Genomic DNA, 72,089 nt, shown 5'->3' on the forward strand with positions numbered 1-72,089 from the left:
GGATTTTATACTAAAAGTTTTCCATTGCATTAAACAACATCTATGACAATATAAAATTTCAATTCTAACCTAAAGTTGTTATAGTTCCATAACATATAATAAAGAAAAAAAAGAAAAAAAAAGAAATGAAAAATTTTGACTTCCCCTTCACCTCTATCTTCCTCTTAATAAAAAGTTCATCTCGTCGTAGTTAATCTAATCTTAATAAACTATCAATATCCTGTATAAAAAAACCATAATCTGTTAGTAAATATAATTATGCTTATTCATTATAAAAAAAACCAAAAATAATCCTCTGGATCAGATTAGAAAGTATTCTTCCATTCTTCCCAATTTTAACTCATATTCACAATAATGCATCCACACCTCCCATTCCCCCAGAAACCGAACGTCATTTTCTTCATTTAGAATAGCTGTGAGTTTTGCCATTTCTGCCACTTCAAACATTTTAACAATCCAGTCTTTTTTCTCAAGAATTTCTAGCCCTTTATTCCCAAAATGATGTCTTAATCTTAATTCCACTACATCATTAATAGCCATGCCACCCGTCCACACTATCAAAGCCTTTGGATCCAGCAATCTTGTTTAAATCAATCCTTTAACCATGGTCTAATACTTCCTTCTGTAACTGAAATAGGCCAGTCAGGTATGGGAACAGGATTTCTTTGTTCTCTCTCATTTCCTCAGACAGGATACGTATCCAAAAATAACTCTTTCTGGGCTTCATCTCCATCGTGGCTTCAATCTGTATTCCTTGACCTGCTCTCTTCTTCCTTATATCCAGACGTCGTTCCATGACTTTTTTAAATGAAAAGTCTATTTCTTGTATGTCTGATCTCTTTATCGCCGGCTGGTTGCTTTCTTGAACATCTGTCTTCTTCTTTGTATCCTTGTATTCTTCCATGACTTTTTGGGCAGAAGAGTCCATTGCTTGTATGTCTGTATTTGTGGTCATCGTTTGAATTTTCAAGACTTTTATGTCTTCTATAACCAGATCCAACTTCTGATTGCCTACCTGTGATGATTGGTCAAGAGTCGTCATCATTGAAATCAGTTGAGCCATCTGTGTTGAAATCTGTTTTAATTGTTTAATTGTCGCCTCAGAATGTTTAGCAAGCATGTCCTGTATTTTTTTTTCCATGTTTGAATTCTGTAAAATTCCCTTTGATTTCATAGGAGCAGGGCTATGTATTAAGCCAAAAGAAGCTGGTAAAATACATGTCCACAGACAGGGCCTTTAAAGTTCTAATTAAAAGATAATAATTCAAACATCAGCCTTATAATTTTTTCGGGTTGAAAAGAGTCGAAATTGGCTCTAGAATCGCGTTTTAAAGTTTTGAAATACCAGTGAGTTTTTTCGGTCGCTCTAGGTCGGGCTGATCAGGAAGTATACAGGAAGTTGCTAGTGCCGTGGACCTTCTACCGCCTCTTCTCGATGGTTGTTCCTTCAGGAATGATTTCCAAGTAACTCGAGTGCGACGCGTAATCGGTCCTACAACTACTTCCTGTTATTTTAGTTCCGATGATAGATAGGTTGTTATAGAGGGTCTTCCGTTCCAGGCGCTCCCTTACTGCAAACGTGGCAGGATATTCTTCGCCGGAAAATCAGGAAGAAAAATCACCCTCCCCTTCCCTTGGACCCATTGGTGATAGTTCTTGTCAATCAAAAGGTATCCTTCCGACTCTTTATTATGGTTTAGGCTGATCGGATTGATAAGGCTCCTGTCGCTAATCCCGATGGCTAACTCAGATCAAACTTTTTCAGTTCAGATTAAGGAGGAATGGGGGTCCCAGAAATATTCTTATCAGCCCCCCGTCTGTTCAAGTTTCCAGTAAGTAGACGAAGAGTTCTTTTGTACTCACTTGGGTGTCAAGAGGTGAGGTTCTTTTCTTTATGTAGTCCTTATGTTGGTATTAAGGTGGTGGAGGGTGGAGCTTGATGCCTAAGTTGCGTTTTGGCGATGTCCTTCCCTAGTGCCCTCGCAGGACCGGCGTCCAGGACTCCGAGGGGCTTAAAAAGCCCCCTCAGAGTACCTAGGAGGTCAAACCGCGTTTGCGGGCTGCAGGGAATTCCTGCTTTCCAACCCACTTGCAAGGGTCGGATTGGGGTATCTATGTACCCCAGAAATAACGCAAACTTGGATTTCTCCCAGGACAGCCTGGGGAAATGGAGTGCTCTCCCCAGCAGCACCACCGGAAGTCCGATGCAGCCGTTGATTCCTGAAGGGGCTGGATGCATCTTAGTTTGGTGTCTCAGCTGGGACCTTTCCGCCTTGAGTGACTCTACTAGGAGTTTAGTCTCTTGACAGAGTCTAGTCTCCTTACAGTATTGTTCTCAGCTTTGCTGAAGCACACAAACTCCCCTCATGATGTTAAGGTGTGTGTCCAAGAGGGGGAACCCCTCTACTTAGAAGAAGAAGAGTTGGTTTTTATATGCCAACTTTCTCCACCACTTACGTAAGAATCAAACCGGCTTACAATCACCTTCCCTTCCCCTGCCCACAACAGACACCCTGTGAGGTAGATGGGGCTGAGAGAGCTGTAACAGAGCTGTAACTTGCCCAAGGCCTCCCAGCTGGCTTCGTGTGTAGGAGTGGGGAAACAAATCCAGTTCACCAGATTAGCCTCTGCCGCTCATGTGGAGGAGTGGGGAATCAAACCCGGTTCTCCAGATCAGACTCCACTGCTCCAACCCACCGCTCTTAACTACTACACCACGCTGGCTCTCTTAGGATTAGGATTACACTATCAGTTCCCAGACTGCAAGAAGAAGGAAGTAGAGGAGGAGGAGGAGGAGGAGGAGGAAGAGGAATTGGTTTTTATACCTCAATTTGTCTACCTTTCAGGAGACTCAAACAGGATTGGAAACACTTTCCCTTCCTCTCCCCACAACAGACACATTGTGAGGTAGGTGGGGCTGAACGAAAAGAACTGTGACTACCCCAAGGTCACCCAGCAGGCTTCATGTGCAGGAGTGGGGAAACCAACCCGGTTCACCAGATTAGTGTCCACTGCTCATGTGGAGGAGTGACGAATCAAACCCGGTGAGAGTCCACCGCTCCTTACCACTACACCACGCTGGCTCTCACAAATACACAACATTTAGATGGACCAATGATCTGGCTCCTCAGACTGGCAGTGGCTCTCCAGGGATACAGCCATCACCTCTTACCTGATCCTTTAACTGGAGATGCTGGAGCCTTTTACTTGCTTTAAGCAGATGTTCTACTGGTGAGCCTCAAGCCCTCCAGGTTTAACTCATGACCTGCCACCGACATTGTAACCGTCTGCTGATGTCAAAAAACAACATATTCTGTGCATAGCTAGAGAGAAGTAGGATCGTGCCTCCTCCTAACCCATATCTGTTCAGCCAACTAAACATCTGGACTTCATAAATGCTCAGGCTTTTCCAGCCAATCAGAAATGCTACTTTTGGTCCCTTTCTTGGTGTACAGAAGAGCCTACATACATATATGTGTGTGAGCTTTCAATGCAAACATCTGGCTGGCCACAGAGACTTCAGAGCATAACCCTACTTCCTACTACCTGCATCCAGTGTATGCAGTTCTGACATCTGTCAGACTCCATCTGTTATCCTGCCAGATTCTGCCTTGCTTTCCCCTGACCTTTTAGATCTTGCCCTGCTTCCACACCTGACCGCCAGCTTTTGGGTAAGATGACCCACAAACATCTGCCTTGCCCAGCCTGTTATAACTTCTCAAGAGGTCAGTGTTTTGTTAAATCAGAAGTGGGTGAGCCTATCTCTATTGTCACTGAAAGTCAGATTCTAGATCGAAATGTGTCTTCCCCAGCGGCCAGCATGATGACCACCAATGATGATGGCGTCTTGCATTTCCCCAGCATGCTGCTGGAGTGCTGCCAATTTGCCACACCTGAAAAAGGACATTGCAGCACTTGAGAAGGTGCAGAAAAGAGCAACCAACATGATCGGGGGGTGGGGATAGAGCAACTGCCCTATGAGGAGCGGTTAAAACGCGTAGGGTTGTTTAGCTTGGAAAGAAGGCTGTTAAGGGGAGACATGATAGAGGTCTATAAAATTATGCATTGTATGGAGAGAGTGGACAGGGAGAAGCTTTTCTCCTTCTCTCATAGTATTAGAACACGGGGTCATCTGCTGGAGCTGGAGGGTGATTCAAAACAGATAAAAGGAAGTATTTCTCCACACAATGCATAGTTAATTGGAACTGCCTTCCCCAGGATGTGGTGATGGCTGCCAACTTGGAAGGCTTTAAGACGGAAGTGGACATGTTAATGGAAGAGAGGGCTATCCGTGGCTACTAGTCAAAATGGGTACTAGTCATGATGCATGCCTATTCTCTCCAGGATCAGAGGAGCGTGCCTATTATATTAGGTGCTGTGGAAAACAGACAGGATAATGCTGCAGTCATCTTGTTTATGGACTTCCTAGAGACACCTGGTTGGCCACTGTGTGAACAGACTGCTGGACTTGATGGGCCTCGGTCTGATCCAGCATGGCTTTTCTTATGTTCTTATGGAGGATGGGGCTATCCATGGCTACTAGTCAAAATGGATATTAGTCATGATGCATACCTATTCTCACCAGGATCAGAGGAGCATGCATAATATATTAGGTGCTGTGGAACACAGGCAGGATGGTGCTGCTGCAGTCATCTTGTTTGGGGGCTTCCTAGAGGCACCTGTTTGGCCACTGTGTGAACACACTGCTGGGCTTGATGGGCCTCGGTCTGATCCAGCAGGGCTTTTCTTATGTTCTCAGGAATGCTTCTCTGTCTGCCATCAACATCAGAGATTTCTTCCCCCCTAGACGCACTTTTAGAGAATCAATACAACAGGCAAAAGAATACAGTTCCCTTATGTCGACGAGAAACCGCGCATGTGTGTACAGGTTAAATGTGTTTCTCTCCACTGGTGTCTGAAATGACATACAACTGACCTCATAAATGTCTTATGAGGCCGAACAAACTCTACTCTCTAGCAAAACCCGCCGCCGTTCCCATCCTTCTTGTCCCGAGGCTGCGCTGGCAACTTGCCATAAAGCATCCGTATTGATATTTTGTGGCATTCAAACGGTGAAGGACCTCCTCGAAGCAAGAGGAGTGCGAATATTAAGGCAATCTGTCCGTGTCGCTGCTAATTACAACAATATAAACTAAATTTACAGCACATGCCAACATGTGATATGAATTTGCAACAAGCACCAAAAACCTTTCCTTGGCATTATCATGCAAACCTTTTTTGCATCGCGTTTTTGTGGGCGGTAATTTTTCTTTAGAGGGGAAATGTGTGAGAACGGGAAGGGGGAGGGGAAGACTCAGATAGGGCTTTAATGTTGTTCCACGTCGCTGAATGGTGCAAACCTATGGTTTAAGCCGCATTCCATCGCAGTAAACATTTACTTCCTCTTATGTTGTATAATATTAAGTGGGAAAACTCATAAAAGCCTGAGAAATGCCCGAAATGGAGCGACGTGACTTTACAACAATGATAACAACTGAAAACTATGCCTTGCGAGCAGGAAGGAATTTCCATCTGAGTGTGGACAACAAAACGTTTGCAAGAAGCCTTCGCCCAAGGGTTGTGTATTTGCAACGTGTCCTAAAATGTCAAAGTTCTGCCCCCTCAAAAAGACCAAGGAGGCGATCCAAATGGCAACCTACATGAAAGGTTATTACAACGGATCTCCAGCCGATAGAGATCAGTTCACCTGGAGAAAATGGCCACGCTGGCAATTGGACTCTCCAGGTGGTTTCATGTAGGTGTTAAACAGCAAGGGCTAAACAGAACCAAAGCCTGAGGGAAAGCATAGGACAGTCCCCATGGGGAGGAAGAGTCCTCTCCCAAAACCAACATCTAAGAGCCTCCCACCAGGAAATACCGGCACCACCACCTTAGACTCAGTCCAGTACATAGGGGTGCCAACTTCCAGGTGGTGGCTGGAGATCTCCAGCGATTACAACTGATCTCCAGCCGATAGAGATCAGTTCCCCTGGAGAAAATGGCCACTCTGGCAATTGGGCTCTATGGCATTGAAGTCCCTTCTTTCCCCAAACCCCGCCCTCCTCAGGCTCCACCCCAAAAACCTCCCGCCGATTGCAAAGAGGGACCTGGCAACCCTACTTAAAGCCCTGAAAGTGACATACACAAGATGTTTGGGGAGAAGAAATATCCCTGGTGGGACCGATTCTGCTCTCCATGTATATTCAACACCACCCAGTTCACACAATACAAAGTCCTCATGCCCCCACATGTCCAGTTAAAATGTCTCCCCCCCCCCGCTTCTCAAGCATGAATGGGCTTGATTCTAATTTAATTTCCCCAAGGGGCGAATACTGGGTCCCTGAGGCCTAGGGTTGCCATCCCCCACTTAGGAAATTGCCGGAGATATGGGGGTGGAGCCTGTGGAAAGAAGGGTTTGGGGAGGGGCGGGACCGCAGCAGGGTATAGTGCCGCAGAGTCTACCCTCCAAAGCAGCCATTTTCTCCCAAGGAAGTGATCTCTGTAGTCTGGAGATCAATCATAACTCCAGGAGATTTCAGGGTGCTACCTGGAGGCTGGCAACCCTATGTGAGGCCATTTCAGTTGGTGGGGGGGGCACAGAGCCAGCGTGGTATAGTGGTTAAGAGTGGTGGTTTGGAGCGGTGGACTCTGATCTGGAGAACCGGGTTTGATTCCCCACTTTTCCACATGAGCAGCAGATGGTGAACTGGATTTCTTTCCCCATAACTACACATGAAGCTTGGTGAACTTGGGCTAGTCACACTCTCTCAGCCCCACCTACCTGACAGGGTGTCTGTTGTGGGGAGGGGAAGGAAAGGTGATTGTAAGCTGGTTTGATTCTTCCTTAAGTGGTAGAGAAAGTAGGCATATAAAAACCAATTTTTCTTCTTCTTCTCTGTCTGCATGCCACATGCTGATCAGAATTAGGCCACTGTGCATTTGGGAATTAAATTCAGAGCCCAGAACAACCTAACTGTATCTGATCAGCAGGGCCTTTGGTAGACTCTTAGAAGAAATGACAATTTTGTGATGTCTGAATTGGCTGAAGACAAGAAGGGTGAGGAAATCTGTCCTTCATCAAAGGAAAAAAGGAACTCCCTCCAACAAAATGGGGAGGATGGTGGAAACTCTCTCCTGCTGCATGTAGTCCAGACTAGAAGTTTGACTTTGCAGTGCTAGCCTCAATCTTCCACTCTTCTAAGTTGCCACAGCACTATAGCCCTCAGGTAAGTTCAGAGCCAAAGAAACAGCTTGTCAACAAATGGCTTAATTCCCTCTCCTTATGTGGTATTGCTCAGGTTGGGCCCCACCTGCACATTTCTCCCATGCCACTAATTCCAACACCCCCAATATCCTCTTCTTTCATTGCATTTCAAAGCGATGGCATTTGTGAGGAAAGAAGAAAAACCATCAGTCCTGGATTACCTCCTCATGAATTCAATCTCTGTTATCATCTGCATTTTATTTTAGGGAAACTGGGACACCATGGTCACCAAAAGCAAGAGAGAAGTTATGGATACATAGGTTGAACATCACAGTGCTCTTTGTCTAGGGTTGCCAGGTCTTGGTTGGAAAATACCTAGAGATTTGTGGGGGGGGGGAAATCTGAGGAGGGTGGTGTTTGGGGAGGGGAGGGACTTCAATGCCATAGAGTCCAATTGCCAAAGTAGCCATTTCTGATCTCCATTGACTGGAGATCAGTTGTAATAACAGGAGATCTCCAGCTAGTACCTGGAGGTTAGTAGCAACAACCAGCATGTGGACTCAAATTAAGATATGTGGTTTACAAAATAATATACCACTAAATGTACTCTATAATGATGAACACAAACTGATTTGAGATTAAAGAAAAATAGTGTTATTATCACACATAATATTCTAAATTGGTGTTGAATTCACACACATGAACATCATATTACATATACATAATCCCAAAATTCCATCAAGGCACCAACAACGAAGAAACCAAAGTCCAATAACAACGCAAATTATATAGAAAGTTCTCACAAAATGTTCAAAAGCCGTAATCAAACGGCAAAACCAATCCCGTGGCCAGGAGGGTGCAAAGTCCAAAGGGACGGGAGAACACGGAGCCCCAAGCGCCGCGGCAAAGGCAGAAGTACTCACAAGGCGGCCAAGCTGCGCCAAGGAATGCGAAATCGGAGGGGCTGCACAGAAGCTGGAACGCCCTGAAAGATCGTAGGCTCTCAATGTTGGTCTCCCGGCTGGAGAGACCCACCGGGGACGGGGGTCTCCCGGAGGCAGGGATAAACGGGATAGAAAACCCGCAGGAACAGATGTCACAGTCGGGATGACAAAAAAAAAAGAACACGTGAAGTCCAACTAAGACGCCACCTCTAGGTTGGTCGGCGTTTCGGTGCTTCATCAACAAGTTGGTCTTCTTTCTGTATTTTATGTTTTTTAAGGGCAAATTTGCCCATTTACTCTGATTGGGCAGATAGCCTCTGTAAAATAAACATATAACATCAAATGTCTAGGTTCTGTTCTATAGTAGTGAACATATTGTTCCACACAGACAATTCTATTAGTATATTTTTAAAATATTTTAAACTTTTTTACAAAACAAAACAGTTATTCCTGTAGATATTGTCCCACGTTACCTGCGTGCCAAAGAAGGACCTGCTTCAGTTCCTAATCTGACGTATAGTAACTAACCTACTGGGGAGGTTACTAAGTAGCTGCTGATGATGATTGCTTCCAACTGTGTTTAGAAGTGAAAAAATTTGTTGAATCATCAAACCCTGAGGGGGGGGGGATTTAGAAAAAAATGTTGAAAAGGAAGGTAAGAACTGATTAGGTTAACTGATAACCACATAAATTGTTATGAGAAGATTATAGGAAGCATGACAGATCAAAGTCAGTGTTTAGTCCTGTGGGCATTAAAGTTTTGAAGAGAAAAATGAAGTGCATTTCTTGGAGCAATAAAATTCTTTTTATGTCTTGGGAGACATAAGGACGGGAAGAATATTGCCAGATGACAAAGAAAAACATGTCTGTATCAGAATGTCCCTTTTCAATATAATGTAGTACGAGTTGGGCTTCTCTTATTTTAGCACGGATTCAAACCCGGTGCTCCTCCTGGTGTACTCATAAAAATATTTTTATCACTGCTTCAGCTCAAACTTGTATTTCATAAAATTTATCAATCATGTAGGGAAATGCATGCTTGCAGTTCAGGCATGAGGCACACAGCTTTCGAAGCAAAAATCTAATGTGCTATGGACATTTCCTGATGCATATTATGAGCTGATGTTTGCCATAGGGTCTGGCTAATCCTGCTTCATTTATTGGAGGGCCGTTTCAGCCGCAGTGTCAACAGCATGATTTGATCAGGTCACCCCTGCCTGGGAAAATGATGTAAAAGGTCTACAACAGGCATGATCATATTAGGCACATTTCAGAGGTTTTCAGACAAGGGCATAATTATTAGTGGAGAAGGCAAAAGAAAGGGGGATGTCTCACAGGAATATGAGTAAAAATCTGCTGCCTTCCTAGCAAGTGCAACAAGACTAAATTTCTGAATACTCATCTCCACTTTTAGCAATATTGCCAATTCCTGAGTCTTAATTTTTTTAAACACTGTCTATGTTCATTCAAAACCCCACTCCCCACAATCCTGAGGGTTGCCAAGTGCCCGGTGGTGGCAGGCAAAATCCCACCAATCCACCCGCCTGTCTGCCAACCAGCTGAGGGTCGGTGGGCAACACGTGCATGTGCATCCACATGCCGCTTCCACATCACTTCTGGGTTTACCCAGAAGCAATGCAGATGCTCTAGCAACCTCTACCGAAACTCTATGAAAACCATAGAGTTTCAACAGAGATTGCTAGAGCATCCGCGTCGCTTCTGGGTAAATGATGTAAAAGGTTTATTCAGCCAGGATCGAACACATGCGTTTTTGCCGAACGTGCATTCAATCCTGGCTGAATCCTGGCTGGAACAGGGAATAAAGGAGGCTAAAGCGACCATGTGTTTTCACTCTGTGTGTGTGGGGGGGGGATTTCTACCTTGCCAAAATGGCTTTGGCTAGATCTAACTCTGAAACCGATTCTGGTCAGTATACAGCCTAGTCTTGATATTAAGATAGAAGATTCCTGCTGCTTGTGAATGATTCTTCCAAAACTCATGCCAATTTTACCTTCCAATAAAACTATACTGAGTACTCCTCTACATGTATTCCTTGAATGAAGAAGAATGCTGCATTACAACCTACTCTAAATATCTATTATTTAAAATCTCCACGTATTACATCACAGAACATGTAGGTTTTTTTTGTTGAGAAACCACAATCAGCACTTCCATCCACAAACACAAATTAAACAAAGGTTAAACCAAAAAAACTAGTTGAAACACATTTATCATCCTTTAGCCGAAGTAAACATGTACTTCCTTTATTTCCCCAGCAAAACAAATCAAGTAGATTAACACCAACAATTTGTGCTTTGAGGACTACTTTATTAAAAGCCATTTCAGGTTTAATAAAGACTTTTATTTTCATTGCCATAGCAATTATGAAAAGGATTGCTCTGGAGTTATAAGGCAGCTCTTCGTTCTGAACAGTATTTACTTTTAAGTTGTGAACGTTTTTTTTTTCCAAGTGCGTTTTGGAACGACTGTTCTGATCTATTGTAAATTATGAATGCTCCGGGCATTTCTTGCATAAATAGATACTGGCAGGCCTTAAATATTCCTGTATGGCTCCGTGACATTTTTGTTAGATGAGTACAGTTTAAGGCATATTTGTGTCTTGTTGGATTCCAAGGTAACATTAGTCTCAATAAAGTAGCAAAAAAAAAAATCATCTCAAGGGTATGTAGCTCTGGCACAGACTTGCTTGCTTGCTTGCTTTCTACAACAAAAAGCCCCACTGCCATTTATAAGCATCAGGTAAAGAGCAAATCCAGTTGGTTTTGAGAAGTCCTTTCCTGGCCTTCATAAACAAAGTTCCACCCTTCTAAGCCCCCTGGGCTGCCAATGGGAACATGGGGGGCACAGACTTCTTGGAAGCCACTTTCTGTTTTGAAACAGGAAGTGACATTTTGACGCTCTAGGCATTTTAAAAAATCATAGGTATTTTTGAAATCCCTAGAGCTTCATGATGTCACTTCCTGTCTGAAAAAGGAAGTGACTTCCAAATGCTGTTTTCCCCATTCCCTTCCTCCAGCCTAGGGCTGCCAGCCTTCAACTGAGAGCTGGAGATCTCCCAGAATTCCAGCTGATGTCCAGATGGCAGAGATCAGTTCCCCTGGAGAAAATGGCTGCTTTGGAGGGTGAACTCGATGGCATTATACCGAATTGAGGTCCCTTCCCTTCCCAAACCTCTCCTTCCCCAGTGTCCACCCCCAAATCTCCAGGTATTTCTCAAGGGGAAGTTGGCAATCCTACACCAGGATGGATTTGTGTGTTACGGTTGCCAGCTCTGGGTTGGGAAATACCTGAAGATTTTAGGAGTGGAGCCTGAAGAGGGTGGGGGTTGGGGAGAGGAGAGACTTCAATGGGGTATAATGCCATAAAGCCCACTTTCCAAAGTGGCCATTATCTCCAGATGATCTCTGTCACCTGGCGATCAGTTGTAATCCCAGGAGATGCCAGGTCCCTCTTTGCCACCAGCAGGAGGTTTTTGGGGTGTAGCCTGAGGAGGGCGTGGTTTGGGGAGAGGAGGGACTTCAATGCCATAGAGTCCAATTGCCAAAGCGGCCATTTTCTCTAGGTGACTGATCTCTATCGGCTGGAGATCACTTGTAATAGCAGGAGATCTCTAGCTAGTACCTGGAGGTTGGAAACCCTACCAGGAGATCTCCAGCCACCACCTGGAGGTTGGCAACCCTAGTGTGTGCGCAAAATGTGCCAACCTTAATCTCAGCCTAGTTCACATATATTTTTTTCAAAAATGTCCCTTTCTTCAACACAAAAACCAAACTTTTCTACCTTCTCACACAACTCCCCATTGGGCCTGCCAGATCTTCTGACTGTTCTCTCTCTTAACCGTTATGAACAGGCTACCTTCCCTTTGGCACACTGATTATGCACAGAAGACATCACAGAGCTGTACCTCAAGGTGTTAGAATTACATTGTCTATGACAGATCAATTTGTTTTCCATAAAGGTAGCACATCGAGCTGGGGAATTGAAGCCTCTAACATTGCAAAGAGTTCTGGCACTGGCACAACCTGTTCCCTGCTTGTAGAGTCCAGTCCAGTAATTTGTCCTCATTATGGACTAGTTTACTCATCTGGTTAGGATTCGAGTCTGCATGCAAGCAGAAGGGTAAGTTAAAAGGAGGTGAACAAACCTCAAGTACAATTTGGTTTAAAAAGAAGAAGAGTTGATTTTTATATGCCGACTTTCTCTACCACTTAAGGCAGAATCAAACCTGCTTACAAACACCTTACCTTCCCCTCCCCACAACAGACACCCTGTGAGATAGGTGGGGCTGGGAAAGGGTAACTAGCCCAAGGTCACCTAGCTGGCTTCATGTGTAGGAGAGGGGAAACCAATCCGGTTCACCAAATTAGAGTCCGCCGCTCATGTGGAGGAGTGGGGAATCAAACCCGGTTCTCCAGATCAGACTCCACAGCTCCAAACCACCGCTCTTAACCACTACACCATGCTGGCTTAAGTACATTGATTCAGTAGAGAATCAGGCCTAATTACATTTCTCCCTTCCTAACCTAGAAATCAAATGTATACAACAGGCATAAACCAGCACAGAGTTAAGTATGCTATAGACATTGAAATCAATGGACAGAACTGCACCTAAAGGGTGCTTTCATGCAGAGTTGGAAGTAGTGAGAAAGGCGGGCTGTAAATGATTGAATGAATGAATGAATGAATGAATGAATGAATGAATGAACGAATTAACGAATTAACGAATGAACGAACGAACGAACGAATGAATGAATAAATAAAATTATCCAGTGACAATACTCTCATCCTTGGTCAGAATGCTCATTTGAGTTACAAACGTCTCTCTCTCCCGCATTCCATTCTGAATTTGCAACACCCACATAATGCACATAAAGAGCAGAAGGCAGAAAACAAAGGCAATGAAAAGCACATCTGAAAAAAATATGTCCTAGCTTTTGTTGGTTTGTAGTCAATGAATTTGGAAGAGCCCCGCCCTTTTTTAAAGAAGAGGAATAAAAATAGTACCCTAGCCTTGAACGCTAAACTACAAATGCTAGAAAATCCCAATTGAGCTGTACGCAAGAGACCATAAATAAATTCCAAAATTTTAGTGTAACTTTGTCGAACACTTTAAATATTAGTATGTGGGCACAGTGACACTTTGTGTTCATTGCTGGGGAATGCACTTCACTGAATAATGGCACCGTTTGAGCGGCACTCCCGAGCTATCTAATAAATGCACTAACGAATGAGCCGCGCCACGCAAGTAGTGGCGAAAATCCAGACTTTAATTTCGTTTAAGGTCTTGCACGATAAATTGCACAGTCTCTTAAAGGTGCACAGATGTAGGTACAGTTTTAAGAAAGAATAAATCACAGCATGTAATGAAAGCCGGCCTCAAAGTCTAAATACTTTCTTCCCTTGGATGCATGCTTGTGTTCTTTTTTCCTTTACTCCTCTGCTGTTGTCTGAAAGTTTCGGCAGCTCTCCCATCCCGGATGCAGAAAGCTTCTTGCAGTTCAGAAACACACCTGTAGCTATATCATCAGGAAGATGCAAACCTGATATAACTACATAAGAACATAAGAAAGGCCATGCTGGATGAGACCAAGGTCCATCAAGTGCAGCAGTCTGTTTACACAGTGGCCAACCAGGTGCCTCTAGGAAGCCCACAAACAAGACAACTGCAGCAGCATTATCCTGTCTGAGTTCCACAGCACCTAATATATTATGCATGCTCCTCTGATCCTGGAGAGAATAGGTATGCATCATGACTAGTATCCATTTTGACTAGTAGCCATGAATAGCCCTCTCCTCCATGAACATGTCCACTCCCCTCTTAAAGCCTTCCAAGCTGGCAGCCATCACCACATCCTGGGGCAGGGAGTTCCACAATTTAGCAATGTGTTGTGTGAAAAAATACTTCCTTTTATCTGTTTTGAATCTCTCACCCTCCAGCTTCAGCAGATGACCCCGTGTGTACAAAGCACACAAGCCACCATGGCCGCACTACCCTGCAGTATGTGATAATTGTGGCATGGGAAGACACACTTCCTTGACACTCTTTCACAAACAGTGAAAATATTTAGTTTTCAGCCTTGATACCTGCACACACAGTATTTGAGAGACTTATACTAACCAGTATTACAACAAGAACCTATTATACCAGATGTTTGAGTAATTGAGAATAGAATTTACAACATATACACATGCCTGGTTGGGTTTGAATTGTTTGTATTTGTATTTGTATTCATTAATGTATTTCTGTAAATGTGTGCAGGTTTACAAAGTGTTTTAATTAACCACTGATGAAGGCCCCATAGGCCAAAATGCATTTGGTATGTGGTTATAGTTATCAACCTCAGGAAATGCCCTTGTGCTATTTCAATGCTTTTAAATAATTTTAACTTTTATATAGCGCTTCTAATAAATTATACTTTTAGTATTTATACATAGACTTATATATATATTTTCCTTTCACCCAACCTTGGGTACCCAGCTTAAGGGTGTTTCTCTCCAGATCAATATTTCACACCACAAAAATCACTAGTTTTGACCTGAGATTCAGAGATGGAGATTATTCAGAACCATCTTTTAAAACACACACATCCAATATGTATTGCATATACAAGCAGTACATCTGATAACAGCATGGCATATGCCACTAATAGACACACCTACCTATATAGCCCCAGACCTACTTCTTTTAGTAGAATGTGGCAAAGAGATCAAACACTGAGGAAGGATACATGTGAGTTTATATATATAGGTTGAGTATCCCTTATATGGACATCTATTATCCAGACTGATCCAAAAACCAGACTTTTTGAGCCGGCATGCAGGCATTACTCACAGGCCCTCGGCAGGGCAGCACGCCAATTTGCTTTCTGATGGTTCAATGTACACAAAATTATTAAAAATATTGCTTAAAATTAAATTCAGGCTATGTGTATAAAGTTTATAGAAAACATATATGAAACATAAATGAATTTCATGTTTAGACATGGGTCGCATTCCCAAGACATCTCATTACATATATGCAAATATTCCAAAATATGGAAAGATCCGAAATACAGACCACTTCTGGTCCCAAGGAGTCTGGATAAGAAATACTCAACGTCTCTCTCTGTGTGTGTGTGTGTGTGTGTGTGTGTGTGTGTGTGTGTGTGTGTGTGTGTGTATCCCTTGGCAAATTCCTGGCAAGCAGAATAAAGGCAGCATATTTTTCCTATCTTTTAATAAATAACCAAAAAACCCACTTTTAAAAAGCTAACTGTGTATGGTTTGATATGACCTCGCATGAACAAATCAGTGCACTATTCTACTGTCTGTCTGCACACCTAGGCATAATATTTCCCCCTGCTGAGCCTACCCACTCAGTATTTGTAAGCAAAAAGCACATCGAAAAATGTTCAAGACATATATTTTTAAGAAGGCTCTGGCCTCATTTTCAGTTTGCAGGAAACAGTAGGATTTCCTATTGTGGTCCTACACAATCCAACACAGATTTTCAATGACATTTAAGTCTGCAGAACTGTGCATGTGATGGTAGCTATCATGTGTAACTCAGGGCAAAAACGCATGGTCACTTTAGCCTCCTTTATTCCCTGTTTCAGCCAGGTCTCAGCCAGGATCGAACACACGTTCGGCGAAACGCATGTATTCGATCCTGTCTGAATCCTGGGTGAAACAAGGAATAAAGGAGGCTAAAGTGACCATGAGTTTTTGCCCGCAGAGATTCCCTCTTGATGGTTGGAGCCAAACAGAAATTTCAAGTTTCCAACATGACTCATATGAACCCTATGCATGTAATCCATGTACAGCACATGACATTTTACTCGAAGAACTCAAAGATATTTCTATGGTTCATTTAAGTTCTGGATTCACAAAGTAGAGCAAGAGACCCTATGAATAGACTCTATAGAAAAAGGTAGTCCCCTGAGCAAGCACCCGGTCATTACTGACCCATGGGGTGACGTCACATCATGATATTTCCTAGGCAGACTATATTTACGGGGTGGTTAGCCATTGCCTTCCCCAGTCGTGTACGCTTTACCCCCAACAAGCTGGATACTCATTTTAACAATCTCAGAAGGAGATGGAAGGCTGAGTCAACCTTGAGCCGGCTACCTGAAACCAACTTCCGTCAGGTTGTGAGGAGAGCTTTCACTGCAGTACTGTAGCTTTCCACTCTGCGCCACGGGGCTCCTATAAACATACGGCAAAAAGCAGTCAGATGGTGCTGGAAACAGTAGATCTTCAGTGAAAGAACCGTACTGCCTCACCTGCCATTTCCCCTTGCTTTTATTTACAAACAACGTAAAATGAGGCTGTGCCGAGCCAGCTGTTCAACAGTTTCGTCAATGGAAATAAATCATCTGATATCCCATTATTATGGCATGTATCCAACCACACAGTGCCAATGACTCCCCTGTGGAAGAGGAAGCAGCTATATTTGCTGATTCCCCCCTCCTACTGCTGACCCCTACTTTGTCCCTGATGCTGTTCCTGTGGGTCTACTGACCCTTTGGAACAAAATTTCAGTTCAGTGGACTGTAACAGAAGGGGGAAGCAGGAAAACCCCGCTCCACAAAGTTCATGAATGCTTGGATCCACATCCCATTATGAACAGGGCTGCCAGGCGCTTGGTTGAACTCTAGGGGAGTTCGAGAAATGCTACGGTTTTACAATAGAGATTCCAGAAATTCCTAGAGCTACCTATGCCACTTATAGTTTTTTACTGGAAGTGACATGATGCAGCAGCCAGTGTCATGACCCCTACCATATCCCTGCCCACAGCCCTCCCACCAGTTGTCAGGCTCTGCCTGGCAACCCTACTTATGAAAGGTGTGTCAATATATAATCTGGCTGCAGCTTCCTACATGCAGCCATCTTCTTCATTATTAGTTACAATAGTTTTGATATCACTGGCTAAAAAAAAAACATTCAAGAAGGCATCAGTTAGCTCAAATCATAATTCGATGCCCCGTCCCAACATCATTCTTAAAGAAAATATTACAGCAGCACAAAGTCCTTGTCTTGTACTCTCATTCAAAAGCCACCATTTTGGTCAGTAAACTTGTAGCACCATTAAAGAAAATTGCTCTAGCACTTTCGAGACCAACGAAGTTTTTCCAGGGTATAAGCTTTCAAGGGTCAAAGCTCCCCTTTGGTCAGATATCCCTAAGGAAGCTTTGACTCTCAAAAGCTTATACCCTGGAAAAACTTTGTTGGTCTTTAAGGAGCTACTGGGCTTAAATCTTGCTCTTCTGCTGCAGACCAACCTGAGAAGATGCTCTAGCACTGCATCTGTGGTAGAAACCCTATTTGTCTAGCATGGACCACCTCCAAAACCCATGCAACTGGAAAAATGAAACTGTCGACTTTTCAGTTATCTTTATCAAGGGAATTAGTTGTTTGTTTGTTCAGAAAATGTATTCGTTGCCTCTGCACAGATCTGCTCGAGGCAGCTGACAAAGTAAAACAGTATAATAAAAGCCTTTTTAAAAACATAAAAATGAGCTGTAAAAGCCACCGCATGAAAACAAGCCAGAGGCATAAAAACAGCAGTTTAAAATTATGTTCACGTAATCCTCTTCAGACTAGAAGCACATCATAAAAACTGCTACAAAGATTGGAACACCTTAGTGAAAAGCTTAGGTAAAAAGCAATTCTTTGGCATGGCATCTAAGAATAAACTACGGTCAGTGTCAGGTGAGCCTCAAGGGGGAAAGTATTCCAGAGGTACGGTGCCACCACTAAGAAAGCCTTGTGTCTGGTTGCAACTCGCCTCCCCGCTAGATGTGGGGACATAGAGAGCAGAGCATGAGAAGAGGATCTTAACAAGCGAGCAGGGCAGCACATTAAGAGATGTTCCTTCAAGTACTCTTTCCTCGAGTCATTTAGGGCCTTAAAGGTACAAACCAGAACTCTGAATTATGCCCTGGATTTGTTTATATAAATTGCACGGACATGGTATTCTCAAGAGTTTTAATGTGTATAATCCATCCAAAAGTTAATTATTTTCCATTTTCTTTTATTTTTAGGGGAGATAGAATCATAGAGTTGGAAGAGACCACCAGGGTCATCTAGTCCAACCCCCTGCACAATGCAGGAAACTCACAACTACCTCTCCCACACACACCCAGTGCCCAGAAGATGGCCAAGATGCCCCTCTCCCATGAACTGCCCAAGTTCATAGAATCAGGCAGCATTGCTGACAGATGGCCATCTAACCACTGCTTAAAAACCTCCAGGGAAGGAGAGCTTACCACTTCCCGAGGAAGCCTGTTCCACTGAGGAACCACTCTGTTAGAAAACTCTTCCTAATGTCTAGATGGAAATTCTTCTGATTTAATTTTAACCCATTGGTTCTGGTCCGATCTTCTGGGGCAACAGAAAACAACTCGGCACCATTCTCTCTATGACAGCCCTTCAAGTACTTGAAGATGGTCATCATATCCCCTCTCAGTCTTCTCCTTTTCAGGCTAAACTTACCCAGCTCCTTCAACCTTTCCTCATAGGAGATATTTCATTGTGTATTTACTAAACTTTTGTTTTTACTGCCAGGAGATGCAATTCGTATAGGTTCTTGTAGGTTATCTGGGCTGTGTAACCGTGGTCTTGATATTTTCTTTCCTGACGTTTCGCCAGCAGCTGTGGCAGGCATCTTCAGAGGAGTAGCACTGAAGGACAGAGACACTGTCCTTCAGTGTTACTCCTCTGAAGATGTCTGCCACAGCTGCTGGCGAAACGTCAGGAAAGAAAATATCAAGACCACGGTTACACAGCCCGGATAACCTACAAGAACCAATGAACTTTGACTGTGAAAGCCTTCGACAATATTAATTCGTATAGGGTTGCCACGTCCCTCTTGGCCACTGGTGGGAGGTTTTGGGGGCAGAGCCTGATGAGGGTGGGGTTTGAGGAGGGGAGGGATTTCAATGCCATAGAGTCCATGGCATTGGACTAAAGCTGCCATTTTCTCCAGGTGAACTGATCTTTATCGGCTGGAGATCCATTGGAATAGCCGGTTGGCAACCCTAAATTCATATCTAGCTAACATCTGCATATATTCAACTGATGAAGAAAATTAGAAATTACTTATTAAATAATAATTGCAACTTCTGGTTGATATCTTACTATGGCTTTCTTTTTATTCACATTCAGTTGAAACCAAGAAGCACCAAACAGCATTGGGACTGGGAGGCCCTAGATTAGTTTCTTGCCCCATCATAGGGGGGAAAAATCTTACATCACCTAAAGGAATACCATGACCAGGATAATGGAGAAACAGGATAAACATATTCTAATTTTTTTAAAAAACTGCAAGGACATCATTTTAAAAAGATTGTTAGTTGCCAACAACCATGGGGAGGGGCCGTGGCTCAGTGGTAGAGCATCTGCTTGGCATACAGAAAGTCCCAGGTTCAATCCCCAGCATCTCCAGTTAAAGAGACTAGGCGAGTAGGTAATGTGAAAAACCTCTGCCTGAGACCCTGGAGAGCCGCTGCCAGTCTGAGTAGACAATACTTACGTTCATGGACCAAAGGTCTGATTCAGTATAAGGCAGCTTCATGTGTTCATGTGTTCAGGTGGTGAAACAGAATATCACATCATAAAGTGGCAGAAAGTGTTCCAAGACAAATGACATAATGCACATAAAAGATAGATGCCCTATTTACATGAAATGAAGACTAGCCTTTTCCCCACATACACTGTCTAGACAAAGAGGGTGCTCTTTTACTTCACCTCCATATTACAGTTACATATAGTAGCAAAAACGGTATTGTGTTTAACCTGTTTTTCTGGGAATTATAATACATTCAGGGTCATTGTCCTTTTGGGTAAATATAGTATATTCAAGCTGGGGCAAACAGCAATTATAAACTTGAACTCATCAAGGGGTTTAAAGTTACAGTTAGATGACAATCCTTATTCATGATCATGAACTATTCCGATTAAGTTTAACATTTTCTCAAGGATCTTTTTTGCAAACAAAACCGCATTTTTCACGTCAGTGAAACTCTGGTTCCATTGAAGTCAAATTCCCATGGACCTTAATAGGATAAAAATTCATCCTCAAACTATCGATGCTGCAGCCCTGTGCACAATTAGGCAAGTCAAGGCCATAATCTTAACGAGTAACCCCGTTTGGAAGTAAAAATAATATTCTGAATAAATATTAATTATTTATATATTTGTTTTTTCAAAATTTATGCCCCTCCTTTTCACCCAATTAAGTTCACCAAGGTAGCTAACAATTAAAAAACAAACATTAGAAAGAAAGAAAAACATAATAAAACCAACTGAAACCAAAACTACCAAACATATTCTAAAAACAAAAACAGTAATTAAAACATAGGGCAGGAAGGTCATTGGGATAACTGAAATCACTGAAGGAATGTCGGATGAAACAAAAAGCCTTTACTCACTGGCAGAAGACAGTGATAGAAGGTGGGCTTACCATACTGCCTGCTGTGGTGGGCAACCTCCCATCCCTACCTGCTCTCCCCTGCTCTCACAGAAGAAAAAAATGGGGGATGATGTCACAGACGTGCTGACATCACTTCCGGTTGCCATGTCTGCAACACTCTAGGGATTTCCCCAATACCCGTGGTATTTACAATAGAGATTGGGGAATTCCTAGAGTGGTGCATGAAGGGGGGTTATCTCACTTCTTGGGTAAGCAACTGGTGCTGGCAACCCTAATAGAAGGGGATAGATGAATATCCCTAAATATGCAGAGGACTGTGCTGTACCAGTCAGTGGTCAACTTAAGCCTAAAGTTGGTGGGAGTCGGGGGGCAGGTAGATAGGGTGGCACCATCACTGATGGCACTTATAGGGTAAAACTATTTGAGAGTTTCTGGAAGTTCCTAGAGAGGACTGACTTCTCTTCCGGATTTCCCCCAGAATTGATGTCAAGGCATCGGCCTGAGAGCTAATTTTTGTTTATTTTTCAAATCAGTTCCCCCTGGTGAAAATGGCCCCTTTAGAGGGTGGACTCTGGCATTATACTCCACTAAGGCCCCTCCCCTCCCCAAACCTCACTTTCCCCAGGCTCCACCCGCAAATCTCCAGGAATTTCCCAACTTGGAGCTGCCAGCTCTTCTTGGTAGACCTTATATTCAAATATCGCATGGTAAGATTATGGTTAAGCAAGTCCCACTGATTTCCAAGTGAGACATTTACAGTGCCATCCGAAACACGGTTACACCCTTCTAAACCCATTGACTTCAATGGTCTTTTGAAGAGTACAGTTCTGCTTAGGTTTGTTGAATACTCAAAATGAAATCAACAAAAGGACTTAATTTTGAGTGTCTCATGGCGCAAATACATTAGAAGCTTTTTGTCCTGTGCTTACCAAGCAGCTGATAAGCATAAAGGAAATGACAAAGCAGAGGTCTATTCTTAAGGCAAGATCAAAAACTGGTAAATTCTCCAGAAATTCCACTCATCTATCTCACACTACTTGAATACACTGTAGGGACCGCTTTCAAATGCTGTGCTCTGTCTTTCATAAAGTAATATGATTATAATCCTTCTTTACTTTGGCTGAAGTCTTATATTTCTTAGTGAAGCTGCATTACCTGCACCTGAAAATTTCAAAAGAACCATACCATGAGGTTAAAAAGAAGATTTTTTTCAGCATTAGTAATGTCTGTTCACAGATTATTCCTTCTTCTGTTTTTGGGGTGTGTGTTGTTGTTGTTTTTTTTAAGAGCAGTGTATATTGTTTATAAAAAATGTCAGAATGGGGCCAAGTCTTTTTAAGAAAGGTGGTCATTTAATGTAAGTAAATCCACATTAAATATTGAAGATATATTGGCGGGGGGAGAGGGGAAGAAGCTTTTTCAAAGAGGTCACTTAAGTGAAGGGAGTAATATGTGGAGGGGGGCAGTCTTGTAGTGGATGACACCGAGTTAATGGCTCTCCAAAAGCATATACATGTTTTTTAAAGATGCTTTATTGCCTACAAAAAGAACCAGTCTAGGGAGACCATTGGCTACTTAAACTGGATCTAGCCAGCTGTGGCTGTCAAGGGCTAGGGACAGATCCCGTTCAATTAGCGCTGTATAATAAAATACTTTTTTTTTTGGTACAAGGAAATAAACATGACGAAGGCGAAGATTCATGCTTTCAAATATACACACGGTTTGAATTTTTAATTAGGGCTGCTAATTACAGTCATCAGAAAGCAGGAGAGAATGGATTTTTACCTTCCCCAGCACAGACAAGCCTTCAGCCCCAGTGTATTTTTCAATGGCATTAATATTTTATGAAAATGGCCCTTTGCCGCTTCAGCCTCTTCCCGGCTGCCTGCAAAACTGCCCCACATTATGGATGCCAATGCCTTTAAGCCATGTGCATTAGCGAGATGACAAAATGCAAAAAAGGGAGGGGGGAGGGCACCTTGTCAACCCCCCCGGTTGCATCCATTGATTCTATTAGATAGTGCAAAAAAAAAAAAAAAATCCCACACAGTTGGGTGTGAGTTATAATCCAGATGACGCTAATGACGAAACAAGAAACTGGCTGGGAGCAGACCCATTAGCTACGAGCCTGAAATTAATGCTTCTAATATATTTTTTTTGAACAAATTAACCTTAATGAACTGGCCAGGCATACATTATAGCATATACTGATAAAGTCAATTAGGAGGAGAGAGGTGAGACATCTGTATAAATATACACACAAATCTCAATAAACAGCAACAGAAAAGGGGTATCATTAAAATTTCCCCTCTCTGAGTAAAATATAGGAGAAAGTAACAATACGGACGGTGGGTTGGAGGAAAGGGAGGGGAGAGCAAAAACAACCGTTCGGTTCTCTGATTTTGAAGCATTTTTCATGGCAGAGAAGGGAGATGATATTCCTTATGTTGTGGTAGTAGGGTTGCTAGCTCAGGGTTGGGAAATCTCCGGAGAGTTGGGGGTGGAACCAGGGGGGGTTAACAGGAGAGGTCTCAGCAGGGTACAAGGCCATACAGTCCCCTCTTCAAAGCAGCCGTTGTCTTCAAGGGGACTGAGCTCGGTTGCCTGGAGAGCAGTTGTAATTCTGAGAGCTTACCAGGCCCCACCTGGAGATTGGCAACCCAACGTGGCAGTAATGACCCCACGATAATTCATTTGAAATGTATCTGAAAGTTTAATTGGAATGCATTTCCACTCCTTGTTGTTTTGTGATACTGTTTGCAACATGAGCCCCAAGAAGACATTTCTTGTGAGGAAAAACTTGCTATTGGGCGGTGAAGTTATTAGCAGGCCTCACGTACATAAGCAGGGTGGAGTTCTCCACTAGCACTGCTTCTCCAGAAATTAAAGACTAACCGCCCATTCCTGAGAAATGGGCGGAAAGTTCTTTGGAGGCAGTGTGACTGCGCCGCCAGTGTAAGGGCTTTCTTATTCTGTGATAAGAGGCACTTACACTGGCAGCGGGAGTAATTCCACTGGCGTCCGGGCACCGCGGAGCTGCACGCTGCTCCCCCACCACCGCAGTCTCTCCGGTGCCTAAATTCCAGAAGAGAAATGGGGCACGGTGTGTGTGGGGGGGGGGTGTTCCCGGGGGCGGAGCTGACATTAGTCAGTTTCCAAAGCCCCTCCATCAACAGCATTGCTGCGTCAGGTTTTCCCTGGCACAGCCTCACTGTTTTCAATGGGGGGAAATGCCCCATTTCCCCCTAAAAATATTTTTAAAGGCTTTTTTTAGCCTTTCAGCAGCCGGGAAACTGCTTTGGAGGCAGTGCGGTAGTGCATCAGCTATGCCATCCCCAGCCGATGCAAAGCCCAGGAATGAGCTGCCCAAGTCAGATTGAGTTAGTTTAAAAAAAAAAAAAAGTTGTTAAAAATACTGTAACTATGTTAGACACCCAGCATGGAATAGTGGTTGGGGTGCTGGGCTGGGATCTGGAAGACTTGGGTTTGAATCTTCACTCTGGCACAATGCTCACTTGGGTAAACTTGGGCCAGTTACTCTCTTTCAGGCTAACCTACTTCACAGGGTTGGTTTTATGATGATGAAATGGAGGAGGAGAGAATGATATAAGCTTCTATGAGTTTTCACTGGGGAGAAAAGTGGGGTATAAACAGTTAATTAAATAAATAAATGTTAACTCTTTGGGACTGTGTACATATTGGTGAATGAGTAAGGGACCACTAGGGGGTTGCCCTGCTAGATCACAACTGAATTGCATGAAGAAAAGAATTATCAGTATATAACAATGTAATGCAATATGTCCAAGGAACCTTGGCTTCTGACCTTTGCAATAATTCCCCCAGCCCACAATATAATTCCTCTTCCCCTGTTCATAATCTTGGGTATATCTCTCTCTTGGATCACTCAGTGTAACAATTCATTCATCATGCAAAGCAGGCTGTGAGTCACAAAGCTTATGCCACAATCAGTCTTTATTAGGGTTGTGCATATCGATATACCAGTATTGAAAATAAACCAGAAATTAGCCGTTTCAGCAATATTCTGGTTTCAGGTCCACTGAATACCAAAACCTGCGAATCAGCCCAAAGCCAAATAGGTGATTCCTGAAAAGCCAAATTATTTCGGGTTTCAGCTATTCGGCCACTGTGGGATCTCCATTTTGTGGCCCTTGTGTTTAAAGGAGAGCTATCTTCTTTCTTCGGGATTCATGCAAGGAGAGTCCCTTCAAGCTACCCTGAAAATTTGGGAACCCTATCTCCTCAAACACCCCTACAGGAGCTTCGAAAAGAATTTTCCACAGACTATAATGGGCCTAATTTTTTTTTGGTAAACCCAGAAATAAGCTGAATGTCCATATTTATCGGTATGGGTATTTGGCTTATTTCAGGTTTACCCAAAAAAATAATCGGACCCAATAAACCCGAGCCCAAAATTTACCGAATTTGTTGTTTTGCACAACCCTAGTCTTTATGTTCCTAAGCAAGCAAACTGGAACAGAATCCTATGGGAGAGGTCCAGCCCAGCCTTGCGCAAGATGAACAAAGGCCCTGGTGGTCCTACATCAGATCCCAAAACTTAAATCATTCCTCTGTGCACACTCTCAACATGGAATTGAAGGGTTGTTTGAATCTTTCAATTAACATTTCTGTATGGGGATTACAGTAGATGTCAGATTCCCAGACTTTGACATAGTTGCTGGAAGAGACAAGAAGAGGCTAAGAGGCTGCCCTTCTGAAACTGAGTGATGGTTTTTATTCTGACCTTCCTCCAAGGTGCTCACCTTGTTAGAATAAGAGAGAGTGACTGGCCTAAGATCACACAGCAAGTTTCATGGTAAACAGGGATTTGAACGTGGATCTTTCCATCCCCAGTCTGACTCACTAAACACTATATTGTATAGATATGAGTATTGTAAGAATATTTATTGTGACTAAATTTTTATACTCCATAGTACCAACAGTAACGCTACTGTGTGTGTTAAGTGCCGTCAAGTCGCTTCCGACTCATGGCGACCCTATGAATGAAAGTCCTCCAAAATGTCCTATCTTTGACAGCCTTGCTCAGATCTTGCAAATTGAAGGCTGTGGCTTCCTTTATTGAGTTAATCCATCTCTTGTTGGGTCTTCCTCTTTTCCTGCTGCCCTCAACATTTCCTAGCATGACTGACTTTTTCAGTGACTCTTGTTGTCTCATGACGTGACCAAAATACGATAGCCTCAGTTTAGTCATTTTAGCTTTTAGGGTCAGTTCAGGCTTGATTTGATCTATAACCCACTGATTTGTTTTTTTGGCAGTCCACGGAATCCGTAACACTCTCCTACAACACCTACTAACACAGGTCAAATGCTCTCCCTGTTTTAGAGTGAAGGGGACAGTTTACGGTTGTAGATGCCCAAACCACCTGGAGAGCATGACAGCATGTTTCCAAGGCCAGGGGTTCTCACAGGGTCTTTTGGCCTCTGTAGTAGAATGGTTGAGGTAGTGAAAGCATCACCCACCTTCTATCCATCCCCTGAACCACAGGACACTTTCAACCACCACATGCCCCATAACCCTTTGACCCTGTTCGTAGGCCAATTTCAGAAATTCTGTCCTTTTAACTTTTGTAACATCTGGCCCAATAAAGAGTTCTGGTGAGCCTGAAAGCTTGCACAGTGTTTCATGCCCAACTGGTTGGTCCTAATAAAAGATATTGCATGGGTTTCATTCCAGTTTCTGAACTATCACTGAACTATCAGTGTTACTCCTTTTTGTACAGCAAATATATTTAAGTTGCTCATGTGTCTATGTTATGTGCTGTCACGTTGCTTCCAATTTATGAAGAATTTATGAATTAATGACCTCTAATCTGTCCCGTCGTTCAGCCTTGCTCAGGTCTTGCAAACTGAGAACCGTGGCTTCCTTTGTAGAGTCAATCCATCTAGTGTTGGGTCTTCCTCTTTTCCTGCTGCCTGCAACTTTTCCTAGCATTATTGTCTTTTCTAGGGTCTCTTGTCTTCTTATGATGTGACCAAAGTACAATAGCCTCAGTTTAGTCATTTTAGCTTCCAGGGAGAATTCAGGCTTGATTTTATCTAGAACCCATTTATTTGTCTTTCTGGTGGTCCATGTTATCTCCTCCAACACCACATTTCAAACAAATATTTTTTTTCCTGTCCGGTTTCTTCATTGTTCAACTTTCACCTCCATTTATAGTAACAGGGAATGCCATAGTATGGATTATCTTGATCTTGGTCTCCAGCTACTCACTAGGGTTGCCAACCTTCAGGTACTAGCTGAAGATCTGCTATTACAACTGATCTCCAGCCGATAGAGATCAGTTCACCTGGAGAAAAGGGCTGCTTTGGCAATTGGACTCTATGGCATTGAAGTTCCTCCCCTTCCCAAATCCCACCCTCATCAGGCTCTGCCCCAAAAACCTCCCACCAGTGGCGAAGAGGGACCTGGCAACCGTACTACCCACCCACCCACATGCATGCATCTATAAAAATCTTCAGTTTATGCCGTTCAGTTTGCTACAGTATCTTTCCATTCCATTTTCAGTGCCACCAAACCATTCCCCACCTTGGCTTCTTATCAGCTTCAAACCTAAGTACTCGGGTTTATTGTTGCATTTTTTTAAAAAAGAAAAGCACTTACTATGTTTAAAACAACATAGTGCAACAGAAAGGGCCCTCAGTTTCAGAAACGTATTGTCAAGGTAACCTAGAAAAGTCCCAAATGGCTAATTTATAAAAAGAGCCGAAAACAAAGGTAAAGGCACTTGCCAACAATAGTTTGTTAGTTTAACTTTGACTTGCTTTCCTGGGAAAGAAGAAAACAGAATTTTCAATGTGAACTGTCAGCATTCGTTATGACAGAGTCTTGCTAGTTAGACATTCAAGAGCTCCCATTCCATTGGCAGGATGATGTAAAGAAAACCACCAAACAGAATTCTTTCAAGTTGCAACTACAACTCTACTTAAATAATTTACTTTTTAGTTTTACTCAGACTATCTTTTAAAACTTAGTTGACATTTTTCGTTGACAAGAGTGCTTTACTGCACAAGATCAGTGGAGAACCTGGCAGACAGAAGGGGTGAAAAAAAAAAGAGGGAGGCAAAGAAATTGCTGGCTGTTAAATGAGACACTATTTTGCCTTAGGAGAACCAGGGCTGTGCGTGGCCCATTGATGGGCACCATCTTTTAAAACCTCCCCCAACACCAATGCCATTTATTTATTAATTTTATTGGATTTTCACTCTGCCCTCCCCAGCCCAAAGGCCGGGCTCAGGGCAGTTTACAAAATCCAGAATACTAAAATCAATAAAACCTTAGAATATAATTTAAATACATTTAAAAATAACCCAAATCATTCAAATAAATGGAGGAGTAGTAACTCCCTCTGATGGCGCTAAAATCACAGAATAGTTGTCTGCAGCCCAATAGATGGAAACGACCTCCCCCCAAAATGGGGGGAAAGGCTCAGCAGCGGGGAGGGGGAAAAGGCCAATATTTATAGGGAGAACCGTCACTGGCCTCGACCACAAGCCCAGTGAAATAGCTCTGTCTTACAGGCCCTATGGAACTCTTGAAGGTCCCGCAGGGCCCTGATCTCACCCGGGAGGCTATTCCACCAGGCAGGGGCCAAGGCAGAGAAAGCCCTGGCCCTGATCGAGGCCAGCTGGACACTCCTTGGGCCAGGGTCCACCAGCAAGTTGTTGTTTTGTGATTGTAAGTTTCCCTGAGGAACATACCCAAAGATACGAAGATTTACTTCATGTATGCCACATACTTGCATATACAGTTAAGTGTCCCAAACGAGCAGGATAACTGTGAATGGTACTAATGTAGCTCTGGAGGAAATTATTCGTTCTGCCAGCTGCTGTTCTAATGAAGGATTGTACACAGGGTTGGATCCTGCCTAAAATTTCCCCCTTCTCATGGCAGAGTTCTGATCCCCCCCCCCTTAAGCTATTCCTGGGTGTCCCCATCCTCCCAGAACCAACATTTAGGCCTGCAGTGGGTAGATGGGGACATCACATTTCCCTGACTGAAATCCTTCTGTCCACGAGACATTCTAACAAGCCAGCATGGTGTAGTGGTTAAGAGTGGTGGTGTGGAGCAGTGGCCTCTGATCTGGAGAACCAGGTTTGATTCCCCACTCCTCCACATAAGCGGTGGATGCTAATCTGGTGAACTGGATTTGTTTCCTCACTCCTACACATGAAGCCAGCTGGGTGACTTTGGGCTAGTCACACACTCTTAGCCCCACCTCTCTCACAGGGTGTCTGTTGCGGGGAGGGGAAGGGAAGGTGATCGTAAGCCAGTTCAATTCTTCCTCTGTAGGTGGTAGAGAAAGTTAGCATATAAAAACCAACTCTTCTTCTTCTTCTTCTTCTCCTTCTCCTTCTTCTTCTTCTTCTTCTTCTTCTCCTAACATCTAATCACATCTCCCACTATAACAATCATAGAGATAAAGATTTGACTTCAGCTTTGTATCCAAAAAGATCCTTTCTTGGGAAGGGAAATGCTTGATATGCCATTAAGACTTGAAACAGAAATTCTTGCTGCTGTTGTTTGGCCTAAATTAGGCCAGATCTCAGCTACTGAGTAGAACAAAGAACCGTATCTGTGTAGCTGCTTAGGTCAGCACTTCTGAATAGAAATGACCAAAATGGCTAGAACTATGTATCTGGTCTGTGCTTTCAAATACCAAAGCAATAGTTCAACCTGAGATTATGAATGAAGGGGAAAGTGCAATAACTTAGTTTGGGCTTTCAAAAAGTAAAAGTGCCCTATTGCTAATACAATTCACAGCAAGATGTGAAACCACAAAACCATTAAAATGCCACCTGGTCAGCTTTCAAATTTGAAATGAGGAGCAAATGAGGAGCAACAGTTCAACCTGAGAATATGATTGGAGGGGAAAGTGCAATAACTTAGCTTGGGCTTTCAAAAAGTAAGAGTGTGCTATTGCAAACGCAAGGCACAGCAAGATGTAAAACCACAAAACCACTAAAATGCAATTATTATGAAAAAATAAGTACACGACCACTGCTGAAAAAATGTCCCATATGTGAAAATGAGATATCTGAGAAACCAGAAATATGTGTTTAAAATAAATGCATCATTTTGGCATCTCTGTTTCACTGTGTTTAGAAGGTATTCTCTGTAGAATGCACCTTAATAACCAATCAACAAGAAGTAAATTAGTCTGTATAAGTAAAATGTCCATTGTCTTCAAAGGCTTCTTTTCAAGAATACTGAACACCTTTAACCTCACCTACTAGGAGTTAATAAATAAAATTAGTAAATCTAGTGAAAGAATATTAAAACCTCGCCTATGAACTCCTGAGTCCTGATTAAAACAAGATTAAAACAAGAAGACAAGAAAGGAAAACAGCAATCACACAGACACCGGTTTACTCACAGCATCTGAATTCCTAGATTCCAACCACTACTTTCAAAATTCAATATTAATGATGCTACTTTGTTACCAAAATAAAAGGAGAAAAGATGATAATTCTGTTAAGGAAGTGTATGTCTGTTTGAACAATACACCAAATTATGATTGGCTTCTCTCTTTCTTTCTTTCTTTCTTTCTTTCTTTCTTTCTTTCTTTCTTTCTCTCTCTCTTTCTTTCTTTTAAAGAAACTTCAGTAAGTAATGAACTTTTTGTTTTGACCATATGCTCTTAAAATGGAAACAAGCCAGGAAACAGAGAAAACTATACCTGTGTCTTACTATTTTAGGCTCATCTTCCTTAAGAACAGTAATAACCCCTGAAGTTGATTTCTTTTTGGTGCCGGTCAAGCAGGTCTGCTTATCCTGTGATCCACAGAGCACAGAAAAGCAACCCATTATATACTGTATAGGGTTGCCAGTCCCTCGGTGGCGGTGAGGAATCCCCACCCCTGCCTTGTGTTTCCTGTCATTGCTCCAAGATGGAAACAAAAATTTAAATGGCCGTCAGACCGATGACATGACATCATTTCCAAGAAATACCCGGAACTGATACCATGCCTCTCTAGGAATCACCAGAAACTCTGATAAATCCATAAATTCACAGAAACTCTACAGTAAATCCATAGAGTTTCTGGACATTCCTAGAGAGGACTGGCATCACTTCTCATTTCTTGGAAGTGATGTCATGCCATTGGCCTGACCACAGGAGAGGGGTATTCATGGCTGTTAGAATGGATACTAGTCATGCTGCATACCTATTCTCTCTAGTTTAAGAGAGAATTATTATATTGGGTGCGGTGGAACACAGGCAGGATGGCTTCCTAGAGGCACCTGGTTGGCCACTGTGTGAACAGACTGCTGGACTTGATGGGCCTTGGTCTGATCCAGCAGGGCCTTTCTTATGTTCTTATGACATTCAGTAAACTTGATTTCTTTAGTCCAAAGTTTCTCCCACTGACTCATTTGTATACATCCTCCAAAATTTTGCATCCATTTTATCATACAGTCTTTGAGCTGCTCTGTTTCAGTATCATATTGTAATAACAGTCTGTAAATTTCTCCTAATAATTGTCTTAAGTCTCCCGTAACTGATTGTTCAAAACTCGTCTTCTTTCTTAAGTATCCACCTTCTTCCTTCATTTGTTCTCTCAGTTTGGAGGCCATATGATTATATAAAAACCACGGGATGTTCTTTTCTTCTTCTTTACTGTTTCCCAAGTTTTAACGTTCCCTTGATTATCCATCATGTTCTCATTAGTCATAGGCCATTTTTGCGCGGTCAATTTAGGTGCTCGCTCTCAGATCTTTTTAAAAATGCAACTAAAAATGCCTTTTCACTGCCCCAACGCAAAAGGAGAAGTTCCACTCCCCACTTGCCTGCTCCTTTGTTCCTGTTTGCATAGCTATTAGCATATGCATAGCTAACGAGCCTCTGTTGTTTTGCATTGTTCCTTGAGGGAGATTCTTTGCAGCAAACACCAAAGGTAGCGTTGAATGGCCTCTTTAGTAATGTGAAGCAGGTAAGCGCCGGCTTCGCAGTCACTTCCGGAATGATGGCTCAGCATGCAAAATTTAAAAAAATATGCAGGGCAATTCAGCCTGGAACAAGCTGCTAATTACCATGCAAAAATGGCCATACGGTCCATTTTCAGCCTTGTATTACTAGCGCAGTAAGTTTCCACTGGAGATGTCAGTGATGAAGTTGAGGGGGCTTATTCTGCTTTTACAGTGAACAATATTCTTAGCAAACCATCTCTCACAACATGTCATCCCTCTTGCATTTGTATTGTCCTTAATGACTTCTTATTCCATAAATAGTTGTGTATTCCTTCTTTAGCATCTCTTCCTTCTTTAAAATCTCTAATTTTACACTTCTTCTTTTAGGATGGGTAATCCAATCTATTATCCAAACTTGGGCTGCATTTCAGGCCGTTTCAGGTTAGGGAACCAGCATGGTTAGGCCCCCTTGCCACACATGCTCAGGGGTCCTGTGCACACCTGGGAATCAAGTTTCCAGCAGGGGACTCGCAGCATACATCAGATGGAAAATCGTTGTGGTGAACCCTAGCATGACACGAAGACTGTACACTATGTAATTAGGCCGTCAGGCAAATTGGAGTTGAACAGTTCCACCTTCTCTTTGTCACCCATTAAAGCTTCAGCGTTCTCACCAAGTAGTGAGCCTCTCATTTCCTTGTTCTTTCCTTTTCCTCCCCTCTTTCCTTTGAAGAAGCTTTTTGTTGTTCTTCGCTTCCCTTGTCAGTTTCAGCTCATTTTGAGCTTTAGTTTTCTTGACACTTTCCCTACAAGTCCAAGCTACTCATCTGTAGACTTCTCTACTGACCTGTTCTTCCTTCCGATTCTTACATGTGTCCTTTTTCATTTTCAGTTTTTCGCTAAGTTTTTTATACACTCATGTTGGTTCTTTAAACATCTCCCACTTTTGTCTTTTTCCCCCAATTGTGCCTTTAATAATGCATTCTTCAGCTGCCTTGAACTCCACGCATCTTTGGTATCTTTTCCCAAATAGATAATCTATCCATAGAATCCTACTAGTATTTTTCAAAGTTTGTTAAAAATAGTTTTCCTGAAGTTTAAGTTACATGTTGCAGTTCATGGGCTCAAGAATTCTAGCATTAGGTGGTCACTTTCAAGTTCTCCCAAAGTTCACCTTATCAGTCAAGTAAATTCCCTATTCATTAGGATTAAGTCAAGAACAGCCAATTTCCCCATTCCCTCCTCTACCTTCTGAAAGCCCACCTTTCTATTATGGTGGTGATGTAAAACCCTTTAAAGCACATCAATAAACATTACAGTGCAAAATAAAATAAAATGTAAAGATTTAAATATTAAAATGAAATGATGTCAAAAACTGGGGAGTTAGTGTGGTGTGGTTAGCATTCAGCTAGGATCTGTAGTTGACGTTCAGTTAGGTTCAAATCCCCACTCGCCACGAAACTTGCTGGGTGACTTTGACCCACTCAGTCTCTCTCTCTCTCTCTCTCAGCCTAACCTACCTCATAGGGATGTTGTGAGGATAGAATGGAGGAGGAAACAATGATGTACACTAAGGGTGTGCACCCCAAAAATCAGTATTTTGGGGATTCAGGTATATTGGACTCAAAAATTTCCAGTATTTCTGGGGGGGGGGGACAAATCCCCCTACTGGTGTGGGTTTTCTTCCAGCTTTTGTCAGATATCCCAAAAAAATTGGTTCCATTATACTCCACAGGGAATTGTTCTGGGGTTCCAAATGGAGGAAAAATGGGAGCCAATAATATTGGACCCCTTGACCCAGTCTTTACCAAACCTGGGGGTTCTTGTAAGCAAAGTAACCAGCAGCTATGCTGCAAACTAGATGCCTCTACCTTAAAAAACAGCCCACCCAGAGCCCCACAAAGATTCCCCATAGGCTTCAATGGAATTTAAATGCTTCCATTGAAGCCTATAGAAAATTCCATGAAGGCTTTGTTTGTTTGTTTGTTTGTTTGTTTTTGCCTTTTGGGTTTGGCTTTTTTGGCCGCTGTTAAAGAATGCCAAATCTTTTCAGCTGAAAAAAGCCAAAAACGCAGAAAAAGTATTTTTTGCCTTTTTGTCCAGTTTGGCATAGCCAAATGCTCACGCCTAATGTACAGTGCTCTTTGGAAGAAAACTCAGATGAGCTGGAAAGCATTAGACAGGTGCCTATACTCTGTCAAATCATTCGCTTATCAGTCAGTATTGCCCACTCAGACTGGCATCAGCTCTCCAGGGTCCCCATCATCTATTTTGTGTGTGTGTGTAAAGTGCAGTCAAGTCACAGCAGAATTATGGCGACCCCAGAAAGGGGCTTTCAAGGCAAGTGATTAAGGAGAGGTGGTTTGCCATTGCCTTCCTTCTGCAGAGTCTTCCTTGGTGGGGGATGTGATAACCATCTTCAAATACTTGAAGGGCTGTCATATAGAGGATGGTGCCAAGTTGTTTTTCTGTTGCCCCAGAAGGTCGGACCTGAACCAACAGGTTGAAATTAAATCAAAAGAGTTTCCATCTAGACATTAGGAAGAATTTTCTAACAGAGTGGTGATGGTAAGCTCTTCTTCCCTGGAGGATTTTAAGAAGAAGTTAGATGGCCATCTGTCATCAATGCTGATTCTATGACCCTAAGCAAATGATGAGAGGGAGGTATCTTGGCCATCTTCTGGGCATGGAGTAGAGGTTACTGGGATGTGTGGGGGAGGTAGTTGTGAATTTCCTGCATTGTGCAGGGGGTTGGACTAGATGACCCTGGTGGACCCTTCCAACTCTACGATTCTATGATTCTTCTATGAATGTATCTACCAGCCCAATGTTTCACAATACACTCTTCTGGTGGCAGCAGCTTCAAGGTGCCAAACAGAAGCCCCACCAGGCAAGTGCCTTGCCCACTTTCCTGAAACATGGGAGCCACTGGGAAGCAGTGTTCAGAGAAGCCACAGGTGGCAAGTCGAAGAACCACGTGTGGCCCCAGAGTCACTGAGTATCACTGTTCTAACCACTACATGACACATTTAGGGGGAAACTATCATCCAAGCGCATACAGGTTACATTTTCAGGTTAGCAGACTGGAATGATCAGGCCCATCACTTCTTTTAATATTTCTTAAGCAGGACACCTTCATGGTGGATCATGCCCAGGAAAGACTGCAGTCCAGATTGAATACAATCCTTTCCCCTCAAATGATGAAGTTATAATCTTTCATGTAAACCATAGAAGAATCATGTACAGTGATTCTGATGTAATTAATGCGAGCTGTTTTTTGCCTATGCAAAGCGCTCATTAGCAATTACTTAACTATACATATATTAAAACTTAATTAGTAAATAAATTAAGCATATAATTAATTGCTTTAATCAGGGGGCTTTTAATATTGCAATTATCACTTGATATATTACAGACATGTTACAAATACATTTCTAAAAAAAAACCCACCCCATGCAAAGTTAATTAATCATTAAAACATATCTTGCAACATGCTCATCAATGATTCATTTCAGATAGTGGGCTAGATCCTTTTTGCAGCTACAAGCAAAGGCATTTCCCTTACAGCAGCAGAATTTATGGCAAAAAGTATCTAAAAGTGAAAATGAAACGTTTATAAATTTGAGTGTTTTGCAAGGAATCAACTTTCCAAGAAAAATCCCTCTCTTTTTCACGAGGTTGCACAGATGTTTTCTGTTTATCTTTCAAGATTTGGACCACTGCAAGATTTACCATGTACTGTCTTGTAGTGCAGTGAGATTTTGGTTTAGCTTTCCCCCCAATTTATCCAGATTCTGTACCCAGGAAACCAAAATTCTACTGCTGGAGTTAAACAAAACTGCAAGCATTTATCTCTGCTGTATTTTTAATGGTGATTGTAAAATGTAGGTGCTTGGGAGAATTGATAATTCCCCCCCCCCCCAAAAGAAAAAAACCCAGGCAGCTAAGGGAATCTTGTAAGGCACAAGTTGGTGGGGCTTTGGAAATAGCAGATGTTTTGTAGCAGGAACATCAGGACCTGGACTCTCTGTGAGGCGCATGTGCATTGCACAAGGGCATCTGGCCTGTATCTACCTGTGAGCTCTAAGAGCCCCATTATCAATTATCAGTAGGGTTACCCATTTAGGTTAACACAGTAGGATTAACACATTTGGGGCCATCTATCATTTGCAACTTCATTTACCATTTGCCCACTTAAAATGGGCAACCTCCGCTAGCACTCACCATACCCAACTGATGTTCAGTGGAGTGAAATGGCATTACTGGGATCAAGAAGTGATGTCGGCACTATGTGGCGACGCTCTAGGATATTCCTGATCTCTATGGTTTTTACCCTAGAGATCAAGGGAAATCCTAGAGTATCACAACATTGTATCAATGACACTTCTGGGTTCCTGCCAGAAGTGATGTTGGAGCTTCTCTGCCCCCCAAATGCTTCCACTGCAACTGGCAGCTGGGCTGGCAACCGTATTTGCAACCACAGCTCTCCTACTTCTTAGGAAGCTCAGATTGTTGCCTCTCTCTTTGTGCTGTGCTTTAATGGAGATCAAAGAAACAAAGCTTCCTCTCTTCAAAGCAAGATGCATCTAATCTAGGGTTGCCAACGTCCAAGTAATAGCTGAAGATCTCCTGCTATTACAACTGATCTTCAACCGACAGAGATCACCTGGAGAAAAATGGCTGCTTTGGTAATTGGACTCTATGGCATTGAATTCCCTCCCCTTCCAAAACCCCACCTTCCTCAGGCTCCACCCACAAAAATCTCCAGGTATTTTCTAACCCGGAGTTGGCAACCCTAATCTAATCAGGCCGGGAGAGAGAGAGAGAGAGAGAGAGAGAGAGAGAGAATTTAGCCTTGCCAATCGGAGTGGCCAGAATTACAACTGGTTCCACACAGAGATCAGTTCCCCTGGAGAAAATGACAGCTAGGGGGATGGCCTGTATGGCATTATACCCCTCACCATAGCATTGAAGTCCCTCCCCTCTCCAAACCCCACCCTCCTTAGACTCCACCCCAAAGTCTCCAGGAACTGGCAACCCTATATATATATCCCCAAATTTACAATACACAGCCACAATTTTCATGATTCTTTGCACGTAAAGAATGACCATTAAGTTGGTTTGTCTGTACTCTTATCTTCCTCTGTTCTTCTGTGCTTTTCATATGCTGAACTACCTGTCTCTACCTGTAACCACCTTTTTCAGCTCACGCAGGGTGCAATGTTTGTAACTCTGTACAACCCCACCCTGCCTGCATGCCCTTCCCTCACACCCAGCCACACACACTGCCCTACATGTTCTTCCCTCAACATCACTGAGTGGTGTTGGTTGCTAGGGTTGTCACTGCTGCATACCACTGATGCATCATTCCCCAGCAGTGCTGGGGTGTACCTGCAACCTTGAGTGTGGGTGGCAGGAGGGCTCAAAACTAAGCAAGTGGGTATATTTTGTTTACTAGTTTTGTCCTTGCTCCTTATAAGGAGCTTTTCTTTCTGCCTTATCTCTTCTAGAATAGATTTTCTACACTTCTCCTTATTTTTATACCATATCGAATTTTGTTGAATCAGAACCCCTCTTATTACTGCAAGTGGGTGACAGAAGGAAACACAGAAAGGCAGCAGGATTTGCATGAGGGCAGAAAGAGGCAGCAGTGAGTCCCTTGCCAAACCATGGGCCACAGTAGCTGCCCAACCCCACTGAGCCTTAATGACAGGCCTGGAGTTCATACATTCAGCCGCCAGCAATCAAGTGATGCATAAATCATCCCGCTTGTCACACCCAGTATGAGAATGTCTAGGGCTGTCAAGCCCCCATGGGATCTGCTGCCTACAGGTTCTGTTGCTAGGGTTGCCATGTCCCTCTTCGCCATTGGAGGGAGGTTTTGGGGGTGGAGCCTGAGGAGGGTGGGGTTTGGGGAGGGACTTCAATGCCATAGAGTCCAATTGCCAAAGCATCCATTTTCTCCAGGGGAACTGAACTTTGTCGACTTGAGATCAGTTATAATAGCAAGAGATCTCCAGCTATTACCTGGAGATTTGGCAACCCTATCTGTTGCCCACTGCTGCTCTGAGCAGCTTTGGGAGATGTGTTTTTGTAACCGCAACACTTACTGGAAGTGACAAAGGGTAGCTCTAAGAATCGCTGGAAGCTCTATGGTTGTACCATCGAGTTTCCGGCAATTCCTAGAGCCATCCTTTGTCACTTCCAGAGTAGCTCTAGGAATCACAGGAAAGTCTGTGGTGAAGCCATAGAGTTTGTAGTGATTCCTAGAGTTATCCTTTGTCACATGAGGTTTTTTTAAACTAGAGGTGACGTAGCGCCACACATGATGCTGTGGGCCCTCCCATACCCCTGCCCACAACCCTCCCGCTGGTTGCCTGGCAACCCCAAATTGAGAATGAATGGAGAGAAAAAGAAGGAGATTCAATTTGGCTACTTAAAAAACCCCCGCAAATAATAATTTCTTAGGGGGCGGCGCATGAAGTTCACTAACATCACAAAGTCACAACTAAAGTGGAGGACTCATACATTAGAAGTGATTGTTCCAGGAAATAAAACCTCTCTCTTTCTCTTTCAAAATTTGTTAGTTTGAAGCTACTGTTTATGTTAGATTCTTACATACAGTGTTTTAGTGCTTGAAAGAGAATAGGATTTGATCCTCAGCACCAGCGGTTGCATAAAGGAATAGTAATTAGAATCAACAGCACAGACTATAAAGTTTGGAATTTTGATCTCTTCACAAGATAAAGGGTTCCCTTCCTTTGCAATGCTTTTCCACGGAGTAGAAAGAAAACAAAAAGCTGTAAAGAAAAAGAGAAATCTTGGGAGCTGTGAAAAAAAAGCTTTTTGATCACGCAAAGCGCCTTCTGGAGCTCATGCAACGTGATGAGGTTTGTTTGGCTGATTTTCAGGACTCAGCAAATGCAACCACATGCAAGACAGTTTACTGTCGACATCTTCTGATCAATGAAGTTCACTGCCCCGTGTTATCTTTACGAGGACAAATTGGAAATTATGAGCCAGCTAGGGTGGGGAGGCTATTAACTAAGAGAACAATAAGAAATGCAAAACTGCAGGGGGTTAGAAAGATTTAATGAGAAACAACCTCCCAAATTTTGCAGATATCTTAAATATCATTCTTTTTCCCCTAAGGGGGAAATACTCTGTACATCTCATCTGAGTTCTGTCTGGTCAGTTAGAAAGAGAGAGGGTTTATGACCATGGGCAGCCCATTCCACAGAGAATTAAAAAAGCCTTTTTAAAAATAAAACAGGCAAAAATGGGGGAGATGCCCCCATTGAGAACAGCAGGGCAGCAGTGAGGGGCGTTCCCAGGCTGGAAGGGGTTAGGAAGCTAAAGTCATCTCTTCCCCTAGGAATGTCCCAAATCTGCTCCCCTCACACCTGCGCCGCTGTTCTCTTCCAGGATTTAGTTCCTGGAGAGGCTCCGCCGGTAAGGGAGCCCTGCGCAGCTCCGCAGCATCCAGGTGCCAACAGGAATGCCCCCAGCACCAGCGTAAGTGCCCCTTATCCCGTGAAAAGTGGGTATGTATGCTGGCGCAGGGTCACGTCGACTTTTGCTCCCCCCCCCCAAGGAATGCGGTCAAAATGTGCAGCAAATGTTGTAACTGTATAGCTTTTAAGTCAATTTACTCTGAAGGAATCTGGAGGAGGGGAGGGGCTTCAATGCCATAGAGTCCAATTGCCAAAGCAGCCATTTTCACCAGGGGAACTGATCTATATTGGCTGGAGATCAGTTGTAATAGCAGGAGATCCCCAGCTACTACCTGGTAGTTGGCAACCCTATATTTACAGTAAGGGTTCAAACAAACGAATGGAAAAATCAGGGCTCCTTCATTACCCTATTACCAGCCCCAAGAGGCTAAGAGTATTTTAGTGTCCGCTAATTATTAGTATCAACAATGTATGTTGAATAGAAGATGAACTGCTATTTTTAAGTTGAAAAGTTTTCCTATTTATAATGAACTCTTTCCTTAAATAAATAATAAACTTTCTTAAATTACCCCTAACTCCCTTTAAGCTCTCTTCTTTCCTCAATGTCAGAGTAGCTAAAGGGAGATTGTTTCCCAGATCACTTGAGAATGATAAGGTTCATTCTGAAAAATTCACTCTCAGCTACAGGGGCTCTTGGTTAGGCAAACCTCAGCAATTACAGTAGGTGGGGTTTAAAATAGTACCACTTGGAAGGGGGGGCATCAGATCGTAATAGTCTCTGTCTTTTTTTTTTTACCAGAATTTTTCCTGTACAAAAACTAGGTGTAATTGTTTAAATAGAAAAATTAAATAGAAAATTCATGTCTCAAATTAAGACGGCTATTTTTCAAAACAAAAAATTTAAAAGGATGAATCAGTGTTCCACGTAGGGTTGCCAGGTCCCTCTTCGCCACCGGCGAGAGATTTTTTTGGCAGAGCCTGAGGAGGGAAGGGTTTGGGGAGGGGAAGGAGAGACTTCAATGCCATAGAGTCCAATTGCCAAAGCAGCCATTTTCTCCAGTTGAACTGATTTCTATAGACTGGAGGTCAGTTGTAATAGCAGGAGATCTCCAGCTAGTACCTGGAGGTTGGCAACCCTAGTTCCAGGTGTGGTATACCCACTAGCCCCATCCTGACTATGGCCTGATGGGATTAGACAAAATCATGGGTGATAAATGGGTAATAAATCCATCAATGGCTATTAGCCAGAAGCTCTAAATGCATCCTCCATATTACGGTTACCAACTTTGAGGTAAGGCCTAGAGATCTCCCAGATTTACAACTGATCTCCAGACTACAGAGATCCGTTTCCTTGAAGAAAATGGCACCTTTGGAGGATGGACTCTATGGCATTATATTCCACTGAGGTTACTCCCCAAACCCCACCCTCCCCAGGTCTCACTCTCAAATCTCCAGGAATTTCCCAACCAGGCATTGGCAACTCTACTCCATACTCAGAAGAAGTAAACCTTTGAATACCAGTGCTTGGGGACAATAAAAGTTGGGGCTTTTGCCATCTTCCGTGTAGGCCTTAAGGGCACCCGGTTAGCCGCTGTGTGAAACAAAATGCTGGACTAAATCATCCATTTGTCTGATCCAGCACAATTTTTCTTATTTTCACATTTACAATGGCTCACGCAGGTCTCCTATACAAGTAGGCTTGCCAACCTTCAGGTGGTGGCTGGAGATCTCCCACAATTTCAACTGATAGCCACCCGATAGAGATCAGTTCACCTGGAGAAAATAGCTGCTTTGGAAGGTAGACTCTGTGGCATTATACCCCATTAAAATCCCTCTCCCCAAATCCTGCCCTCCTCAGGCTCCACCCCCAAAAGTTCCAGGTATTTCCCAACCTAGAACTGGCAACCTCCCTTAGTTGAGATCTTCATTGGAGGCCTTTCTCTGGGTGCCCCTGACATCAGAGGTTACAGGGATAGCTACCAGAGATCGTTTCTTTTCCTATAGCTGTAGAACTTCCTCCCCACTGTGACAGTCACATGGTGCCATCTCTGGTATCCTTTAGGAGCAAGGAGAAGTCTTTCCGGTTTACTGGGCATTTCAGTTTCCCTTTTTAAAAGCTGTTGTGGCTCTCAGTATTGTCTAATTGAGTAAATGGTATTTTTACTTTTTTAATTTGCTGCTTGATTAATGATTAACTATGTCTTCCTCATTTTATGCATTGATTTGAACTTCCTCAAATAACCACTGCATTAGAAAGGTGATGGCATGGAAATCCTTTGAATGACAAATAATAATCACACCTTTTTGAATTCTGCAAGTTGTACATTTACAAAATCAGATTGTATGCACCAAAAATACATATCAACCATTTTAATTAGATAGCTCAAGGCATCTTAGTACAGCTAGGGCTCATCTACAGAAAAAGGCTCACAACTATTTAGATTGTATTATTAATATGGTTAACCTGCACCCCTATTCTCAGTTACCTGGTTTAACCTGTGCTCCAGCTGGTATTTTACTGATACCAAGTAATGTAAACACGGATCAAACAGGTTTAAGTATGCTCACAGCAGGAGTTTGCACTGCTTTGAATATATTTATTTTAAACAGATTTAATTAAACTGATCATAAACACCCATGAGATGCTAAACCTTCTTTTTCTTCAAATTTATTCAGAGTTGTTAAAACAACAACTTAAGAGGATCTCTAGCATCTAAATGAGACAAATGCTTAATGTAACAGTTGGAAAGCTACAAGACTCAGCAACTTCCTATGTGTAGTGTAGGGTATAGAAATATCTAGTAGCAAAGGAGATAATTATGTAAGCCATGGCAAGGGTTGCTAGGTCCCTCTTTGCCACTATCGGGAGGTTTTTGGGGCGGAGCTGAGGAGGGAAGGGTTTGGGGAGGGAAGGGACTTCAATGCCATAGAGTCCAATTGCCAAAGTGGCCACTTTCTCCAAAGTTCACCAAACTTTGGTGACCATCTAAGGAGAGTCCCTTGCAACTATGCTGCAAATTTGGGGACTCTATCTCCAAAAATGTCTCCCCAGAAGCTTCGGGAAAAATCCCCATAGACTATAATGGGTCTGAATTTTTCAGCAAACCCGAAAATAAGCCGAATACTGAAATTTACTGGTACTGGTATTCGGCTCATTTTGGTTTTACTAAAAAAATAAGACCCAATGAACCCGAACCCGAAATTTACCAAAAACCGTTTTTTGCACAACCCTAATTCAGACTGCTTGGGACCAGGCGTGGCCCGTATTTCAGATCTTTCCATATTTTGGAATATTTTGGAATATCTGGTCCCAGCCTGAGGCAGAGAGAGGGAAGCAGCTTCTAGCGGGTGGGCCAGTGGTAATCTCCGCCTCCCTGGAAGGAAAGCTGGTTTCCTTTTTTTTCTCCCTAACCTTTCCCATCCTCCTTCCTCCTTCCTGTCTGTACACTGTTCTGGGCGGCACGGATCTGCCTGCATGCCAGCTCAAATGGTCCAGTTTTCGGCTGAGTCTGGATATTGGATGTCCGGATAAGGGATACTCAACCTGCATTTAGATGGTAGAAAGAAAAAGTGTGTCCTCAGGAATGCCAGAAGAATCAGCACCAAATCTGACCCCATTTCTCTGGTGGCACTAAGTTCTTGTGGGAGGGCAGGTTTTGTTACTCTTCTAATAGATATGCTGATCGTAGCCCCAATATTTTTGTCCCATAGAACTTAATAGGAGCCATTGAAAATCAAGCCTCCTCTTTACTGCCGTAATCCAACAAATACATGATTCTAGAAGCCATATCTTAACCCTGTTCAAGAATGCAAAATTGAAAGAAAACCCAAGAACAGATAATATATAGATTACCAAAATGCCCATCATTCTATGGATATGGTATATGTGGACAATAGGTTTATAATGTTGCAATGACACTTGGAGGAATGATGCAGTACATCTCTGTGTGTGCTGTGAAGATCAGTGACTGAGGGCAAGTCTTAGGTTTACCAGCAGTTCCACATGGGAAAACCATCCATTCTCCATAATTATTGTAGCCCTTATCTTAGACACATGAAGAACTCTGGTTTCTCACAAATGGCTTAGCCCCAGCATGTGCTTTCCAGCCCTCATGTGGGGATCATCAGTATTGTCTAGGGATGGAAATATACATTATGGGAAAGATGGAGCTGTCCTTTCTTCTAGTCCCACCTGAATCTCCAGGCCCCACCTGAAGATCAGCAACCCTATGCAACACCATACATAATTTTATATTAGAGGTTAACAAGAAGAGAAGAGAAAGTACAGGGACAGACAGGGACAAACGCTCCATGTTCCTCACAAGGTTTAAATCTGGCCTAAGACAGTCCTATCTTACAAGAAAGCTTAGAACGAAATGAAAAGAGGTATAGCTGTGCAGCATACTGGATATAACCAGGTGGGAAGTTATCACAGGATGGACATGTAACCACTTGTGAGTCAGGCTATTATCTGTAATGTCCTGCCGCAAGGTGAACAGAATTTGACCACATAGCCTCACCTGATCCACAGATTGGCAAGATTCTCCTCAGCCTCTTTAACAGGAACGTGCCTATGACTGGCTTTTCCAAGAGATAGAAACACGTTATGGTAAACTACCCCTTGGTAAATCATTAGCTACATTCACTCCCCGACAAGACCTTTGTAGGGCAAGTAAAAACTTGCGATGACCAGTGCTCGGAAAATATGACCGACAGGAATCCCGACGGCTTGCTGAGATCACAGGAGAAAGTGAAATAGTTTGATGAACAGTCAACGGCTGCCATATTACCATCATTGTCATCAGATGAGCCAATAAAGAAAACAACTGTAAACTTAAGGACGGGGCCATTTTACTCCTGCCCTTGTCACTATCCGCACTGGAAAGGAACCACGTTGGCTCTTTTTTCGCTAGTAATGTCTAATGCAGGAAGACAGGAATAAGCAGAGTAGAAGCACCTGTCAGCTCTATTTCCTACTCTCCTTGATTAGCATGAAACATTAATAGGGCTTTCAGAAATTCTAGTCTGAAATGGGTTTTGCTAGAAAATGTGTCTGCCTTTACTGTATGAAAGTTGTTGCCTTTAAAAGGAGATGGTGGGGATAGAGCAAGAGAAAATAATCAAAGAAGACTTGATAATGCCTATTTTTTAATACAATGACAAATTATTTTAATAATGGTAATAGTACACTGTGCCATTTGTATAATGCAGCCCATACAAAATCCCCCCCTCATCCCCATTATATGTGCTTTCACTCCTTGGCTCATCTCTCTTTCTCTGTCTCTCCCTGTCTCTCTGTCTCTCTTTTTTTTTAAATGACACACACAAAATGATACATTGTGCTTTCTCGCAAAGAATTGAAAATGAACATCCTGTAATGGGTTAACGAACATTTTAATAAAATTTTCATTGTTGCACGTTTCACTTTTTCATACCGAGAGCCAGGACTGTATCAGTAACCCCAGGCGATGCCTTAGGATAAAACAAATCACATGGTACTGAACTATTTTCACCTATTTATCCTTCTACTGAAAATATATTCATAAATACCAAATGAAGCCAGAGAGCAGAGCTAGTAAAATGATACCTAACAAAGATATTGCTCCACAATCCTTTCTCTTGTTGTGTTGAAACTGTATCCTTTCTGAAAATCTTAGGAGTGCAATTTGAGTTTTTTGTGTGTGTAACATAGACCAGTATTGTGTGTTTAACATAGCCCAGTTGTGCGTCCCTAACATAGCCCCAATTAAATTGCCGAGCGAGGAAATTCTTTTTTCTTATAGATCACAGTGCCAGTTCTCACAATCAGTCACCCACTCGCTTTCATAAATTATTGTAGTCTACATGCATGGTCAACATAATGTTAAGTTACACATTTATATGAGCAGCAAGAACTGTAAAATATGCTGCCGCTCCAACATGACACTGTTCACATGAGTAGATGGATCAGGTTGCTCCCGGTCAGAAGAATTGACTCCAAGTGTAGCTATAGTTAGGCAAACTCTTTGCTTACCACATGTTGCAGTATTGATCACCTCAGCCAATCATTGTGTGCATCTAATCCTTAGAGCCCAGATTTTCCACACTAAAGAACGTTTGAAGTCCAATACACATCAACATTAAGATGACTATTTTGATCGGAATCCAATGATATCCAAATTTTCAAAGAGTATCCCTTTGGGTTGAAGCCAATGAATTTTGTGTACCCTTCATTTCTAAATGCTAGAGACATGATCCACTGTTCTGCTCACCAGTTCTGGTTTTGCTGAATTTTCATTTTACTTTTTGGCCACAAAGGCCCACAGGCCAAACCACTAAACAAATAAGATGGCAATGATTTGCACACTTTCCTGGGGGTATGTCTATGAAATGAACTTTACTTCTAAGAAAACCTTTCTAAGAACACACCGCACAAATAGAAAAAAGACTCCAGATCACATGCATTCTATCCCACCCATGTTGGGCTGCCAACCTCCAGGTACTAGCTGGAGATCTCCTGCTATTACAACTGATCTCCAGCCGACAGAGATCACCTGGAGAAAATGGCCGCTTTGGAAGGTGGACTCTGTGTCACTGATGTCCCTTCCCCCCCAATCCCCACCCTCCTCAGGCTCCACCCCCAAAATCTCCCACCGGTGGTGAAGAGGGACCTGGCAACCCTACACCCATGGGAACGCCTCCATGGCACACACCCATGAGTTCCAATACAACAGTGCATGTGTACAACCACAAGGACCCCATGCATACAGCCTCAATCAGGTCTGTTGTGCATAAAAGGGGTGTTCGAGCACTCTCACCTTGCCCGTAAACTACCTGACCTAAACAGATTATGGTGGGATGTAATTTGCTGAAAATTAGATCTGTACAAGTTATGAGATTGGGGAAGTGCCTTTAAGCGTCTCTAAGTGAGGTTCCCATCCAGTGAGGAACACGCATGCTCCATCCAGGTATGGGACTAAACTAGATTGAGGCAATTATGTAGAAATATGTCCTGCTGCTGTCAAAGAGGATTACTTCTGTGTAATATGCTCCAATGCTGGACATTAAGCCTAATCAGCTATAACTGAGCTATGGATTCCGTTTTCCAGGCAGGTTTTAATTCATCATGTGTATCCCCACCTTCAACACATTTTTATTGCACTTGTCCATATATGTCAGATAACATAATAAATGTTTACTGGCTGTGATTTACCTCACAGATTAAATGGAGGGGGGGACAAAAGTATACCAATTGGCTTGATAGTCAACACATTCCTTATTTTGAATAATGCTGTTAATAATTGCATTCTTCTGTAAGAGACTCGTGATTATATTGGACCTTTTTAGCCATGTGAGTTGCATAAACATGCCAAGTCAAGCATCTTTATTGGGCACTTCATTTAGGAGAGTTCGGGCAGAAATTATATGAACATTCATAGACAGGAAAGTGATATATTTATTGGCCATTTGGCACAAAGGCTGCCAAAGAGTCATACACCTCATCTTAGATACAATCCCATGGAAAGGTCCCAGTGTATTCAGATATGTCTACTGCCTGGTAAGCATGTCCAGAGCTGCAGCCTAAAACTACCAACAGTGCAATCCTAAACAGAGCTACTCCAGTCTAAGCCCATTGATTTCAATGGGGTTAGAAGGGTGCAGCTTTGCTTCAGATTGCATTGCCGGGCACCTGTCTCTTCCTGCCTCTCTTTCACACATTTCCCTTTGGAAAAGTTATTTCAACAGAAACTCAGCTGAGAATAAAACGCAGCAGGTAGTCTTTATGTGGGCTGAAACCCAAAAGCAGCAACCCTATGCAAGTAAAATTTACTTGAGAGTAAATCGCACAGGACAATCTTTTGATCAGTGAGAACTGGAAATGCACATACACTTCTGCATAAGCATGCACTTATTTTTATGTAAGCATGCCTCAAATGGGCATGTCATTCTATACTCCAGGAGCCATACCATTTCCACTCATGTGAGTATTTGGGTGCCAGAACTGATACCATTGTCACAGTGTATTCCTCGGTATCTTTTTCCTTAGGAAAATTTCGTGACCACTTAAAACGGAAGGGATGTGTCCAATTCATCTTTTCACAGATGACTGTGATATTCGTGGACACTGTAAAATCCTAGAAGAAAATATTTTTGCCTACCAAACCTGCCTAACCCCCACTTAGGGCACAAAGCATTCTACAAAACCAGAGCAACAGTTTTTCAAGACCAAGAGTTGGAATTCTCACATTCTACAAAGCGGGGCAGTTTGGTCTGAAGCAAAAAATTTCAAGACACCCATTTGTTGCAGTGAGTTTAGGTTACTCCCTCTGCCAGGCTAACAATCCAGAAGGATGTTTTAAACTGTTGGGATGGAGGCAGGATTCAGAATGTACTTCAGCATCCAAGAAGAGGAAAACAGAAACATCTATGACATGTAAAGAGAAGGCATATTAAGAATCCCAAAAAAGCACGCCCACACACATAGTGGACCCCCCACCTTAAAATTAGATACATGCTGGTTTCTAAAACATCAGATGTTCCATAAGAACCAGAATCCTCTTTCCGTTGCATTCCTACAACAGGCTAATACTCTCACAGCATTAGGATAAGTACAATGCATTTTCTCTGTGTGTGTTGCATGGTCTAGTAAAAATGCTTCCCAGCCTGCGAGCTTGTCAATCTTTAATAGAAACTCATCAATTATTTGTGGGCACGAGATTGAAGCAGCTAATAGCTTAAATATATTCCTCCATTTCATTGCATCAGTAGCTCTAAATTAATGCCTTCAATTTTTCCTCTTTGCCCATTAAAAAAAATAGAGAAATATAAATAAATAAAGCAAGGCAGATATAAAGTGATCATTTGAATAAACAGGTAAACATCTGGCAAAGAGAAGTAAAGCAAGTGTCTTAGGGATGGTAAAAAAGGAAATCCTCTAGCAGGCAGAACAAATGAGATTTTCTTGCATGCTTAATATGATTTCCCCCCTCTTTGTAACAGCCAAATCAATTGTAATTATTCCATGTATTTCGAGCAAATAAAAAGAAAAGGAGATAGGGGTGGGAAAGCTTTGACTTTGATTTCTTAATTCTTCACTCTGTATTGACATGTTCCAAAGATATTTACACCTTTCTTAGTTAAAAAAAAACCTAGTAATAATAAATGGAGAAAGGAAGCTTTTAGGTGGGACATACACAGTTCCTCATAAAGTCAAAGCCCCCTCATTTGAGCTAATTAAAAGCAATGCTTCCCTGACATTAACAGGCAGTAAAGCAAATTTATAGGCAGATGTAGACCATCGCTGTCCAAAAAGTTAGTCTGCAACTTGACAGAAAGCTGCTTTTGCCAATCACATGCCACATTTCGACACTCCTCCCTTGACCCCCGAGCCTTTTGCACAGAGAGCAGAGCCTGACATTCCCTGGCACATCAGAACCGGTGCCAGCAGTGAGTCCCATTCAGGAGGGAAATAAGCAAGCGAGTCCCGTCTGAGCAGGCGATGGACGCTCCCCAAACCTGACCCCCCGGCATGCTGCACGCAGCCAGCCAGCCAGCCACCCCAAACCCAGCAGCGGGCAAGGACCGACCGTTCGGCACAGCAGCTGCTACTGGTCTGACCTAAGCCCTAGTCCTGCTGCAGAGCCCCCTGCCTCCTCCGTCGAGCCGCTCCTTCCCCGAGCAGCTCTGCCGCACCAGCACCCACCGAACAGGACAGAAGAGACGACACACTTACTGTAAAGGTCCCAGGAAGCAAAGTTCCCATCCCAGAGAGAGAGGCACTCTTTGCAGGATTTCCATTCCCTGCAAAGGGGGTTAAAGCCCTGGCGGAGAAATATTACGCCCAAACCTTAGGCAGACAGACTGTTTTAGAGAGACTACATTTTGTTCCTAGCCAGGATGATAAACCCTGGCAAAAACCTGTTTTTTCCTTTTTAAGCACCTTGGCGAATGAGGCTCGGCACTGCATCCAGTCGCCAAAGCCCAATCAATATGGAAGGAGCGGTATTTTATGATTGGAGAAGTTGTTGTGTTTTTGGTGGTGAAATTCATTATTTAGTATCTGAACCCTCAGCATTTCAGTATCATTTATTCATAAAGTCCCTTTTTGCCAGGAGGAAATGGATACAGCTGTAGAGAGAGAGAGAGAGAGAGAGAGAGAGAGAGAAGGGTGTGTGTGTGTGTGTATGTGTGTGTGTAAGAGAGAGGGGAGAGAGGGAGGGAGACGGATTGATGATATTGATCAGGTACCATCTTGAAACAAAGGCGAGGTGCTCTATTTTACTTGACAACTGTGACACATAAAAACAAGCAAGAGAGGGGGAAGGCTAGGGCCTGGAACATCACAGGCTTCGAACCGCGTTTGAAGAAACCATTATGACAAGCAGGTCTAGGCAAGCAGCTGCAAAAAAAAATGTATTCAGAAAGTCATTAAAAAATGATGCTTTGTTTGCCTTGTGAATATGAGGCACTCTCCTACAGAAGAGCGCGGAGGATTTCCCCCCCCCTTCTTCGCAACCATTCCAACATTTCCCTTTTTCTCAAAAAAAGGGGGGTAGGTGGGGGGAACAAAAAAGACTTTTGATTTATTTCCTTCCACCAATTTGAAACATCACCTTCCACAGCTGAGCTTTCGAGTTGATCGTTTCCTTCTCGCAGAGGCTGATAAACCAGACACGGGAGCTTCGCTCCCTAAAAGTTGTCGGAAGGTAAAAAAGAAAAATAAATGGCTTCTGACTCATTCGGAGAGTTAAACTGTTGCCCCCTCTATGAGAAAAGAAAGAGTTTCCACTTGTTTAAAAAACAAAAATGGGCTAGCATTTCTTTCAGGTTGTTCGATAGAAATAACCCCATTTGTCCAGTTGGACTTCCTTTCGTTTATACAACCTGTGCCAAAAGAGTATTGCGGCCAATCGAGTTTATTATTGTCAGGCTCAAGCGTCTGTCCCTAGCATCCCATAAGCAAACTCATCCAGGCAGGTAGTCCTGAAGCAGTAATACCTTATTAGGAGCAAAAAGACAGATTAAAGAACTGACTGCTTACACGCAGGTAAGGCTAGTAATGGGGCAACACAGGCAGGTTACATGTTTAAAGGCAATCCAGGCTGTGAAAGTAAACATGGCCAAGCAGTCCCGAGATAAGCGTTTCCCAGGAAAGGGAGACTAAACATCAGCACAGCTGTGGCAAACAGGATGAACGAAACTGTACACAGATGCTACTGGCATGAGAACCAGGGCTTGACGCAGAGCTAGAAACTGGCCTAGCTCATGTCAAGAGCCTGCTACAGGGAGTGAGGCCTGACATTTATGTCTTCAGTATTAAACAGAAAAAATGATTAAGGTGCAAAGTCTTCTGAAGGGTTGTTTCCTATCTTTTTAAAGGTCCAAGAATTTCCACCCGTGCTACTGTTAGAGCCAGGTACAGGCAGTTAGGTCAGCTCCTGTAACTGAACAAGAAATAACAAAGGGTATGATGGGAATATCTTTTAGCAAAAGGTCACAGAATTAGAAAAAAATCAAGTTTGTGAGCCGTCCAGTCGCATGGCAACCTAGTTCCACCTTGCGATGCATTTACACCCGGGAGTGCCGCATCGCAACGGGCCTTTTACCACTCAAACTGGGAGTTTGAGTGGTAACCGGCCCCTTACGATGCAGCGTTTCCGGGTGTAAACCAGAAGTGTTGTGTTGCTGCGGGCAGGCGCACGTGCATGCGTTGCCCGCCGACCCTCAGCTGGTCAGGGGGCAGCCAGGTGGATTGGCGGGGGTTTGCCCACCACCACCTGGCACTTGGCAACCCTAGTAATAGGAGAAGCTGAACTTATATCATTGTCATATAAAAAGATTTAGCGATCTTCTCTCGCCGCACTGAGGAAATACAGGGCAACTTACATATTCCAAAGGATACAGTAATAAAAGCCCCTTCCTTGGACTGTACCACTTCAGACAGCAGCTAAGGGAATCACATACTGGAATTCTCCTTCATGAACAAACAAAAAAAGAACGTTCAGCTAGCTAGCCTTGAAGAAGTCTGAGTTAAACCCTTCTCCTTTACCCCCTAGTTTTGAATAAGCCATGAGATTTTTATTGTTGAGAAGGAACATTCAAGCATGCAAACCCCCTCCCCCTTACCGAAAGTGGTACAGTCAAATGCACAACTCCACTCTTACCTGGAGTGCTACAAGCCAAGGAACCTTTTATTAACACTTTATTCTGTTAAACATAGTCCTTGGACACACACCCAGATCCCAAGTCAACATACCAAGAAGTGCCCACCAAAGGCATTATTTCATCTGGCTTTCAGTGCTTGCAACAGCAACCGTTTGCATCTTGCAAGCCCTGAAACCCCAGTTCTCTTCCCTGCGCCTGTTATCATGGGCAGGGATAATGCCACATTCATGCACATGGGAAGGAGAAGGTGATAAAAAAAATACTTCCGGGTAAATTTCTCACCGACTTCCAGAGCTGATGCAACTGCACAGTCCCCTGCTGGGTAACCCAGGGTGCAGCTCAGTGCAAACGCCAGCCTCTAATTGAATTCATAAAGCAAATAAATTACTCAGAGAGTTTCTAAGTATCAGAAGAAAATTAACAGCGCTGGAATTCACAGGCATCAGAATTAATTAACACAGAGGGTAAATTCCAAGCTGAAACAAAAATAAATTGGAGCAATATCGGTGTGCTTGGAAGAAGAAGAAGAAGAAGAAGAAAAAGAAAAAGAAGAAGAAGAAGAAGAAGAAGAAGAAGAAGAAGAAAAAGAAGAAGAAGAAGAAGAAGAAAGAGAAGGAGGAGGAGGAGGAGGAGGAGGAGTTGGTTTTTATATGCTGACTTTCTGTACCACTTAAGGGAGACTCAAACCGGCTTACAATCACCTTCCCTTTCCCTCCCCACAACAGACACCCTGTGAGGTAGGTGGGGCTGAGAGAGCTCTAACAGAGCTGTGACTTGCCCAAGGTCACCCAGCTGGCTTTGTCTGTAGGAGTGGGGAAACAAATCCAGCTCACCAGATTAGCCTCCGCCGCTCATGTGGAGGAGTGGGGAATTGAACTCCAGATCAGACTCCAGATCACACTCCATCGCTGCAAACCACCGCTCTTAACCACTACACCATGCTGGCTCTCAGCGTTCACAATATCACTGGAATCCGTCTCTCCCATGCAGAGCACCTTTTCTGAGTCCTTACACCTTTCCAGGTGTCTTTCCCTACCCTATGGCACATTACAAAGTATACTTCCATAAATTTATCCTCCCATATCCTTTTACATCATTTTGCTCTCCGGACAATGTAAGCCTTGTTCTCGGGGATTAACTATGGCCTTTTATGCAGGGACGTTTCCCCACGGTCACCCCCGCCGACTGCTTTGGGGATTCCTTTTGATTATGCGTGCCTTTTCCGCCTGTCAGAGGTCGCCTTGCTCTCCCTGAGCATTTTGCCTGTGTTTTTCCACACGCTGTTTTAGCCAGAATCTGGACTAGCTAGTCACTTTGGGGCCAAACAAGACTTTGGGGGTTCTTCTACTGGCTATAAGGAGTTCCTGGCGTGGGGGGTCGGGTCTGCTGCATACATTTGGTGTAACTAATGTTGTTAAGACAAACAGGTCTGTTTAGTTTGGTAAGGCCCTAGCTAAAGGGTAGGCAGGGTTGGTGTGGGTTATGCGCTTCCAATTATTACAACAAAAAGTACCCTGAGGCGTCTTTTGGTGGGGGGGAGGGAGAGCTAAACAAACCAGATTCTGCAGTCTGATAAATCCACATTATGTCTGGGGAGAGAACTCTCATGGTGCTGAACATCCTCATCTGAATCCACATATGGACCAGCACGCGGAAACAGTGGCCATTTTTGCGTGGTCAATTTTGATGCCCGCTCTCAGCTCTTTTTTAAAATGCGACTTTAAAAATGCCTATTCACAGTCCCGATGCGAAAGGAGAAATTCCACCCCCCCACTCGCCTGCTCCTTTGTTCCTGTTTGCATAGCCATTAGCATATGCATAGCTAACGCGCCTCTGTTGTTTTGCATAGTTCCTTGAGTGGGATTCTTCGCGGCAAACACCAAAGGTCACGTTAAATGAGCTCTTTACTAATGCGAAGCAGGTATGCACCGGCTTCGCAGTCACTTCCGGAATGACGGTTCAGCATGCAAAATTCAAAAAAATATGCAGGGCAATTCAGTCTGGAACGTGCTGCTAATTACCATGCAAAAAATGGCCACAATTGCTGAACAATCTCTCGGTGCATTTTGGTGTGCGACTGATCAAAAAGGAAGTATGGTTGTATGACCCCTCCAATCTCTGAGCCAGGGAGTTTTCCCCCATATCCTGCTGAAACCACCCGGTAGCCTTTTTGAAAACCCACGGATATACTTTAAGTTCAATATACTGCAGTTCAGCTGTCTATAAAAAAATAGTTTCAGAGGGTATCCGTGTTGGTCTGCAGTAGAACAGCTAGATTTGAATCCAATAGCACATACAGGCCAACAAGACTTTAGAGGTGTAAGCTTTCAAGACTCAAAGCTCCCTTCATCAGATACTTTTACTCTCAAAAGTTTATACTCTGAAAATCTTGTTAATGTCTACAGTGCTGCTGGACTCGAATCAAGCTTTCTTTAAAAAAAATAATAACTAAGCCTTAACTAGAGTTGCCAGCTTCAGGTTGGGAAATACCTGGAGATTTTTGTGGGTGGAGCCTGAGGAAGGTGGGGTCTGGAGAAGGGAGGGACTTCAATGCCATAGAATCCAATTATTAAAGCGGCTATTTTCTCCAGGGGCACTGATCTCTATCAGCTGGAGATCAATTGTAATAGCGGATCTCCAGCTAGTACCTGGAGGTTGGCAACCCTAGCATATTGTTGTCTTGGTGTCTTCATTTATGGTGTGTGCTAGTAATCCAATGGTATTGTGAAAAAGCCTTCAGAAGGTTTCTTTAAAAGCATCTTTCAGTTGAATTGAGAGTTGTTGTTTTTTGGGGGGGGCGGTGTTTTGTTTTGCTGGCGTGCTTTCTTTAAAGCCATATCAAGCAAAAAAATGATAAAAGCGTGTAAGGGGGATTTTGGAGGTGCAGCAATATTTTTCTGCTTCTCGTCTTGCGTGTTTGCAGTTTGGGCAGTTTTACCATGTTAGTTAGAGAAGAGAGAGAGAAAGAGACTCCTGTAGGCATCGTGAGGATCCACCTGTGGGAGCTGGGCCTTCTACAGCCTCACCTGCCTTAAGGGTTCGACTACATAAGATCAGCAATAGTGTCTATCTGAATCTCCACGGGAAACCTCTGATTAGCAGAAGCCAGAAGGATGTACTTTATCAGCATATTCCTTGTCTACCCTAATGTTCCAAGCCTATTGCTGCTCATTATTCAAAATGCACACCTTCGTGGGGAAACAGTTCCAAGGTTCTGTGAAAGAAAGAGACAGAAGCGTTTGTGCTGCCACAAACAGACCTTCGTGATAATGCTATGTTACTTTGGTACACAGGAGCCTTGTGGCACAGAGTGGTAAGCTGCAGTACTGCAGTCCAAGCTCTGCTCACAACCCGAGTACGATCCCAACGGAAGTTGGTTTCAGGTAGCCGGCTTAAGGTTGACTCAGCCTTCCATCCTTCCGAGGTCGGTAAAATGAGTACCCAGCTTGTTGGGGGTAAAGGGAAGATGACTGGGGAAGGCACTGGCAAACCACTCCATAAACAAAGTCTGCCTAGTAAACGTCAGGATGTGATGTCACCCCATGGGTCAGGAATGACCCGGTGCTTGCACAGGGGACTAGGGCTGTTGAATTTAAAAAAATTCGGTATAGTTCGGATTCGGCCGAATTCAGCCCGTTTAGATTCGGGATATGCCGAAGTCCGAACTCCCCCACTTCGGATCCGTTCAATTCGGCGGAAATTCAAAGTTCGGAAAAAAATTCGGCCAAATAAAGCCATTAAAAACACAATCGTGCCTTTCCGCAGCTCTGGGGGGGCATTTTTTGGGTTAGAGGTCCCAAACCTTCGGCAGAGCTTCAAAGGACGTTTATTGAAGGGAGTCAGGGGGGGGGGCTGAGATATGGGCCCTGAAAGGGGTCCCCCCACCCTTAATGTGCATCTCTCAGCAGAGCTTGCCGCCCACGCACAAAGCTCCCAGCCCCAACAACAGCTGAGAAATTTGCAAAACAACTGCAAAACAACACAACCTTGTTAAACAACACCTTTGCAACACACAACTGAAACCTCCCCCCTCAAACCAGGGAGCGAGAGACTCGAGGGGGAACACACACCCCAGGCAGAACCGACGAAAGCCCCCTTTGGCTTCCCCCCCACCCACAGAAACTGCTCCCTCCCCACACACACACAGACTCTGCTTTCCCCCCACACACGCACACATACACAGGAGAAAAATTATAGATTAAAGCCCCCAAAGGGGTCTTACTGTGGCTGTCTTCTGTTCCATCAGAAGGGGCTGGGGAGGACTTGTAATCCAAGATGATTCCAATTAGGCACGGGACGTTTTGCTCTGGAGTGGAGATGCACACAGGATCGGCTGATCCATTCATCCCAATAGGGAAAAGGGGAAAGGGGAAAGCCCATATCTCGGGACCCCCTGACCCAATGTTCACAAAACTTGGGGGGTATCTTAAGAACACTGGCAGTGAGTGATGTAAGCATCAACATGGCAGTAAATGATGTAAGCATTATATCTGATCTATAAGATCTTTAAACAATATGTTTCAGTTCAGGCATCACGCAAAACCACGGTTTAATTAGAATCATAGAGTTGGAAGGTACCACCAGGGTCATCTAGTCCAACCCCCTGCACAATGCAGGACATTCACAACTACCTCCCCCCTCCACACCCCCAGTGACCCCTACTCCATGCCCAGAAGATGGCCAAGATGCCCTCCCTCTCATGATCTGCCTAAGGTCATAGAATCACTATTGCTGACAGATGGCCACCTAGCCTCTTCTTAAAAACCTCCAGGGAAGGAGAGCTTACCATCTCCCGAGGAAGCCTGTTTCACTGAGGAACCGCTCTAACTGTTAGAAAAATTCTTCCTAATGTCTAGACGGAAACTCTTTTGATTTAATTTCAACCCGTTGGTTCTGGGGCAACAGAAAACAACTCGGCACCCTCCTCCATATGACAGCCCTTCAAGTACTTGAAGATGGTTATCATATCCCCTCTCAGTCTTCTCCTCTTCAGGCTAAACATACCCAGCTCCTTCAACCTTTCCTCACAGGACTTGGTCTCCAGACCCCTCACCATCTTTGTTGCCCTCCTCTGGACACGTTCCAGCTTGTCTACATCCTTTTTCAATTGTGGTGCCCAAAACTGAACACAATACTCTAGGTGAGGTCTAACTAGAGCAGAGTAAAGCAATACTATCACTTCGCATGATCTGGACACTATACATCTGGAAACTACACTTATAATTAAGCTAATGATGGTTAGTATGATTGCTTGAATGCAAGCCACTTCACTAACTATCAGTACAACTCACTGTATTCAACAATTCATTAACAACGTGCTAACAATAAGACAACCACAATAAAGTGCAAAAATACACACAAAATATATACAGTTATTTTTTCTACAGCTTACTGTCATCAGTACTGTGAGTATTTTTTACATTACTTCACTAGCTAGAGTCTATCAAACCAAGATCTGGTTTATTAACCACAGACTTAACTAGTCCTGACCTGGATTGGCCAGGCTAGCCCAATCTCGTCAGATTTTGGAAGCTAAGCAGGGTCAGCCTTGGTCAGTATTTGGATGGGAGACCACTGGGAAAGACCATGGTAGCTACACAAAGGCAGGCAATGGCAAACCCCCTCTAAACCTCTCTTGCCTTGAAAACTCTACAGGGTCTCCATAAATCATCTGTGACAGGACTGCAAAAAAAAAGACTTAACTATAGTTTCATGCGATATCCGAATACAGACATCCTGCTTAATCCTGGTCCAATTCTAATTTGTTCTCTAACAACACCCAAACAGGCTACAGTGAAAAGGCAACAAACCAGCATTTGTCAAAGCCAATCAGGATTTGAGAAATTGTTTAAGAGCTGAATCCTGGTTTCCCAAACTAATGATAGTTAAAATAAATCATGGCTTCACATTATGGCTGAACCAAGCCTACATCACCATTCGCTATTGCAAGTGGTAGATAATGAGCTAAAGTCTGCTTCTCTTGCTGGGGTAGTTGTCAATCTGCTTCAGAACCACCCCACACGAGCATCAAAATCGACCCTGCATAAATGGCCCAAGGAACCCTGGTTAACATCAATTTGGGCCTGTGGAGGAAGAACTGAGAGAGAATCACAGTACCCTCAGCAGCTTCTTTTTGGTTAAATCTCATAAAACTTATACAGGTTTGGCCCTACATCCCACTGTTTCCAAAGAGGGCCCTCTTGAGATAAACATGTATAACTCAAAAGATTTTTTCTGCTTAGATGACCCTTCTCTTATCTCAATTCACAGTGGACTATTTTGTCAAATTATAAAAATGACATGAACAAACATGAGGTGCCTTTTCTTAAATATTAGAAATATGAAAAAAGAACCATGGGGTGTGGGGGGGCAGCTTTATACCAGCAGGGCAGAATAAATGGCAAAGTAGTGTATCATAAGGATAGGAAATTGCGATAGTATGAATGATTTGAAATACCTAGGGTATTTTCAGAGATAGCAAGTAATTTATTTATTGTTGCTGGAAGGTAATACTTGTGTTGAAAAATGGAACTCAGAACTTAATTTAAAATATTTTTGGCATAAAGGTTGTTTACATTCCTTAGAGCACAGAAGTAATCTTGCACAAAACCCGGCATTTAGACTAAGCATTTTTAGAAGACAAAAGGAAAATTAGTTTTTCTGGTAACATACTATTTTATCGTAGTAAATTTCAAAAAATTCTAATGAATGTGTAGCTACTGCACAAGCGCTGATAGGACTAGTTCTTTCCTCCAAAGGTAAATTCAGGCATCATGCAAAAAACGTAGCTTATTTTAACTGTGGTTAGTTAGCGAAACCAGGGTTCAGCCCACACCCAGTCGTCGTTTATGCATGGGTACTTTCACTCACGTTGGCCCCGGTCTGTCTCGGTTGTTCCTTGGAGTTATGCATGAGTTTTCCATCCATTAAAGATGACCTCGTGCAGGGCACGCAAGCTTGGTTTTACTCACAGCCGATTACAAAGCAGCATGTCCAGAGGCGGGGATTCAAATACCTCCTGCTTCCTCGGAGCTCTTTCTGAACACAAGAAAGGCTTTTCAAAACCGAGGTTTGGGTTCCCCCCCTCCTTTCAGATTGCTCAGTTGTTGTTGTTGTTGTTAAAATGCTTTTTAATGTGGCAATTGGGTTGGGGGGATTTTCTCTCATAGTAAGTGCTGCAAATAAGCCAATTCAAAAGCAGCATTTAAAGGCGTGGGATTTGATTTGAGTTTGGAGATTGCTGGTGCATAGAGTCCCAACAGGAAAAGTGTGGATCCAGTGAGCAACAAACCTCAGATAAAACTCACCTGCATAAATGACCATTGAATCCTAGATTGTCTCAGCAAATCCTGGCTTCCCCATCAAAGACTCGGCTACGACCCCAATAAGCCCCGTGGTGCCCAACAGAGGGGGGAAATTGCCCATCAGCAACTCTCTTACCATTGGCCACCACCAACACAAGGGCAGGGGAGTCTCTCTCAAGAAGCTCCAGCCATTCTCAGAATGGCCATCAACTCCAGCTCAGGGGATAACAAAGGAAACTACCAAGCTTTGGGGTTAACTGTTTCCTTAAAAAAAATTGGGGGGGGGGAACTGGCTGCCAATTTCACTGCACCACCCACACAAACACGCAACCAAATATACCCGTTCCTGCTTTCTGTCTGTGCTACAGTGTGGTGTAGTGATTAAAGTTTTGGACTAGGATCTGGGGGACCCCGGTTCAAATCCCTGCTAGGGGTATGCATCATTTTTTCTGGAAATGTTCGGGTTTAATAGACCTGGATTTTTTCAAAACAAAAACACCTCATATCGGTATGCGGGGGGAGGCTTTTCAGATATTTGAAAATTTTCAGGTCTATTAAACCCAAACCTGAAAAATTCCAGCTGCCTCTAAACTCCACATAGGTCTCAGAGGCTGTGGTAACACAGAACTGGATGCTGCCCCAGCCCAGCCAAGGCCAACATTCAACTCTATGCCGCCTGCCGCCTTTGTGACCCAGAAGGAGAAGGAGGGAGGAGGAGAGGGGATTCCCCCCATCAGTTTTTTTAAATGGCAACAAGGCCAAAGTGGTCCAAATAATGTTGAAAAAAATCACCATTATTCAGGATCCGCTTTCCAGCTCCCTTAAATTGCCGCCATTTTGGGGGATTAAAAACTCCCGAAAAATACCAGTAAGGAATTTTTTTGGGGGGGGGGTTTCGGTTCGGCTTTGTCAAATATATACACCAACACAGCTTTCTGGGTGACCTTGGGCCAGTCACTCACTCTCAGCCAACCTACTTCACAGGGTTATTGTGAGGATAAAAAAGGGGAGAGGAGAACAATGTAGGTTGCTTTGGGTCTCCATTAGGGAGAAAGGTGGGATATAAATAAAGCAAAATATGCCATACATGATGCTTGCAGCAGCCGCAGCAGCCGCAGCAGCCGCAGCAGCCGCAGCAGCCGCAGCAGCAGCAGCAGCCGCAGCAGCAGCAGCAGCAGAAGAAGAAGAAGAAGAAGAAGAAGAAGAGGAGGAGGAGGAGGAGGAGGAGGAGGAGGAGGAGGAGGAGGAGGAGGAGGAGGAGGAGTTGTTCGTTTTTTTATGCCAACTTTCTCTACTACTTAAGGAAGAATCAAACCGGCTAACAATCACCTTCCTTTCCCCTCCCCACAACAGATACCCTGTGAGGTAGGTGGTGCTGAGAGAGTTGTGACTAGCCCAAGGTCATTTGGCTGGCTTCATGTGTAGGAGTGGGGAAACAAATCCAGTTCACCAGATTAGCCTCTGCCGCTCTTGTGGAGGAGTGGGGAATAAAAGCCGGTTCTCCAGATCAGAGTCCACCACTCCAAGCCACTGCCCTTAACCACTACACCACGCTCTCAGCCATGATCCTCTTGCATAAAAAGGTATCGTAAAGGGGCAAAGCTGCCCAGCATAGCATTTGTGCCAAACTTTCAACAACACCAAGATGACCCAATGAGTGAGTTCGACTCACACAGTATTCAAAGACAGCTAAAAATACATTTCCCTCAGTTTGGCAGATACTGGCAGCAAACAGCAATTTTGCCTTCACATCCAGCTTACAAGCATCCCAAGGGCTGGCCAGTGTTGGTAATAGACTGTTTCGGTGCAGTTCAACAAGGCTCCACTTATGCTCTTAAAACTACCATAAAGCTCTATATGAAAATAGCCTTTTGAAAGGAACACATTTTTAAAGGCAAACCTCAACTGGTGAGGAGTTCCAAGAATAAAAGAGCTGTATGAAAAAGAAAGGGTGAATGTGTGTTTAGACTGGAAGCCTCAGATCTCAATCCCGCCGTAAATAAAATATTCCAAATGTGATGTCTTTGCAAGTAAGCCGGCAACATTTCTACTCTTTCAAAGCAGGAGAACACACTCAAATTACTGGACCTTGTGTGTTATCTCGCTTGTCTATTTTTTCAACCAGATACATTATTTATTAATCAAGGCTCGGGTTGTTGTTTTTTCCATCTGATTAAATGCTACCGTTACTTTAACAAATACTTGCTAGATCCCCAAGCTCTTGCTGTGCGGGGAAACTTTGTCCACACAGGCCGTGCCAATGGATTATCATTAATGAAAAGTGATGGAGAAAGAGGCGGGCGAGGGATTTCCTGAAATGCCTGTGCTTTCATGGCATTCAACTGGACAACGGTGTCTCTCTCAGAGGACTGCACCTTCATATAATTGCTAGCGTTTTGTATCTAGCATCTTTCTTTTTGCCAAATCTTCTGAGAACAGGGAGCACCCGATGAACGTGATCTAAGACAATACTTTTCATAGGAATCAAGGGATTCCACTTTGAATTTTTTAAAAAATAACATCATAGCATATTTTTAATCATCTTTGATACTTGCACAAGGGACCGGCTGTGGTAATTCACTGTTTTAGCACATTATATGGTTACCAATAGAAAGCCAAAAAATAGCAAAATAAAAACAATACTGCAGGAGGCCTACTGTACAATTCTTACCTCTCCGCCATCTATGTTGTACTTTACTTGACTGAACATTAGGGTTGCCTACTTCCAGGAGGTGGCTAGAGACCTCCTGCTATTACAGCTGATCTCCAGCCAATAGAGAGCAGTTCCCCTGGAGAAAATGGCCACTTTGGCAATTGGACTCTATGGCATTGAAGTCCCTCCCCTCTCCAGACCCCGCCTTCCTCAGCCTCCACCCCAAAAATCTCCAGGTATTTCCCAACCCAGAGCTGGCAACCCTACTGAACATCCTTCAAGGGTAGGCTGCCTACAATTATGATCCAAAAAACCTGGGCTTCTATAGAAGTAGATTCCACTGATTTCTATGGAATTTGCTTCCAGTTAAGTATGTCTAGGATTGGAGAACAAGCGGTAAATAACACATCTCAAGTTCACTAGGCCCTGCCTTGTTCGCATTGGTGGGATCTTACATACCAATCATAGAATCATATAGTTGGAAGGGTCCATATAGGCCATCTAGTCCACACACCCTGCTCAGTGCAGGATCAGCCTAACATCCATGACAAGTGTTTGTCCAGCTGCTGCTTGAAGACTGCCAATGAGGGGGAAACCCTCAAACCACCATGTAAGATTTGCAGCTTTCAGCAGAGAAACACACATCCTAGCTCACTTCCCTTGCTATTCAGTCAGATTTGTTTATTAGTAAAGCTTTCGATATTCTGCATTCAATATTCAGCACATAAAGCAGGTTTCGTTCTAGCAACTACTTGGAATGTTATTGATCATTGAACCAATTAGGAGAGAAATCAGAGAAACCAGAATTATCATTGGGAAGGGTACCCAGTAGGACGGATGCTGCAGTTAAACCCATTGTTGTGGCTGTGTAGGGGAGAAGTGTCTGTTGCTATAATTAATGTACAGTTGGGATCAGCCTCATGTTTGAAGAAGGAAAGACATTTTCTGTGAGTCTCTTAGGGGGTATCTATCTGAGAATGTGGTACTGTTTTCCCTATGTCATGTGGTGTATGTCTTGACTGGAAAGTGTATAATTAGTTGAGGCATAAATTACAGAAATCTCTTTGTGTATTCCTCACACAGATGTCTCAAAACAAGAGTAAATTATATATGAAATATGGCAAAACACACACTGAGAAAGGATAGGGTCTTTGGTGACCAACCATCCAACTCTCAAGGGGGGCTAGTTTTCAAAGTACCACACTTAATAATGTTTGTTAGTCTCTAGGTCAATACGTTTGGTTTATCCAAGGTAATACAAGAACGTATAATGCCACTATGGTCCACCTAGCCACGTATTATAAATTCAAACAAAAGCTCTCCATATTGAGGTCTTTTCTTCCCCAGACTTTTCTATGGAAGAAGCCAATTAATGACCATGGGATATTTTGTCTGCATATCATGGGCTGTGCTACTGAGCTATGTCCCTTCCCAAGATACTCTCCCTCTGAAGAGCCCAAGCATAAAGAGGAGGAAAGGTACAGTTTACTGGGACCCAAAGATCTAGTGTCCCTAGCCAGCACAAGCTATAACGTTATTACCACGAGGGGAGAAAGCTTAGGCTAAATTGTAGACCATGCTCAAGGATATTTATGGAAACTATTCCCTAAATCTGTGATATGTACCTTTATGGGGAGGTTTGGGTATTATGAAATCTGGTAGAGCCAGCAAAAAACAGTTAATAACGATCTCAATAGTTAGGATTGCCAGGTCCCTCTTTGCCACCGGCAGGAGGTTTTTGGGGCGGAGCCTGAGGAGGATGGGATTTGGGGAGGGAAGGGACTTCAATGCCGTAGAGTCCAATTGCCAAAGTGGCCATTTTCTCCAGGTGAACTGATCACTATCGGCGGGAGATCAGTTGGAAGGAAAAAGGAAATATTTCACCCTATTCATAATCAAACTATCAAACTCACTGCCAATGCTATGGTGATGGTTAGTAGCATTTCATGGGAAATGTATGGGAGATAAATCCCTCTGTGGCCATGAACCACAATGACTAAATTAGGGTTGCCAGGTCCCTCTTCGCCACTGGTGGGAGGTTTTTTGGGGCGGAGCCTGAGGAGGGTGAGGTTTGGGGAGGGAAGGGACTTCAATGCCGTAGAGTCCAATTGCCAAAGCGGCCATTTTCTCCAGGTGAACTGATCACTATCGGCGGGAGATCAGTTGTAATAGCAGATCTCCAACTAGTACCTAGATGTTGACAACCCTAGACTAAATGGAATTTTAAAAAGCCAAAACAAAGTTGAGGGGAAAGGTCCTAAGTAAATCTATTATTTAAAAAGCAATAAGATATGAATTTAAATAAATGGCTGTATCAACAAAGTAAACATAACATCTAAAACAATCCTGATTTCTGGCCTAGCGCTGAATTAGGGAGTGTCTTGGAGCCGGCTACTTAATGCAGCCCCCCAACCCTGGCAACCCTTAGCATGCAATAACCACCCCATGGTCCTTATATTATGATGACCTTAGAACACAATTAAACCCCCGGAGACAGTAGCCAGAATGGAAATGGCCACAACTTTATTGGTTTCAGCATCAGGCATTGGCGTTGCATAGGGGCTGGATCCAAGGCACGGGCCGACCCGCCTGCCAACCAATGCATCCTACTCCCAGCCCACCTGCTGGGAGTAGCCTGAGATGGCAGCATGTGGGACCCAGTTGGGCGGAAGCCTGCTGTGTGGTCCCCTGCCACTTGGCGGGAGGCCACCACCCGGACAGCCACCGACTGGGCATGTCCCTATTCCAGGCCTCCCCCCAAAACAAAAAAATTATTGGGGTCCCCAGAATGGGGGAAAGGGGGCACGCAGGCCTCCTTTTCCGCCAAAATGGATCCGGCCCCATGCCAAAACTGCCACAAGAGACGGCTGGGGACCAGGCGGGACCCAGCCTACTCCCACCAAAACCTACAGCTGCAACCAATCTTTTTGGCCATGCTGAATATAATGTAGTTGAACATCCATCTCCCAGGAGGAAAGGAGGATCCTGCCTGAGCGGACAATGCCTCCCAGAAGCAGGAAATGCCCGTGTGATCGTTCTTCACTACATCTCTAAGCAAGAGGTTAAATTATGACTAAACATATGATCTTCAAATGAACATCATAGCCAAGCAGGGATTTGAATTCAGTTCTCTCCTGCACACATCCTACACAGTTCTTTCTGTTCTTTCCTGTACGCACTATTGCACACTTGCTCTGGCAAAATGCATAAAAATATGTCTTACTGCAGAATTTTATTTTCTTCAAAAGAGTCTGTGTACAACAAGAGCTGTACATAAAGCTAAAGCGTCCTACAGTCAATTCTAATATGATTTAAGACTTTTTCTTTCAGCCAAGAACAGGTAAGTTCAAAGCCAGTTTAGGGATCCCACATGTGACTGTGATGGTTTGACTTGTCCTGAGTTAAAAATTCACAGGGAGCAATTTTTAAATGTATTTGCCTCATCTGATTGTATGAAGTTATTTAGAGGCGAACTGCTCTTCACCTAACTTCCCAAGCAGTACAGTTCACGCAACAGTCTAACAGCAAAAACAACATTTCCTTTCACGGTTCAAATAAGAGAGGGGCCAAAGGGTAGGGGGAGTTGGGTGCAAATAACTTGCAATGTTCACTGGCTTTTGACACTGATCTTCCAAAGATGTAATCTTTCTGCCTGGTGATTGCTTTCCCATGATTTTTACAGCCATGTTTAAATCCCTCAGAGGGAACACTGATATGGCAATAACTGGTTCACAATCCGTTTGCACTTTGATTCTGGGGAGGGGCAGGCAGACTTGTCTAAGATCAACTCTTCCCAAGTACTAAAACATGGCTTCATCACTTTGGGCTCCTGGTTTTATTTTATTTTTCTTTCCCTTTGACCCTTGTAGGCTGTCCCTCACAACAAGAGAATGCTTGAAAAAATATAATTTGGGGGAAACCACATGAGACATATCCAGTACCGATAACAGGACCCTAAGTTTTACTCATTACATTGAGGCTACAATTCAAAAGTTCCACTGAAATCCACAATAATTACTTCTACTTTATAATATTTCTGGGTCCACAGATAAAGACTACTAGAATGAAGAATGGCTTCAAACAGCAATATAAAGAGCGACTAAAACATCTGGCACAGCAGCAGTCTTTAAGCAGCGTTGTAGAATTAACTAAGGGCATGTGATTTTAGGGCAAGTCCTCCAATCCCCAGTTCCTAGCACTACTAACTATAAAGGACTGCCTCTAAATGATAAATTTGACCACTATACATACAATTTTTAGGGTCCACAGATCTCCATGACATGTGCCAACCGAGCTACCCATAAATTCCTATGGGACAAAAGGCTGTAAGCTGATAGTGTGCCTAACCATTCTGACAATGAATAGCTAAAGAGAAAACACTAAATTTGATGGAGAAGTGCATGATAGAGAAAACATTGTGAGGCATGAAGAGGAGAGGTTTGTACTTCTACGCAGAAAGATGGTTCAAAACCTGTGTTCATTTTCAAAAGTAAATGCATCTATCATGTACAGAAAGAAAATGCCAGCAGTAGCTATTTAGTATTAGCACTACCACTGCTGCTACCGCTAGTTATAACAGTATATTACTACTTATTAATAGTGATTTACAGAATTACTAAATAGTCCATATGATAACATGTTAAAACATCTATCATACACAGAGTTTAAGCAGTACTATGCAAACAGTTCACAATCACTGCAGCTGTATCAGTTGTTAACAGCACCGATATTATTAAATCTGCAATAGCACAACTACATATTTATTATCAGCATAGCTCCAGACAGAACACAGAAGTGGCACAGTCCCTAAATCTGTGCTGCCTACGGAGGAAATGACAAACAATGTCCGGAAAGTCTAATTCCTTCACCCTTTCTATACGGTCTTCATCTCGGTGTCTTCCCACTCATCATAGCCCTTTCAGTATCCCCATCACAGTGATGAGGGAAGGGTCCCTGAAGGCTTTTGTAATTTGGTCCTGGGGTCACATGCAGATTTGGGCAATGAAAAGGGTGACTGGGGGCGGGAGGGGTAGAAAAACAACTCTTTTTTTTCCAGGAATGAATGGGAAGGCAATACCTTTTGAGCGGTGAGCAACTGGGATCGCCGGAACAACGAGCAAAATAAGAGCCCGGACGAGCAGTTGTTCTCCCAGATTATCTCATCTACATTTTCAAAAAGGATTACAATCCCATTAAAGGACAAGCGTCTCTGGAACTAATTAATTTTCCACAAATCGCTTGCAATGCTAGAGTAAGCAGTTGATTAAATATTAATACGGGAGACCAGGGTCAGTTTTGGTTTGGCAACCCTCGAAAACCCTGTTAGGATACTGAGACCTAATTCAAGCATAAACCATCACGCTGGCAGAATTTTTAAAAAAAAGGATAAGTGGGAATCAAGGAGCCTTTGTACCCAAAGGAAGGTTGTTGGGTTCGTTTGTTTGTAATTTCAGCACCCATGCTTTAATTGTCTTTGAATATCAGTGTACATTTGGGTTTTAATTCCAAAAGTTTCCCACCACTACAGAAAAATCCAGGTTTTCCTTTCATATATGTACTCCCGAAAACATCAGTCTATATAGTAGATCTCCAACATCAAGGAAAAGCCCCACAGTACCCCCTAGTGATCAAAGTTTGGTGACCTCCAAATAACACAAAACACAGTAAGTGGACTTTAGATCACAAGAACAAAAAAAATGCCCAGAAGCAACACAAGTCACTGGTGGCATTCTTTACTTAGAATCCTTTTCATGATAGAAGAAGAAGGTGGAGGGAGAAGACCGGCAGCGAGAGGCTGAAATTTCCTCTTCTTTGGACTGATCCCTCCATCTCAGGAACCAGACAGACACAATATTTCTTTATTCTGGTAGAATAAAAGAAAGGCTTCCACAAAAATTATAGGACTGGTGGTGAATGAAGAAGAGTTGGTTTTTATATGCCAACTTTCTCTACCACTTAAGGCAAAATCAAACTGGCTTACAATCCCCTTTCCCTTCCCCTCCCCACAACAGACCCCCTGTGAGGTAAGTGGGGCTGAGTTAGCTCTATAAGAGCTGTGACTAGCTCAAGGTCACTCAGCTGGCTTTGTTTGTAGGAGTGGGGAAACAAATCCAGTTCCCCAGATTAGCCTCCGCCGCTCCTGTGGAGGAGTGGGGAATCGAACCCGGTTCTCCAGATCAAAGTCTACTGCTCCAAACCACCACTCTTAACCACTACACCATGGCAGGGGAACCACATGTAAGAAGGCAAGTGAACAGGAGAGGATTCCCAAGGCCATCCTCTTTTACCACATTTCTGTCAGTTCCAAAGGCATCAGTCTGAGGGCTAGTTTGTATGTCCAGTGGAATCAAGTGGTGACTGTACCACTTCAGTCACCAGCATGATGTAGTGGTTGAGAGTGGTGGTTTGGAGAGGTGGACTCTGATCTGGAGGGTTGGGTTTGATTCCCCACTCCTCCACATGAGAGGCGGAGTCTAATCTGGTGAACTGGATTTGTTACCCCACTCCTACACATGAAGCCAGCTGGGTGACCTTGGGCTAGTCACACTCTCTCAGACCCACCTAATTCACAGGGTGTCTGTTGTGGGGAGGGGAAGGGAAGGTGATTGTAAGCCGGTTTGATTCTTCCTTAAGTGGTAGAGAAAGTCGGCATATAAAAACCAACTCTTCTTTTTTATATTAAAAATAATTTTATTATTAAAAAATAATTATAACATACATACTGACCTGGATAGCCCAGGCTAGCCTGATCTCATCAGATCTCGGAAGCTAAGCAGGGTCAGCCCTGGTTAGTATTTGGATGGGAGACCACCAAGGAAGTCCAGGGTTGCTGTGCAGAGGAAGGCACTGGCAAACCACCTCTGTTAGTCTCTTGCCATGAAAACCCCAAAAGGGGTCGCCATAAGTCGGCTGCGACTTGACGGCACTTTACACACACACACTATCCATACTTCCAGTGTAGTGAACCTTCCAAAAACCAACTCTTCTTCTTCTTTGCAGGGTTCTCCAAGATCTCTCACACAATGTGTACATCATACGCTGAGTTGAGCATGTATACCGGTACTTAGGATCATGGTTTTTGAGCAAGTAGCTAAAAGGTCCATATTCTGCAAGGATACATAAAAATATTTGATATTAGCACTTCTGTTTTACTAAGAATTGACTGTGAAAAAAACATATGGATATTGATGAAGCCACCATAAACCTCATTGCTCTGTCCTGAGATATGATTCATTTTACTGATAACAGAATGAGCTACCTCAGTGTTAAGTATATTTAATCTGATGTCAGTCCCACTTGGTTCAATGGTACTTATTTCTTGCTAAATATGCTAAGGATTACCATTCTGCAGGCCAATGTTACACATTTTTATTTGGAAAGGGTCCATTAAATTCAATGGGACTTTATTCTGAGTAAGCGTGCAGGGGATATCATTGACGGAAAACCCAGGTGCAGATAATTACAGTGAGCTCTAGTAACTATACACAAATGCAAATCAAACAAGCATTTTTGTTATATTTATTCCACCACTAGTCACCCAAGAGAGGGATTTTTATCTACTTACTGCGTTCTTATGTCTACATGTATTTTGATTTTTTTTATCCTGTTTAAATTTAATATGATTGTGTCCTTAGGCCTGTTGTTGATAATTGAACCAACATGTTTTACTCCCTCTGGTATGCATTAGAACTCAGTTACTAAAAGTGACACCAATATCTTGATCTTGCTAAAATTTCCAAAGTTCTATTAAGTCTTTGCTGCAAGATGACTATTGATGTGAATGTAAGTCAGTACAACTCTTGCCATGTTCTAAACCCACTAATAAAAATGGAAATCCACACAGGTTATTGATTCCACACACAAACAGTGGCCATGTTGTACTGCTGTTGTTTGAGACTTATCTGAAGTGTGAATAAGGGCGCCTATAGTACAGTGCCTAGGATTGTGAGTTAGAAGTCAGGATCTCCTAGAGACACCTGGTTGGCCACTGTGTGAACAGACTGCTGGACTTGATGGGCCTTGGTCTGATCCAGCAGGGCCTTTCTTCTGTCCTTATGGTCTTATCTCACTTCTATCAGACTTACTAGATGACCTCAGGCAGACTATGACTGCCTCGTCTGTAGCCCGTGGGTGATGATGAATAATAATAATGATCCACCTGATAGGTATGGTTGCCAGCTCTGGGTTGGGAAATACCTGGAGATGTTGGGGGTGGAGCCTGAGGAGGGCGGGGTTTGGAGAGGGGAGGGACTTCAATGCCATAGTGTCCAATTGCCAAAGCAGCCATTTTCTCCAGGGGAACTGATCTCTATTGCCTGGAGACCAGTTGTAATAGCAGGAGAACTCCAGCCACCACCTGGAAGCTGGCAACTTTACTGATAGGACTGTTGCAAGGATCCGAGAGATAATATCCGTAATGACTAGTGGGAGACGTTCATTCACATATGAAGTTGCCATATACTGAGTCAGGCCCTTAGCCAATCAAGGTCAGTGTTGTCTACCCTGACTGGTAGCGGATCTCCAGGCTCTCAGGTAGAGGTATCTCGCATCACCTACTGCTTTATCCTTTAAATTGAGTTGGAGTTGAAGAATTGGTTTTTTTATATGTCGACTTTATCTACCCCTTAAGGCAGAATCAAACTGGCTTACAATCACCTTCCCTTCCCCACAACAGACACCCTGTGAGGTAGGTGGGGCTGAGAAAGCTCTTAATAGAACTGTAACTTGCCCAAGATCACCCAGCTGGCTTCGTGTGTAGGAGTGAGGAAACCAACCTGGTTCACCAGATTAGCCTCCGCCAGTCTTGTGGAGGAGTAGGGAATCAAACCCAGTTCTCCAGATCAGAGTCCACCGCTCCAAACCACTGCTCTTAACCATTACACCAGGGGTGTCCAATCTTTTGGCTTCCCTAGCCACATTGGAAGAAGAAGAATTGTCTTGGGCCGCACATAAAGTACACTAACCCTAACTTGGGCCACCCATAAAATACACTAACATTAATGATAGCTGATTCATAACGTTTTAAGTAAGTTTACGATTTTGTGTGTGGGCCGCATTCATAGCCGTCCTGGGCCGCATGCGGCCCGAGGGGCACAGTTTGGACAAGCCTGCACTACACCATGGTGGCAAAGCAGATGTTCTACTACTGAGCCTCAGTTCTTCTCCATGTGCCACACTCCTTCCCCCAATGGATACTAACTTGAATGAGGTATGAGTGACCTGGTCCTTACCTTATTGGATCTGTCTGCCTGCTCTTATTTCGCCGGGGAAAAATAATGCGTGTGTGTTGGCTGCAGCTCTGTTTGCCATTCACTCTTCTGCAGGCTATAAATTAACTGATTTCCACACACACACCCTAAAAGGCTCCTGTACTTTGCTTCTGAAGAAACAGTCAGGGCTGAACTCGTCACTGCTCAGAAAAGAGGACACTTTACATATTGACAAAAACCTCCAAAAGAAAACATCTAGCCACAATCCACACAAAGCATCTGCCTCTCCACAACCCCCAAGGAATACACCTGGCATAAGACTCACTGCTGGAACCTTCTTCTCTCCCTTTCAGCCCATTCCTGACCAGAATGCCTGCGCCAGGCTTCGGAGGCAACGCAGCGGCGCAAAAAATCAGTGCAACCCTCAGCCAAAAAAGGGGGGCGTTCCCGAGCCGTAATGACTCAGGAGGCCACCTAACGGCGGCCCCGCCCTCCAGCCAGCACCGTGACACCCCGGGAACGCCTCCCGGGACGCCCCGGGAACGCCTCCTGGGATGCCCCGGGAACGCCTCCCGGGACACTATTGCGGCCTTTGCCAGCGTCCGGAGGCCGGCAGCAGGCTCTGTTGGCTTTAGGGCCTGGCACTGCCGCAGCAGCAGCCAGTGGCTGGCGTCTGGCCCTGCACGCCAGCGACGGGGCCAGAAAAGCTGGCATGCACCACCCAGACACTCGCGCTGTGGGCTCTTGTGCAGGCGCAGGCCTTCGCCGGCCGGCCGCCAGAGAATCTCAGGGATGAGCTGTTTTCCTCTTTGAAGAAGGTATAATTGCTTGGGATAGGTATAACTTGAAGGCCAGGACCCTGGGGAAGAAGAACAACTACAAAGATGCATGCACCATCTTCTTATTCTAGTAATGGTTGTGAGCTGGCAGCTGAGGAAGGAAGGGTGGGAAAAGAGGGGTCCACTGAGCTCTATGGTTGGATTAAAAATGCCCCCAGTCTTTTCCCAGCAAACTTGGGGGACCAGGAAGGCCTTTTATAATATAGTGCCCTCGATTTGTTTAAACTCATATTAACTCATTTAGAGAAATCTGCTGATGCAGACGTTCCTCCTGAAATATCAGAAGAGACAGGGTGTGTAAAGGTTAGAGTGCTGGACTAAGATCTGGTTCAAATGCCCACTCTGCCATGGAAGCCCGCTGGGTGACCAATCACACACTCTCGTCCTAATGGACCTCACAGGGTTGTTGTGAGATAAAAATGGGGGGAAACGGAATGGGGGAAGCTGCTTTGCATCCCCATTGGGGAGAAGGGGGGATGTATGTGAAGTAAATAAATAAAATTTATTATGTATTTATTTACTGTATTTATTCCCCACGTTTCACTCGATAAACAGTTGAAGCTGGTCAAGGTTGCCTTTCCCTATCAGAAGGAAGAAAACACGCTAAACATTCATTACACAATGGCCATTTATGCTTGGTAATTAGCAGTTAGCAGCGCATTCTAGGCTGAAGTGCCCCACATTTTTTTTTTTTTAGTTTTGCACGCTGAACCGTCATTCGGGAAGTGACTGCAAAGCAGGAGCATACCTACTTCCCATTAGCATGACCTTTTGTGTTTGCTCCGCCCCCACACCGGAGAATCCCCCGAAGGAACCATGCAAAATGATAGCCGCGGGTTAGCTATGCAAACAGCGGTTGACTAATGGAAGGAACAAAGGAAAAGGCGAGTGGGGGGTGCAATTTCTCCTTTTGCATCGGGACCATGAATAAGCCTTTTAAAGGTCGCATTTTTAAAA

The sequence above is a fragment of the Euleptes europaea genome, chromosome 16, assembly GCF_029931775.1.
Source record: "Euleptes europaea isolate rEulEur1 chromosome 16, rEulEur1.hap1, whole genome shotgun sequence".
Lineage (NCBI taxonomy): Eukaryota > Metazoa > Chordata > Lepidosauria > Squamata > Sphaerodactylidae > Euleptes > Euleptes europaea.